The sequence below is a fragment of the Theobroma cacao genome, chromosome 7 (genome assembly GCF_053813885.1).
Source record: "Theobroma cacao isolate CCN51 chromosome 7, ASM5381388v1, whole genome shotgun sequence".
In the NCBI taxonomy this organism is placed as follows: domain Eukaryota; kingdom Viridiplantae; phylum Streptophyta; class Magnoliopsida; order Malvales; family Malvaceae; genus Theobroma; species Theobroma cacao.
In genome coordinates this window covers 10,020,680-10,088,288 of record NC_142645.1, presented here as the reverse complement: position 1 = coordinate 10,088,288, position 67,609 = coordinate 10,020,680, and the positions used below count along the sequence as shown (strand labels likewise).

Genomic DNA, 67,609 nt, shown 5'->3' with positions numbered 1-67,609 from the left:
CTCTGATGCTGATGCCCTTGAACCAAATCATTTTACACCTTACCTTGCCATTGCGACTCCTGCAACTATGAGATAAGACCATAACATGACAATTTTGCTTGTTTTATTGTAGTTATGCTACGTTGATCTGGGTTGTGGAATGTCTTTTGTATATGTTGACAGCCATTTTTCTAACGTCTTCATGTGCATAGATCTATTTTCTGGTGCTAGGGGGAATGCTTGAGTGGTCGTTGTTTTGTCTTTGTTTTTTGTATAAGGCCTCTTATCCTGTTGCTATGTGATGATACTTGTTATTTTTTGTGGTATGATCCCATTGGCAACCTTGCTGTCTGGCTTTGTGAATGCTACAGCCGCACTGGAAGTTTTTTTTGTAACTAGTGAGGTGCTGTGACACTACCTTATTCGTAGACTTTTGTACTTCTTCAATGAAATTTATCTTCACTTGCCTTTCAAAAAAAAAAAAAAAACAAATATAGGCATACATCAAACCATGATGGGAAGGTTGAAATCCTTAACAATAAACTAAAACTTTCCTACATGCAAATTTAAAGTTTATTCTTATACCAAAAGACACCTTTGCCATGTTCACCCTCATTTGGTTCAACATAAATACACTCCTTGGCCTCTTTTCTGTAATGCCTTGTACACCATAATACCATCAAACAAGTAATATTCTCCCAAATACAGGCTTTATTACCTTTGTAGCCTTTATTGTGCGATAATGAGGCATAGTCGAAAACAAATGATGAGCCACATAAGTATATGTTAAATTATGGAAAGCCTTATTCAAAATTCCATAATCTATATCAATGCTTGTTAAAAGCTCCCCTAAACCAATCCCACTTTGAGGAATCATAATGTGGCAACGATGGGTGAGTGTGCTGCAAGTATGTGATCATGATAAGGAACACGTTAACCACCAACAATGGTACTTCTAAACACAAACAACCTAAGTCAACTCTTTTACTAATGCTAAACGGTAGAGCCCATAAGTGATCGCAAAAACACCAGCATCAAATATGTATCTTTGCGATCATTCATGATCATTTTAAATGGGGCCATAAGGATCATAGTGACAAGTAAATCATTCATAAGGCCTGTCTGACACGTTGAATGCTAGGTAAAGTGGCGAACCAATAGTAAACTAAATTTTAAGTGTGAGGAATCGACCTGGTGGATTGTTAAGGCATTTGGCCAGCTATCTCATAACTATTTTTTGCTTGGGACAAACACCTCATCTCTATCAAGGGAACAAGTGTTAGAATGATGACTGCGATGGCTATATTTTCGAGAAAAGTAAGGGACAAGAAAAGAAGAGTGAAGGACAAAGCCAATAGTGTCATCAAGCCATTAATAATCACTAAAGGGATGATGGCCACACTTACGTGCTATAACCCAAGCACTAGTTAAAACGCTATCTTGGACTGCCTAATAAATTGGCCTAGCCACATAAAAGAGAAGGTGAGGAAGCTAAAGACGTAATTGGTAGCCACATAATAAAAAAGAAAGACCAGGATAAAATCATAAATAAGATAAGAGAACGAGCACAAAATAAAGCATTGGAAACAGCGAGGTGGGATGGCTTTCTTGACTTGATTGAGAGTGAGTAGTAGTTTTGAGCAAGGAACTCTATTTAGGGATTGATATTATAACTTCTTTAGACTTGGGGGGACGGACATTCTACCACTTGCACCCATTGTTCTGCACCTCCAAAATGTAGATAGAAAATCTTTGTTTCTTTTCTTAACCTCTCTGTTTTTTTTAAAAGAAAAGCTTTCTCGACCTTTTCCCTTTTCTAACTGTTTAAATAAATGGTCCTTTTTTAGTTATAATATTTATGTTAAAATATTAAAATAATTAATTTTTTAAAAAAAAATTAATATTAAAAGGAATAATACCTAGAAAAACTCTTCAACTATTCAAAAAAATTCAAACAAACTCTTTATTCTTTTTATTGAGTTCAATCAAACTTTTATACTTTTATTTTTAACAAAATATGTCTTTATAACTAATAGTTAAGTAACTGTTGTTAATCAAAACATTCACTTGTCATTCTATACTATGTAGCACTAATGTGGTATTCTGACATGTCATAATGGATGATGACATGACATGATATGACATGATGAAGTGGCATGAAAATATGATCATGTGACATTTTTTACCTTCCATGTCAATGTTATGTGGATATAAAATAACTAGTGACATTATAAGATTAAATTACCTAGGAAATCTATGAACTATAACGTTTTCTTTAATTTAGTCCTTCTACCCAAAAACTAGTTAAGTTAGTCCATGTACTTTGACATTATGTGAAAATGAGTTCTTATGAATAACTCTGTCCAAATTGGCCATTAACCAAGTTGATGTGGCATTGACGTGTCAAATGATGCTAACATCTCAAATAAAAAAAATCAAGAAAAAAAATTACGCCACTTCAATTTTTCTATATCACATTAGAACAACTAAATTACACCAAATAACACAATACAGAGATTGAATTGAGCAATACCCCGTAGTACAAGGATTGAGTTGAACAAAACTTTATAATATAGGGACTTCTTAGGTACGTTTATAATTTTTTGTTTCACATTACACTTAGGAAGTTAAAACAATGATTTCATTTCATGATATAATTTTTCTTGGATTGCATAAATAGATCAACAAATCAAAATATAACAAGGTTTCATATTACAAGCAGGAATTGCATTCAACTACAATGTTTCATATTATAAACAAAAACTGCATTCAACTATAGTGTTTCAAGATATTCATACACTTTATTATACCATTTCCTCTTATAGGGAATGCCAACAATCCCATAGGTAATGTGAAATAAAAAATGGTAAGAGTATCAAAGAATTAGTCCTTATATTATAAAGTTATGTTCAATTTATTCCTTATACTATAGAGTTTTGAAAAATTTAGTCCTTATACTCTAGTATTTTGTATAATTAGACCTTATGACATTGCATAGAAAAATTGGCGTGGCGAAATTTTTTTTTCCAAAAATATTATCTTATCTCACACGTCAGTCAATTTGGATTGAATTACTCATAAAGATCCAATTGCATACAATGTCAAAATACATAGACTAAATTAATTACTTTTGGATAAAGGGACCAAATTGAAAAAAAAGTTATAGTAAATGGACTTTTTAGGTAATTTGATCAATATTTTGACTAATGATAATTAATCAACTATTAGTTATAATAGCTTATTAGACCTAAAATGAAAATACATGAAGTTGATTGAATGTAATAGAAAAATAATAATTTATTTAAATTTTCTTTAATAGTTTAAAGCAGCCAACTAATAGTAAACTAAATTTTAAGTGTGAGGAATCGACCTGGTGGATTTTTAAGGCATTTGGTCCACTATCTTATAACTATTTTTTGCTTGGGACAACCACTTCTTCTCGATTAAAGGAACTAGTGTTAGAATGATGACTGCGATGGCTATATTTTCGAGAGAAGTAAGGGACAAGAAAAGAAGAGTGAAGGACAAAGCCAATAGTGTCATCAAGCCATTAATAATCACTAAAGGGATGATGGCCACACTCATATGCTATAACCTAAACACTAGTTAAAAACGCTATCTTAGACTGCCTAATAAATTGTTCAGGCCACATAAGAGATAAGGTGAGGAAGCTAAAGATGTAATTGGTAGCCACTTAATAAAAAAGAGAGACCAGGATAAAATCATAAACAAGATGACAGAACGAGCACAAAACAGAGCATTGGAAACGGAGAGGTGGGATGGCTTTTTTGACTTGATTGAGAGTGAGTGGTAGTTTTGAGCAAGAAACTCTCTTTAGGGATTGATATTATAACTTCTTTGGACGTGGGGGGACGAACATTCTACCACCTACACCCATTGTTCTACACCCTTAAAATGTAGATAGAAGATCTCTGTTTCTTTTCTTGACCTCTCTTTTTTTTAAAAGAAAAGCTTTCTCGACCTTTCCCCTTTTCTAGCAGTTTAAATAAATGGTCTTTTTTTAGTTATAATATCTATGTTAAAATATTAAAATAATTAAAAATTTTTTACAAAAATTAATATTAAAAAGAATACTGCCTAGAAAAACTCCTCAGCTATTCAAAAAAATTCAAATAAACTCTTTATTCTTTTATTAAGTTTAATCAAACTTTTATACTTTTATTTTTAGCAAAATATGTCTTTATAACTGATAATTGAGTAACTGTTATTAATCAAAACATTCACTTATCATTCTATAGCATGTAGCGCTAATGTGGTATTCTGACATGTCATAATGGATGATGACATGACATGACATGATGAAATCACACGAAAATATGATCATGTGACATTTTTCATTCTCCATGTCAGTGTCATGTGGACATAAAATGACTAGTAAAATTTTGAGATTAAATTACTTAGGAAATCCATGTACTATAACGTTTTCTTTAATTTAGTTCTTCTACCCAAAAACTAGTTAAGTTAGTCCATGTTTTTTGACTTTGTGTGAAAATGAGTTCTTATGAATAATTTTGTCCAAATTGGCAATTAACCATGTTGGTGTGGCGTTGACGTGTCAAACGATGCTAACATGCCAAATAAAAAAACTAGGAACAAGATTTCACCACTTTAGTTTTTCTATATCACATTAGAACAACTAAATTACGCCAAATAACATAATATATGAATTGAATTGAGTAAAACCCTTTAGTGCAAGGACCGAATTGAACAAAACTTTATAATACAGGGATTTCTTGGGTACTTTTATAATTTTATGTTTCACATCACACATGGGAAGTTAAAACAATGATGTCATTTCTTGGTATAATTTTTCTTGGATTGCATAAATAGATCAACAAATCAAAATATAACAAGGTTTCATATTAGAAGCAGGAATTGTATTCAACTACAATGTTTCATATGATAAACAAAAACTGCATTCAACTATAGTGTTTTAAGATTTTCATACACTTTATTATACCATTTTTTCTTATAGGGAAGGCGAACATTCCTATAGGTAATGTGAAATAAAAAAAGGTAAGAGTATCAAAGAATTAGTCCTTATGTTATAGAGTTATGTCCAATTTAGTCATTGTACTATAGAGTTCTGAACAATTTAGTTCCTATACTCTACAATTTTGTGTAATTTGATTTTATGACATTACATAGAAAAATTGGCATGTTGAAAATTTTTTTTCCAAAAAAATTATTTTATCTCACATGTCAGTGTTACATCAGCATCTAGTTAACAGTCAATTTGGATAGAATTACTCATAAAAATCCAATTGCAAACAATGTCAAAATACATAGACTAAATTAATTTGTTTTAGGATAAAGGGACTAAATTGAAAAAAATGTTATAGTACATGGATTTTTTGGGTAATTTGATTAATAATAATTAATCAATTATTAATTATAATAGCTTATTTGACTTAAAGTAAAAATACATAAAGTTGATTGAACGTAATAAAAAAATAATAATTTATTAAAAAATTTTTAGATAGTTTAAAAATATTTCAAACATTATTATATAATATTAAAATTAAATTTAAATATGCTAAGATTTGAATATTTAACCCAATAATATCACATTAAGCTCCTAATTTTGCGCAAGTTAATAACAGTGAATTACTTCCACTTTTATTAATGATGTTTGTTCTTATCACCTTTGAAAAATCTTCTTGCAATTGATTAACAGGCGTTCGAGACAATTGTACCATATATATTCATTAATGTGTGGGTCCTAGTACTTTATCCAAAAAGTAAAATGAACCCTTTTTATTTTATTTTTATTGAAAAGTGTTTCTTTCATTTTGTGTCCTTTTCGATTCAACTTGTTGGGGCTGTTTTCTTTGTTTGTTGCTACGTAAGCCAATTCATGCAGACATGGTTTTCACCAATGGAGTAGATGGATAGAGAAAAACTAATGACAAGGAACAATGTCACTATCTAACAATATATGTGGCGTCGGCAAACAGGGTTATAATCTTATCCGGTAAGCAACGCTCTCATTTTTCCTCTTTTCTTTTTTTTTTTTTATAAAAAAATTATCCATTAGTTAAGTAATATGAGCGTAATTGTACAAAGAGTGGTTGAAGTATAATTTAATTAGTAAGTAGATATTGTTTGTGTCCAATGCAAGGTTTTAAATTCAAATTAACATAATATCTAAAATAGTTTTTGAATTAGTTAGTAAATTTAAAATAAATTATTATTTTTTATTATATTTAATTAAATTTTTATATTTTTATTTTAAATAAAATAAATTTTTGTTCATCAATATGTTATTTTTTATTTTATGTCAATCAATGTTGATGTGATATTATGATATATGTAGTAAATGATAATGTAACATGATGATATAAGTAATGGTAATTAATTAACTGTTAATTATGATAATGTATTTGATTTAAAATATAAATATAAAGCTTTGATTAGAAATAATAAAAAAAAATTATAAATAATTTACAATTTTTTAAAAATATTAAAGACGATTCACTAAGTTTAATTAAAAAATTAAAATTGAACATGAAAGAAATGAATTGCATGTTCACGCCACATGGTCTCTTATTGAACAGCGAGATACAACAACAGGAAACAAGAGTGTCAACCACCAAAACATTATCCCATGTGCCAAATGGATGAAGGAATGATTCTAGTTTGTCCTATTAATTATACTTTATTGCAGTCTTACTTCTATTCAAAACTAGATCAAGTAACAAAGAATCAATCTCCAACCAAATTTAATCGTACGATACAACCTTAGCCGACAACCGGTTCCATAATGTATACCATGATCCTTCACGCATTAAATAAAAAAAAAAAAAAAAACCGTCGTGTCGTTTTTCTGACTTTTTGTTCCCCAGAGCCGGGATCATCTGCGACTGATTCTATTACATCACGAATCCTTGACGTAACATATCGTTTGTGATCCGCTGAAAACAATCAGATTGGTTATGTATTAAAGCTTCCCAAAACTTATCCAAAGTACTCGTGTTCCCACGCGTTGCTCACACGTGATGGACACGTGGCACAGAAGAAAGCAGCCAGTCAAATGACGCTAAAAAAAAAGCTGAAAAGGACGTTACCAAATAGCAAGGCACCCACCTGGAAGAAAACTCATTGTCTGAATCAAATTGAAACCTGTTACCTGTACTAAATTGATCGGCTTCCAACATCTTGTCTCGAATCTCTTTGTATCTTGTGACTGCTTCGCACAGATACCTCCCCCAATCCATACTTTCACCGTGTAAATTGTGGTTCATCCTAGGTGGCTTAAGAGTTAAGGAGCCATCAAATTACTATTTATGTAAAATATCAATATTTCCTTGTCTTTATAATATATACATAAAATCCATTAAAATTTTTCTCAAAAAAAATTAAAAGATTAAGGCATAATTCTTGAAGAAGTATATGAACTATTCTATAAAATTTAAATAAATTTTTATAATTAATTATTATTAATTAAAATATCTTTTATTATTTTATATTTATATAATTTATATAAAAAATTTTAAATAATATAAAAATATTTTTATGTTTGTATTTTATTATTAGAAGATGAGTTTTTTTAATCCTTTCCACCAATTCAGGTGTCATTTGACTGGAATATGGAACTCAATAATTGGTTTAAATAATAATATGAATATAAAATAAGGTATTACCTGGAAGACATTTTTTCCAAGAAAACTAAAATTGGAAAAAGGAAAAAGGAAAAAACATTCCCCACCAAGGGAACACAATCCAAAAAGGACATCTCCCCTCCTTTCCTTCCTCTCTTCTCCAGTTACTTTGCTTCAGTTATACGATAGCGTTTGCCAATGAGAAAGCCAGTCAAACTGCACACCTAACTGAGAACTAGTAATTTTTTAATTAAAATAATTACTACCCAGATCAAAGTATAAAATGGAAATTTCTACTGTAAATAACTGTCATTCCGTTTATATTATACGTTAGATTCACACCCCTTGAATTCAAGTCATTTGATTCAGATTCCTCCTTTCTTATTTCTTGTCCCAACAAAAGCTCCATAAGAGTTCTTTTTTCTTTCCTTAATGATAGTGATTTGGGTTATCGAAATTAAGTGAAAAGTTGTGATCATTCTTGAAGTGGGTTTTTTTATTCTTTGATGTTTATAGAAATGGGTTTGATGGAGATATCAATGCTGCATCATGTGGGAATAGTTTTGATGTTCCTTTGGATGCTTTCTCACTTCGATCTCTGCCATCCAGTTACTTATTTTGTATCTCTCATTTATCTCTACTTGGTAATTCTTTCCTTTCCTTTTTTTTTTCATTGACTTCTTTTCTTTTGGTTTTGAATTGGCATTTTTTGGGTGGAAATTCCTTTTTTTCTATAAATTTTTTGTCTGATGGGTTCATTTCTTTGTTAATTAAAGGTTCATGAAAGGTATGTTATGAGATTGAGGAGGAAATTGCAGTTTGAGGAAAAAAGGCAATCTTCTAGGAGAAGGGTATTACTCAATTTCTCTTTTTATTTTTGTTTTAAAAGTATTGTTATATTTTGATCGTGATTGTTTGAATTATCAGTCATTTTATATAACTTTTTATCTGGGTTATTCTGATTCTTAACAGTTTTTCATGTTCAAATATCTAAAAGTAACATTCAACTTTATCAAATCTTTTTCTTTTCTTTTTTAAAGGAGGTTTTGCTTTCTTTTTTTTTTGGCTCAAATGGCTGCTTTTGTTTTATCAATATTGGTCTTTCGGATATAGAGAAAAGGTTTGGAATTTAGTCTTTATGAAAAAATGGATAAGCATCTTCCTTGCAACTTTATCAGGGTCAAGTTTTGGATTCTTGATTTTGATATCGTAAAGTCTGTTCCTTTAATGCTCTGTTGGTCTTTTATCTCCAGGTACTTTCTGATTCTGAATCAGTTCGGTGGTTAAACCATGCTGTTGAAAAGATATGGCCTATTTGTATGGAACAGATTGCATCACAGAAGATTCTGCTTCCTATCATACCTTGGTTCTTGGAGAAGTACAAACCGTGGACTGCTGTATGAATTTTGCTTTCTTAGTACTTTTGTTTCATCTTCTTTGCTTTCATTTTTCTTTATCTCTTGAAAATCATTGCATAAAGATTCTGTTTTAGTGAATATTCCAATTTTTGTTAAAGTGGAGGCAACATCAGTTGCTCCCTGCTCGTTTCATACCATTCTAGCTTATAATACCTTTTGTTTTATTTTCAATTTTATATCCAAGTCTGAACACAGTATAAATTATGAGCGTGAATAAATGTGGAGAGGGGGGGGGGGGGGGGGGGGTTCATGAACAAAGTATAAAGTATGAGCATCTGAATTTATGTACTTCTTAATTTCTGAATTCTGTGATACCTATGGCATGAATAGAACTCTATAGCACTAATTGAGGCCTAACAGCCTCAACATTTGCATTTATGCCTGTGAAATTACTTTCAATGACCAGCAGATGATTATTTTCAGATCCACTTTTTGAGTTTTTGATGTTAATGCTGCTATGAATGCAGAAGAAAGCCATGGTTCAACACTTATATTTGGGAAGAAATCCACCTTTGTTCACAGAGATGAGGGTTCTTCGCGAATGCTCCAATGATGACCACTTGGTATATGTTCTCCCCAATCCCTGTCTGTGTAATCATTCTAGCTATGCGTTGTCGTTTCAAATTTGCCCATAATAGAAATTACAATGTAATGCATGCAGGTACTGGAGTTGGGAATGAATTTTCTTACAGCAGATGACATGAGTGCAATACTTGCTGTGAAACTAAGGAAAAGAGTAGGATTTGGAATGTGGGCAAAGTTGCATATAACAGGCATGCATGTTGAAGGAAAGGTACTGATTAATATGGAATAGTTAATTTTACCAATTATTCACCATTCAAGTTGCACATGGAAAGAGGATGGATGTGAAATTTTATGGATGCATCACAGAAAAGGGGGATGCATCTGTACCTCTGTTGGAAGAGGTATGGAAGGGCTAGTAGGACTTGAAAGAAATGAGAATATACCTGTATAAAATAGGAGTTGAAATTGATTATATCTATGATCTATCAATGAATTCAAATAATCAAAAGTCAAACTATAAGCCTACCAGAAGTAAGGTTTCAATTTATTGTGGAAGATCTAGTAAGAAAAACGAACAGGCTTGCGGACTGCTATTCATATGATTGTGCTGATTATTAGTTTCTACCAGAGGAGTTTTGGGTCAACATAACACCTTTCATGTAGAGTATGAGACATGGATAGTCATGTCAAGTCCTTTTTGTGCACAAGGAGGAATGTAAACTAATTGGCTTTAAGGATGGTAGATTATGTCTGGATTTTGAAACTTTTAGACACTGTTGGATTTCTTAAGATTCAAGACATGGCATCACTTAGTTCTTGTCCCATCCCACCCCCTGTGAACTCTCATTTCCGTGGTAATTAACATTATTACTCTTTTGCGCTGTCTTGCAGGTTTTGATTGGGGTGAAGTTTCTCCGGCAGTGGCCTTTCCTTGGCCGTCTACGAGTATGCTTTGCCGAGCCTCCATATTTCCAGATGACTGTGAAACCCATCTTTACACATGGACTTGATGTTACTGAACTTCCAGGGATTGCTGGATGGCTTGTAATAACTCTTTTTTTTTTTCCTGAATAAATCTTCAAGATCTATTTCCTCATCTATCGCGTTCTCCCAATCTTACTGTGTATCATCTTTTGCTTGGCTAGGATAAGCTCCTCTCAATTGCATTTGAGCAGACCCTTGTTGAGGTTAGGTTTAAACCCTGGTGCTGTACAAAAGTGATTTTTTTTATCTCCATTGTTTTCTAAGTTTCCTAGTCATGTTCCCTAAGTTCCCCATGTCATAAATTCCATCTTATATGCTGCAAATGAATAATGCCAATTCAGGATGCACTTACAGGTTTAAGTTATAAGCAGTACTTCTCTGTGGATTGAACTTTAGCTCTAAGTTTTTCTCATTTTGCAGCCCAATATGCTGGTTGTTGATGTTGAGAAGTTTGCTGCACCCCAGCCAGGTAATTTAGTCATTATCGTCCCCATTTTTCGTGCACTCTTATATATTAAGTTTTGGTTTCATTTCTGATTTTATAACCAGTTAACTATTCTCATGAGTTAGTACATGTTTTGGCATAATATATTGAAGCTATGAGACTTATCGGTTCACCATGTTGCTTACTGTTGAGAGTGATTGTAGGACATGGTTTGAGTCTGACATGGGTATATTTAGCTTTTCGAAGTTTTTCCTTATATTTGGAGGGTCATTCCCCTTGCCCACTTTGAGGTGTTGGATATGTGTATGATTTGGGTACTTAAGGAAAAATGAAGAGTTGGAATGATATAGTTTATGCTTGCTTAATGTTGTTTTTTTATTTTTAATGGAAAGGAATGATCATCAAGGCTAGAGATGCATTGATTAATTAAGACTAGTTTTCTTTTGTTTACTTTTCGTTTTCTTTTGTTTTTTACCCTTTCCTGTGGGCAAAAATTGTACAAGGTCAACTTACTGTTTGGTCATGTTATTTGGGAAGAGAAAACTTAGCATATTTCATTCATAATACATCATCTTTATATACAGCCTAAACATCTCTAAAATAGGAAAAGAATAAAGAAAATAAGATCCCTAGAATAAAGAAAATAAAATCCCTATGATTATGATGATTCCCAATCCCTATAATTATGGTGATTTTTAATTCTTATAATCACGTTTTTTAATAAAAGAATATTTACACATATCCTATTCTATAACACTCCCCCTCAAGCTGAAGCATAGATGTTAATCATGCCTAGCTTGCTCCGAATATAATCAACTCGAGGTCCATTTAACGCTTTTGTGAAGATATCTCCTAGTTGGTCTTCAGTTTTAACATATCCTATAGAGATGAATTTCTGCTAAATTTTTTCACGAACAAAATGATAATCAATTTCAATATGCTTAGTTCGTTCATGAAACACGGGATTGGAGGCAATATGGAGAGCAGTTTGATTATCACACCACAGCTTTGCCGGCAAAGAAGACTTAAGACCAACTTCACTTAATAGCTGATACATCCATACTACCTCACACACAGTTTGTGCCATAGCTCTGTATTCTGATTCTGCACTAGACCAAGATACTATATTTTGCTTCTTACTTTTCCATGAGACTAGATTTCCTCCAATAAAAACACAATATCCCATAGTCGATCTCTTATCACTTTTGGAACTTGCCCAATCTGCATCTAAAAAACATTCAATATTAGTGTGTCATGATTTCCATAAAATAGATCACATCTTGGAGCCCCGTTCAAATAACATAGGATTTGTTCGAAAGCTGCCCAATGGTTAATTGTTGGAGCAAACATAAACTGACTGACAACGTTAACAGAGTATGCAATATCAGGACGAGTCACCGTAAGATAATTCAAATTTCCAACTAGCATTCTATACTTTTCAGGATCTTCGAACAATTCACCATCTTCTTTTGTAAGTTGCAAATTAGGAGTCATTGGTGCATTACACGGCTTAGCACCCAATTTTCCTATTTCAGTCAATAAGTCAAGAACATATTTTCTTTGAGACAAGAATATACCTTTCTTACTCCTTGTCACCTCAACACCCAAAAAATACTTCAAGAACCCTAAATCTTTTGTCTGAAACTGGGTATGAAGAAAGGATTTGAGAGATGAAATACCTGCAGTGTCACTCCCAATAATGACAATATCATCAATATACACTACTAGTAAGATTATGCCTGTATCGGACTGTCTATAAAACACTGAGTGATCACACTTACTCTTTTTCATCCCAAACTCTTGAACTGCCTCACTGAATTTGCCAAAAAAAGCACGAGAGCTTTGTTTTAGGCCATACAAAGATTTTCGAAGATGACAGACTTTTCCATACTCCCCCTGAGCAACAAACCAAGGTGGTTGCTTCATATACACTTCCTCCTAGAGGTCACCATGTAAAAAAGCATTCTTGATATCTAATTGATGTAAAGGCCAATCATAGGTAGCCGCCATAGAGATGAATAAACGAACAGAGGTAAGTTTAGCTACCGGAGAGAAAGTATCAGAATAATCAATACCATAAGTCTGGGCATACCCTTTAGCAACAAGACGGGCTTTAAGGCGAGCCACTGATCCATTAGGATTTACCTTTACAGCAAACACCCATTCGCACCCAATAGCTTTTTCCCCAGCAGGCAAATTTACCAAATCCCGAGTACCATTACCATCTAAAGCCACCATCTCCTTTACCATAGCAGCATGTCAGCCAGGATGGGACAAGGCTTCATGAACAGTTTTAGGAATTGAAACAGAATCCAAGGATGCAACAAACGAACTAGAAGAAGAAGACAAGTGATCATAAGAAACAAAGGATGAAATAGGATAAGTACATTGACGTTTACCTTTACGAAGAGCAATAGGGAGATGAAGACTAGGATCATGATCACTGGAGACTGGATTTGACGGCAAAGGGACTGGTCAAGGGCATGTGGTTTGAGCCTTTGGTCGTTTGGAATAGACTTGGACAATAGGTAGTCGAGCAGGTGTAGGATCAGGTGCAAGAATATCCGTGGTACTGACAGAATAGTTTACAGTATAAACTAGTAGATCATCTTCCTCCCCCTGACTATTATAACTAGAAGATGAGGAAAAGAAAGGAGTATTTTCAAGGAAAGTGACATCTGCAGAGACAAGATATCGGTTAAGAGTAGGAGAATAACATCTGTAACCTTTTTGAAGACGAGCATACCCAAGGAACACACACTTGAGAGATTTTGGATCTAATTTGGTGACTTGGGGACGAACATCACAAACAAAACATGTACTACCATATATCCTAGGTTCAATAGGAAACAAAGACTTGAAAGGAAAGAGGACAGTATAGGGAATATCACCATGAAGGACAGAGGAAGGCATCCGATTAATCAGAAAACAAGTTGACAGCATCAGCCCAAAACTGTTTAGGAACTTTCATCTGAAAAAGAAGTGCTCGGACTACCTCAAGGAGATGTCTATTTTTTCTCTCGGCAACTTCATTTTGAGAGGGCGTATCAATACAAGAAGATTGATGGAGAATGCCATTCTGAATCATACAGGACTGAAATTTATTAGAAAAATATTCTTCGACATTATCACTTCGCAATGTGCGCACAGAAACATTAAATTGTGTTTTTATTGCAGCACAAAAGGCACAAAAAATAGAGAATAATTCAAAACGATTTTTCATTAAGTATAGCCAAGTGATACAAGAATAGTCATCAACAACAAAAGTAACAAAATATTTAAAATCAGATTTAGACACAATAGGACAAGGACCCCAAACATCAGAATGGACTAACTCAAAAGTGGATATAGCCCTGTTTATTGACTCTAGACATTGAAGGGAGACGATGATGTTTGGCAAACTGATATGACTCACAATCCAACGAAGATACATTTTGAAATTGAGGACATAATGTTTTTAAGGAAGATAGAGAAAGATGTCCCAACGGACAATGCACCTCAAAGGGGGTCAATACACTTGAACAAGCAATGGATGTCGGCACCTGTGTGTCAAGGTAGTACAGACCTCCAGACTCACGACCTTTACCAATAATCTGCTTCGTCGTAAGATCTTGAAATAGACAAAAATCGAGAAAGAATGAGATACAACAATTCAAGGCACGAGTGAGTTTACTAACAGAGATTACATTAAAAGAAAACTTAGGTAGATTTAAGACATTGGACAATGAAATTGATGGAGTTGGATTAATAGTTCCAGAACCAATAACACAAGAGGTTGATCCATCTGCTAAAGTAACATCACAGGAGGTTGTATGTGGTTGGAAAGTGGAAAATAGATTCGAATTACCTGTCATATGATTTGAGGCACTAGAATCAATGACCCATTTGGATGATGAGGAAATAAGACATGCAGTGGAGTTACTTGACTTGGCGATAGCTGTGATAGGAGAAGTAGTGGATTTTAATGATTCCTGGTATTGAGAGAATTGAGCAAATTCATTTGCAGAAACTAGAATAGTCTTATTAGAAGATGAAGTATTAGAAGCTGCAACATTTGCTGATTGACCTCGCTGAGACTTATTTTGGAGTTTCCTACAAAAACGCTTTGTATGGCTCGACTCATGACAATAATAGCACACAATTGCTCCTGACTCTTGACTACGACTATCAACATCTCGGTTACGATTGCTTATTCCTCCTCTTTTGTTAGCATTTCTATTATTCTGACAACTTACAAGAGCACTATTATAAGTCTGAGCCAATGTGAAGCTAGAGCTTTCTGTACGAAGTACTCTTGTAAAGGTGTCATGCAGAGAGGAGATCTTGGAACCAGAAAGAATCTGAGATTTGACAGACTCAAGCTCTGGAAGGAGACCCACAAGAAACTCATAACCGCCATTTGCTCCCGTTGAGCCTGCTAAACCTTCACATCAGGATTAAAAGGCAACAAAACATTAAGCTCCTCATAAATTCTTTTAAAATCTATAAATAGGCTGTGAGAGACCTATCTTGTTTCTCTGCACGATAAAAAGCTTTACATTCCTCATAAATACGAGAGATATTCCCTTTACCAGAATATAAAAAATTTAAATAATCCATCAACTCTTTAACAAACTCACAATGATTAATCAGGCTAGTAGTCTTACTATCAATGGAATTTCAAACCTGCAGGAACAGCCGTGCGTCTTTCCTCATCCAGGTTTGCCTTGTATTATCAGTAGGAGGATCATTAGTAATATGATCATCCTTATCAATGCTTTTTAAATAGACCTGAACTATCTTGCTCAAATCCAAATAATTAGAACCATTAAGTTTATGCTCTGTGATCTTTGTCATCACAGGAATCACATCAGCCACTACCATTGATTTTTTCTCTGGCACAAACTCTGCCATCTTGAAAACCCAGTAACGAAACCCAACAATAATACAAAATCATCTTGTTGAAACCTTCCGGCGTGAAGACCAGAAGAGAAGACCGGAGTGAATCTCCGACAGATGGCTGGCGTGTGGAACAGAACCAGAAATTAAGAAGTCTGTTTCAAAGGAAACAAATCTGCCAAAACAGCTCTGATACCATGTTATTTAGGAAGAGAAAACTCAGCATATCTCATTCATAATACATCATTTATATATACAGCGTAAACATCTCTAAAATAGAAAAAGAATAAAGAAAATAAAATCCCTAGAATAAAAAAAATAAAATCCCTATAATTATGATGATTCCTAATCCTTATAATTATGGTGATTTCTAATTTCTATAATCACGTTTATTAATAAAAGAATATTTACACATTTCCTATTCTATAATAGCTCAAAATTTCAATATTTGGACATGATAGTATTTGACTTTGGTAGACCTTAAATTTTACGTCCCTTTTCAAATGTTTAAGTCAGGTTTTGAATTCAGGGTTACCATTGCATTATTAGTGATTTTTGGATTTCCGTTTTTCTTGGTCGGTTGTGAATTGTGCTAAACTCTGTTTTTTACTATTTCTTTTTATAACATAGTTATTCTTTGCATTTGAAATGTCTAGTGTCTATTTCCGATTGCTTTGATTGATTAGGTAGCTAATTAGCTGGCTGTTGAGTACACATAATTTTCTTCTATGTTTCCTTGCTTATATGTTAAAAGTTTGCCTTGTCATTGATTATATACTGCAGAAAACTGGTTTTCTGTTGATGAGAAGCAGCCTCTTGCTTATGCCAAAGTTGAAGTTATTGAAGCATCTGATATGAAACCTTCAGATTTAAATGGTTAGTTTTAAATCTAGTTCTTATCTTTCACTCAGGCAGTATCTGGATTATGCTCAATGGTTGGATATAAATTTTCAGGGTTGGCTGATCCATATGTGAAGGGGCAACTTGGCCCTTATAGATTCAGGACAAAGACACACAAGAAAACTTTGTCTCCAAAATGGTATGAGGAATTTAAGATCCCTGTCTGCACGTGGGAGACACCAAATGTACTAATGATTGAAGTTCGTGACAAAGACCACTTTGTTGATGATACCCTTGGGTTTGTCTCTGAACCTTATAAATAACCATTTTGTGTAGTTATTATTTTATTATGGGTACTTCTTGAGGCTCATGTCTTTGCAGTATGCTATGTGGATTGCTTTTTTGTTAGCTACTACTGCATTCTATATAGCATCCTTTGCGAAGAATATTGTTTCTATGAAATTGAAGTAAGTGTATTTAGGCATTTCATAGATATTAGTTTCCTGACCTTGGCCTATTGAGTTATAAACTTGTCATTGCTTTTGTTGTTGCTGGATAAAACAATGATGATCCTAGAAAAGTAGTCTTGTTTTTATTTTTTGTCTAGTTTGACTAAATGATTATACTATATGTTGTTGTTGTCTTCTTAATAGTATTGTATATTTTGTGTCCTTGTAGTCTCTCTCTCTGTCTCTCTTTCTTTACGTTTGAGTAGTCTGATGTTTTTCCAGCAATAATCCATGAGATTTGATATCCTCTATTGTTGCTTTTGTGGTCTTAATCTTAATTTCTTTTGGCTTTTGCCATTGTCACTTCAGTTACCAGTTGTTGGAAATAGCCATCTTATGTTTCTTAGTATATTTTCTGCGTACTCTGTTTTCCCAATTCGTTACAACTTGTTTGCAAGTTCTTCTGATGATGTACTGTTTTGTTACAATTTGCAGTAAATGCACAGTAGACATTAGTGATTATAGGGGTGGCCAGAGACATGACATGTGGTTGCCTCTTCAAAATATTAAAATGGGAAGACTGCATCTTGCAATAACAGTGCTTGAAGATAATAGTAAGGTAATTTATTTTTAGTGCTATTACTCAGCTACTGAAAGTTTGAAGGTTTTTACATACAATCTTAAATATGCAAAATGCTTTTATGAGTTAAAGAGATGTGCAGAGAAACTTAATAATGAACAATTACACAGGGGAGAGACGATGCAGTTGATGGTGAATCGTTAAACAAGGAGGATATACAGAACTCCTTTGCAACTAACACTGCTGATAAAGGTCCATTCTCGCCTGCATCTTCAAAGAAATCTCCAAACCTGTCAGATCATTTTGAACCTATAAACATTGAAGGACAAGAAGAAACTGGCATATGGGTGCATCATCCAGGAAGTGAAGTGTCACAGACTTGGGAACCGAGAAAAGGGAAGGCTCGAAGCCTTGAGACACGGATTCATAGAGTGCCCAATGATTCTTTTGGAAGCACCCTTTCAGCAGCATCTGGATCCCCTAAAAGTGACAGTAGTAGTGCTGATGAAAATCCAGATGCAAAGGATCAAGTGAACAGAGTTAAGTGGGGTTTTCGAAAGATCAGTTCTGTATTTCAGAGGAGTCCCAAAAATGAGGGTCACTCAGGCAGCCTTGGAGAGGTGGTTCCATCTCCCCATGTGAACCTCAGTGCAGTTAATGACCAGGAGGTTTTGGTGAAGTTGGTAGTAGATGACAATCTTTCAGTGCCTTCTTCTGATAAGGTCTCAAATGAGGGAAGCTTGAGTCCTGTGGGAAGTGGTCCAGAAAGCCCAAGCAGAATGAAGGGTATGGCAAAGAGTTTTTTAAAACATGCTGGGAAATCTGCTCGTAGCATAAAACATGTTCTTTCCCGTAAAGGGTCAAGAAAGTCTCGTGATCTATCAGCTGTCAAAGAGCAAGAGATTTCAATAGAATCTGACTCCTCCGATGATGAATCATCGTCATCCCCTGGAGTCAAGAGGATATCAGGTGTTTCCAATCCCATGTCCAGTTCCAGTGGTATTGATGATACTCATGATACTCAGGAACATGCCATTTTAACAGATTCAAACAACCAAGTAGACCCTGCAATAAATGTTGAGGATCAAGGAGAAAAAATGAGTGTCAAAGGCCCTAATGAAATAGATGATGATGAGGTGAGCAGTCTCATTAAGATCAGAGATGGACTAGCTGAGTCCCCAAAATGTGAGAAAAAGGTAGAAAACTCTTCTAAGAATGAGGAAGATTAGGTTTGCTGAGGCCTATGCATTTATTGAATTTTTGGTTTTTTTTTTTTTTTACATCCATGGATAAATAAATATAGACACAAGTTTTGAAAACAGTGATACAGCAATAGGAGTTAGATGAATAGCATACCTATAGATGGATCCCCCTTGTAAATCTTCCTGTTTTTCTCCCCTTTGTTATACAATCTATAATTTATGTACAATTTGAAAATGAAATAGTTTGAACATGTTAATAAACTACTCGAGTGGAAAATATAATGCCCCTATTCCATTTTTGCTGGGTTTTTGATGAGGAAGTTCTAGAGCAATATGGCTGTAAGGCTCCTGATGATTGATAGTCGGGGCCATTTGCCTTGGTTCAAACCTTTCAACACTTGTTTGTCTAAGCTGCATAGATTGGCATTCTAAAAGCTTATCAAGTTTCTCTTGGCTCAAACTTAAGGGGTCAGATTCATGGATCCTAATAGGCTAATATGCAATGACAAAACACAAAGGTGACCATTTATACTTGGTCCAAGAATTAATTGTGTTGTGCAAAGATATTGGCATTACAAAAAAAAAAAAAAATGGTAACAAATGATAATATCAAGAAATTCTAGCACTATTTATGACCTGTTTATTAAATAGATTAAACTGCATAGTACCCAAAACTCTTTAATTAGACTTAGTCTTACTTATATTTTGACATTACATGATCCTGTTAACTGAATAAACACGAATTAATCACTTACTTTTTTATGTTTTTCTTTTGTATTTCTATTATTTTAAAGATAAATTAAATAAATTAGATATATTAAATTATAAAAACTATAATTATGTAAACATGTCAATACAAACCTATTTACAAATTACAAAAGTTAATCTTCATTAATCCGATCGATATTATGTTGATACAAAGACAACAATACAAAATTAAAAAACTTATCTACATACTTATTCATCTTTTCTCCTTACTTCTTTTCACTCATAAAAGAAAAAGATTTATTTTGATTTAAGTTTGTCTCGATCTTAATATCTTTCATCTCGTGAGAATCTCACAATAGTGAAGAGTTCGATGCCGTTCTTTTAATTTAAAAAATATATTTATTAACTGAAAATAAATTTTTGTTTATAAATATAAAATTTTACTGGTGTAAAATCTATTATTTATAACAGAAACTGACAATTTCTAAGTAATATTGCAAGGCGGTAATTGTTCTTTTTTATTTTTTTTCATTAATGGAAAGCCCATCAGATCAGTCCACCGTTTGTTTAACAAACCGCGAAAGAGCAGACAGCGAAAGTGATGTACAAGCAACGGCCAACGAGAATTCCAAAACCAAAACATCGTGGTTCCCTATACAATACCAAATCAAGGATAATATTTTAAATGAAAATACCTACATAGCAATAAAATATGCTTTGAATTCAAGCATACGGCTTTGATCTGATCGTTTTCATTTTCTTCAAAAAAAAAAAAAAAAAAAACCAAACCACCGCTTTAAGCGGAATTGACAATGCTGACATTGAGATTCATAAGACCTTGTCTAGTTTCTCCTCCTCTTTATCACTCTTCCTTCAGTTTCTCTCCAAAGCAACCCATCGGTTTTGCTCTGCGATCACGAATGGGGTCATACACGACATCGTCGCAGTCATCTCCGGTTCTCTTGTTTCGTCAGCTGTTTGAGAAAGAATCCTCTACCTACACTTACCTTCTTGCTGATTTCTCTCACCCTGATAAACCAGCCCTTGTAAGTATTTTCTTTGTTTATGTTTATGTTTTTCTCATGAATATAAATTCTGGGTTTTGTTTGTTTTTGGGTTTTTAATACTATGTTGTACGATAAAATGATTTGTGCAGTTGATAGACCCTGTAGACAAGACGGTTGATAGAGATTTAAGTTTGGTTAGAGAATTGGGACTGAAGCTTATATATGCTATGAACACTCATGTACATGCTGATCATGTCACTGGAACTGGTCTCATCAAGGTTTTCTTATCTTTGATGTCTCAATTTTACTCTACACTGTTATTTCTTATTTTAGCTTATTGGAGGAAGAAATTCTATTGCATCAAACTTAGATTATTTTTACCCTAGTACGTGTTAAAGGCCATCATGTTTGAGTCACGTAAGAGGTAGTTTTCTCCTATCATATAAGTCTCAATCTCCCTTCCTAAACTTCAAACCTGCTATTGTCAATTTATGTATGTAAATGTGATTGTTTCTTGTAGGGCAAGGTACCTGGTGTTAAATCTGTTATTTCAAAAGCGAGTGGTTCCAAGGCTGATGTTTTTGTTGAACCTGGCGATAAAATCTGTTTTGGGAATCTCTTTCTTGAGGTAAGCATGCATATGCCCAACTGCTTGTCTGGTCAGTTTCATTGTATGCATGCATCTTTTGAATAATGCTAGAGAAAATAGCTATGATCTTTATGCGGTTTACATTTTCCTGGTATTCTGTAAGCACAATGGAGTCAGAGATGTGACAGAGTGAGGTGTGTCCTTGTAGATACCATTATCGGCATTCTAACGGCATTTTTCTTTAATCAATATTTTTATTTTGTTGTTTGGTTGGACCCTAAAACTGCAGTATGGTGTAATGAGCAGTAACAAAATAGTGGCAATTACATCTACTGCGGTAAAAATCAATTCCTTAGCTTAGGGATGGAGAATGCAGTTTACCATATTCTGTTTGAGTTCTTGGTCATTGCATATGCAGCTGTTAGAATATTTCTTAGCCCAGAGGAGCAGAACACAATCGCATTATTTCATTCCATTCTAGTCCTTACTCCATTCCATCAGATTGCAGTTCCCAAGATGCTTTATCCAGTTCCTCCTAGTTTAGTTTGAGAATCAGAATTTTGATGCGACTAGCATATAAATTTGTTCTTGTTACCTTTACCAATTAAATGCTGGAAAAATTGTTTCTTTGTTTTTTCCTGAGATAAGTAGCCCTGACTTCATAGGGTAGCTTTTGCTGTTAGAAATATAATTGATGTTAATTGTGATACTTATTGAATTGATAAAAAATTTAGGATCCAACTAAATCACAATCTGAATAGCATGAGAATCATGATTCTTTACGAACTTTAGTACATTGTAGTAAGCATAACTGGTATAAATGACTCGAGATGCCTATTCTTGACAGTCTCACATGTAACTTTAATTTTTCCTCTTGACTACTGAGCCATTAGCAAATTGCCAGTTTGCCATTGGCCTTTAATGGGTAACCAATTTCCGAGCTGATGCTTAATACAACAGAATATTTTCCTCAGTTACCTTTTTTTGAAAGATTAGAGAAAGTACCTACTTGTGATGAAATTTGATTTATGGAAGGTCCATCATTAATATTGATCTGCAAGTTGGTGTAGATTTCTGGTTCATATACTTGGTAAAGATTCTGCAGAATTTTGAAACAAGAACTTGCATTTCTGGAGTTTCTAAATGCAGAGTGTTTTGAAAACTTGTTTTAAGAAATATGGCTACATGTATGATATGATTGGAATTGCATTGATCTATGAAGAACAACGAATGGTCAATGTGGATAATATTTAATGTCACTATGAAGTTGTGCCAGACTGATCTAGACTTCTATATCATAAACTATATTCTAATTGAAATGCATCAGTGCAGGTTCGTGCTACTCCTGGCCATACAATGGGCTGTGTTACCTATGTCACAGGAGATGGACCTGATCAGCCTCAGCCAAGGATGGCTTTCACAGGGGATGCTCTGTTGATAAGGGGATGTGGGAGGACAGATTTTCAGGTATAATGTTTTGGAATATGGTCTTGCATCTTGATCCAAAAAACAAAATGAAGTAATAATAACTTTGTTAACATCAAACCATCAGAATCATTAAAGATGCTCGAAGCAATCTAACATATTAAGCATGTCAACCATCATCGGCTTCCTTATGCATATGAAGATTTTTGTGTGTTCCTATGTGATACTACTACTAGATACTCAACCACGGATGTTTGTTCCATGCAGAGATTTTGGAATGAATAATTGAATGTTTTGCAATTAAATTTGCATGCTCTGTTTGTGTTTCAGAACAATAAGACCGGATTGTTTTGATATTCATGGGAAGCATGCACCCAGTTGCACATTTTTCTACTCTTCTACATATCAACATTTGCCTTGCTATTTGGCTGCACATAGTTGGTAATACTGTTTGTCATTCACGAGTCTGATGGTAAATTAATCAGTAATTGAATTGTTAATAATTTGACATTCTGTCTGATCAGTGAGGTGACTGAAACTATAGAGCTATGGCGTTTATTCTTTTTGCTGGGTATCACCATGTGCTGGTTGCATATGCAACAGAAATATGCCAACTTCTTTTCATAAGGATGTTGCCATCCATATTTGGGTTGTCTTCTGGGATATCTGTTCTGCTTTATACATGAAGATAATGTTCTTTAGTGCTCCAAGGTTCAGTACCGATTAATTCCTTTTGCAGGGTGGAAGTTCGCAGCAACTCTACAAGTCAGTGCATTCACAGGCAAGTATAGGAGATATAGTCATTTACATTATAATGTCAAGCAAAAGTTTCTTCATATATTTTGTTTTTATTTTCCTGTTTGGGGGGGGGGGGGGGGGGGGTGGCGGGTAGGGAAGGAGGGGGTTTTCTTTGAGATTGCTCAATTCATTTTTGTAATTATTGGAATTTAAATGAAAAAAAGGTTCATTTTTGTTTCATGGGTCCAGATTTTCACATTGCCCAAGGAAACATTGCTCTATCCAGCTCATGATTACAAAGGATTCACAGTAAGATATGACTTCGTTCCACTTGTTTCATACATATATTAATGGTTGTTTCTTATATGAAACTCATTGATTATAGGTAACCACAGTGGGAGAGGAAATGCTATACAATCCTCGCCTAACAAAGGATGAGGTATTCTTTTCTGGAACAATCCATCTTTGTTTTTCTGTGGGAAACAAATGATCATGTCTGTATTATCAAATGGAAATAGAACCCTTTTTTTCCTGGCTTTTTCTATCTTGTAAAATTATGTGTAGGAACATTTCTGGAACACCCACTAGTACTGTCAGTGACATAATTAAATAAGTAGCATGTTGCTCAAAGTTTAGGCATCCTCTGGAATCATAACAGGGAAAAGAGAGAGATGGCTTTGTTACTTTTGGAATATAGAAATATTAAATGATTGACTGCTTTCTTTTGTATAAAAGTTATCTTTAGTTTTTTTTTTTTTGGTCACAAGAAAGGATTTCCTTTTGTCTAAGAAGCCTTGGTTCTGATCTTTAACTCCATTAATTCACTGCCCTATAGTTCACCTAATTAAAATTTCAAAAAATCTGCAAAATGTATTTCTCGATGAGGCCAATTCCCTTGGATGGGACTAGTCCAGTAACTGTGGCCAGGGTAAAAATGGGGAAAGACATTATCCGCTTTAAAACATGTAGATGTTATTGTACATGAAAAAGCATGACATTCTTGCACTTGATGGATGATTAATCTTCATCGTGTCCACAGAATACTTATGTCAATTATTTATCCTATCAGCATATTGATATTTTTGAAATACCCTCTTGCAGGAGACATTCAAAGGCATCATGCAGAGTAAGTTGATGCTCAATACATCCAGTTTATGGATAACGAATATTTTGCATCCGTGACTAGTTTGCGATGACAACGTCTAATTTATCCTCTCTTTGTGTTCGTTTCTTTTATTGGTGCAACAGATCTTAACTTGCCATATCCTAAGATGATCGACGTAGCAGTGCCAGCAAATATGGTTTGTGGATTGCAAGATTTGGGTTCCAAAGCCAGCTGAGGCTTTACTGGACTACCACGTGCACTTATTTTATTCATATTATAAGCCGGGTCTGTACATGATTTGGATATGCTACATAAATGCCTATTGATGCTACTTGATTGTAAAAAATCAAAAAATAAACAATCAAATAAATGAATAAGGAACAAAAAAATGTATTATGTTGTAACTTGTAAGCCTGTAAAACTATCATCTCTCACTCATACCATCTAAAGTTGCTGGATTTCTCACCTTACTTCGTATCCAGTCTTGAGTGAAGCTGTGTTAAAGAGACAGTTGCAGACTGAAACTGAGTTCCTGAATGTTTTTTTATCCCTTCTGAACTGTACAATAGAGTTTGATGTCTAGAGTACTAACAATCTTATTTGTCCCTACCTTTGATGCGAATAATATGCTACCTTGTCCTAAGATATGATATCTTGTTATCTTCTCTATACTTGGCTCATGTAATTGTCCTTGCAGATTCCCCAGTTTTTAGGTTAAAAACTAGAAGTAAGAATGGTAAGATTACACCAAAACTCTGTTTTTCCATGGACCCTCCAACATACGGTATCGAGGAAAACGCCACTCAAATTCTTCCATGTGAGGCTTAAAGATGGCTTAATCATAGCTAGGCCACAACCTGATGGGGACGTTCATCCATATCCTCTATCATGGACCCACCTAGTTTTAATATTATTAGATAGTTACCAATATAGACCAATTACACAAAATAATTGTATTTTCTTTTCCTTTATCCCAAGGCCTCTTAAGGTGTGACTATTCTTGGTTTATGCTCCAAAGAAGCACTGAAAAATTGAATTTAAAAGCCAGAATGCAATATATAGTATTGTGAAGCAAAAAGTCCTTCAACTTTAAGAAACAGTGTCTTTTGGTTTCACCTTTTACTCTAATTTATAAAGGACAAACATATCCAAAGACCAAGAAAGAGAACTAAAATCCCACAGTTCTGTGTGGAACAAAGGCATGATTCTATTACTAAAAGATGGAAGAATGGCTACAAACACAAATCTTAGAAAAAGTTTACTTCCTACTTTTTGCTGTATACGTGTATTTGTCCAAATTTAATCCACTTTCACACGTAAAAATAAAATAATAAAAAACAATCCATTGTATAAGTGGGTGGTCAAATTCAGAAGACAAAACTGGTAGCCAGGCAACTTCCCAAATATGATGCCACCACTCAGTAACAAAAAACCTTAATATCAAAGTAACCATTTTTTGTTTTTCATATTTATTTTTTCTCCTTTCTAGCTGTTCCATCACCATAAGCAGATCCGAATTCACAACCAAGAACTTCCCAAACCCCAAAGACAAAGGAGAAAATGAGTGGTGAAGAGAAAAACAGAGCTGTAGTTGTAGATCACCAGCACCATCAGTACGGAACTTTCCAAGGAGTAGCCAACTACCCTCCTCCTCCTCCTGCTCCACAGCACCAGCACCAGCACCATCACCATCAGCCAGCTATTGGGTTTCCTCAGCCTGTTCCACCACCTGGCCTTCATGAACCCTCTGCTCCTCCTCCTCAATATTACCCCCAACCCCAAGGTTACCAAACTGTTCCAGGTACTCTACCCTACAATATAAGCTTTGCTCTGTTGTGATTCGTCAATCAAAAGGAAAACTTTTGGGATTTGGGTTTATGTTGGATGGAAGAAAAAGGTTGTTTTTTAAGAGTAAAGATCCATGTTTCTGATGTTTTTGAAGAAAGGGTGTTTACATATTAGGAGTTTTATGGCAGAGAAATTATAGAGAACAGGCATAGATATATAAGCAGCTTTGATCTTTTTTTTTTTTTTATGTAATAGGAAGAACTTTTGATTCTTGGGGATGATTGAAGTTTGTAAAAGCAAGAATTCTGGGATTTGGGTTTTTGATAGATGGAAGAAAAAAAGGGTTTTTTTTGGGGTTGTGACCTGAATAGGGGTGGGAAAGAACTTTTTTTGCTATTATAGCAGAGATGTTTTGCTATAAATTTCACGATAGTTTAAGAGAAATGGAAGTCAATTTCAGGCAAAATGAGAGATAAATGCATAGATATGGTATACAAGTCATTAATTCATAAACCAAATCCTTCCACAATATGTAAAATATCACAGTGTAATCAGGGTATTTTGACTATCAAGTAGAAAATTACCTATAATGATCAACAAACAACCTTAAACTTGAAGGAAACATCCATTAAACCGTTTAGGAAGTGGTGAAAATCTCTATGTTTGACAAGCTGATCTTAGATGTAAAAACAAAAGTTCATTTATAATAATGTAAAACGTGCTTCTATCAAATGTCAGAGGATGTTCTATGTGATTAAAAATTTAGGTTGCTAAAACTCATATGAAGAGTGAAAGTTTTGTGCTTCGTGGAAATGTATGGCTAGATGAGTGTAAGGTTGGTATGTTTTGTAATTCAACTTGGCATGATCCAGTTTCTTTTCTTGTATATAATTGTGTCGATAAGAGTTTTGCATGAACTGAAATGGTTGTTCTTAATCAGCCAAGCATGCATTATGTTGGCCTACTAAATGAAAAATTTTTATTCTAAATGTGCTTTCTCCCTTATATCTTTTATGTCCTAGGATATGCTGTCGCTGAAGGAAGACCAGTAAGAGAGCGTCGCCTACCTTGCTGTGGCATTGGTATTGGATGGTTCTTGTAAGTCATAATTTTAGTTTTCCTTGTTTTAAAAGTTTTTTAAAATATAAAGTCAAACAAATAACAACTCAATGAATATGTCATTTGGTTGTAAATCAACAAATTATTTTCCTTTATCTCCAATTGTCGTGGGCTAAAAAATCCTCAAGACCGCAAAAAAGAGAGAAATTACATGTTGGAAAAATGGGAAATTGATACATCTGTACTATTTTATTGGTCTCCTATTATTGGAAGGTAACACTATTAGAAAGCTGACAGGATAGCTATGCTTTATAGCGTTGAGTTTTGGGGGGCTATGAAGAGACCTGTTAATGGGACAAGTATGATCATGATGAGAATGTTTTGGAGGTGGATGTATGTGGATACAAGAAAATACAGGATAAGAAATGCAAGACAGAGCTAGCATCAATTGAGGCTTACTTGAATATGACGTCTTAAATAGGTTTTTCCTTTGCAACTGCAAATGATTTGGCAATCAGTTAATTACATTATGTTCACATTTATGCTTGATGCAATAAACATAGGTGAAATGTATAACTCTTTATGTCACCTTAAAGTTCCCATGTCCATGAAACAGTGTTCTTAAGGAAAAGGCTGTGAGACACCCCAAAATAATGGAAATCTTCTAAAATGGATTCAATTGACACTTGGATGTGTACCCAAAACCCCATTTTGTTACCCAATCCACATTACATAATAGTTTTATACAAGTCCGTGTAATATATATTGTTATCTTGATTATTTTCTGCATTTGTAGTTATAGTTAAATATTTTATGAATATTATTTTTTTCTTGATTTAAAGGTTTATCATTGGTTTCTTCCTTGGGGCCATCCCCTGGTACATTGGATTGTTTATTCTAGTTTGTGCAAGAATAGACTACCGGGAGAAACCAGGATATATTGCTTGCACAATTGCTGTGAGTATCTTTTCTATCAGTTTTTTTTTTTTTTCAATTTTATGAAAGCCATGCTGCATAGAACTGATTGTCAACTTTCTCATTTTGTATGTTAATGCTTTACCTTTTATGTAAATATATTATCTGGTATGAACAGTTGTATCTTTGGGCTATTGTCAATTGCCCAAAGTTCAAATTTGCCTTTTCTCTTTTTGTTAGGTTCATTTAAGTTTTGCTTGACCATCTAAGGAATTTGAGAAATGAAAGTGATAGACCAGAAAATTTAGTTTTTAAGTCAGAAATAGTGAACAGATGAAAAAGAAATCTATATAGTTAGAATTGGTAATGAGGTTGCTCAAAGGTCATTAAATTCATAATTTTGATTATGTGAAAATGATAGAAGGCTATGTGAAGTGCTTGCATAGGTTATTTATTCTTTGCAGGCTCCTGGTATTCATATCAATGTGCACAACTGGGATTCTAAATTGGGGCAGGGTAGTGATTATGAATCTAGAAACCTTATGCTGGTATGTAACTTTTGCAACATATATTTGAGTGTGTGACCTGAAGGGAAATTTTGGGAAGGGAAGTAGGTGGAAGACCACTTGTGTCATAAAGGGCTTTTCCTAGTGAGGAATCTCAAAAATTGCATGGACAAAGTTTCTTCCAGTATTAATGTCTCTGTCTACAGATTGCATTGGGTTCTACATCTCTGTCTACAGATTGCATTGGGTTCTGCATATGTTGCTTAACCGGTTTAATAATCTCTAAATGGGTTAACCATTTTATTATCCTGCATTTGGAAGTCTTGGAGACAGATTTGAGATTTCACATGATACAAGTGGCTAAACTTACTATCATTGAATTCTGTGCTAATGTGCTGTCTGTTAATCAATTTGGTGCCAAAATTTACATGTTCTTAGTTTGATCTGTGGAATTAATTCTCACTATGTGAATGGGTTACTGCTCAAGAATAATAAATAGAGAGATGTAAGCTATACTTGGCTCACTCTCACTAAAGTCTAGTTGGAAAGTCCCTTGTATTCTTTCTTTTTCCTTGCTGAGAGCTTTTCCTTCTGTTCGTCTTTTTTTTTTTTTCCCAGTCATTATCTGATTTACGGAGATGATCTTCCATACAGCCTTGCTGCATATGTTGTAATAATATTTATTCCAAGTAGACTGGTTCTGCTTCTTGTTTAGCTCATGTTTTCAAGCCATTTTTTAAGTTGTCTATTAAATACCAATAGAGAAAAGAAATTGTCTGCCGCCTCTCTTCCTCTAGTGAGGTTCTTAACAACCATTTTAACGAGACTGCTGCTTGTGCAGGCCATTCTTGCTACAATTGCAATTGTTCTTGGTGTTACAAAGGGGGCTCATGATTGGTAAGCTCTTCCGAGAGTGTAAAGGATGGAAAATAATGTATATGCCTTTTCCTGAAAGCTATCTTTATGACAATTTGCTAGAAGATTTGTGTGAACTATAGTGGAAATCATGAATGATGGAACATTAGTAATATCTGTTTATTATCAGTGCTTGATAGCAATGCAGATTGTTACTCTATAAAGTTTTACTAAGACTTATTAAGCAAATATGAAGCATATAGGTGCTAATTGTATCATGTATGCATGGTATCTATCTATACCTAAAAAGGAAAACTTAGTTCAGTTGGATTCTGTTGACAGAAGTGGGTTATATTTTTGAATGTGAATTGCCACTGAATTTTGGAGCAGCTGGTTGGTTAAGTGGTTGAGGCTTTTGGCAAAGCAACAACAACACGCACTTTCCAATTACATATGATGTTCATGAAGAGCTTATTTGCAAGATCATATGTTTCATTAGGAATGCCTGCCTTTTGCACTGTATAACACAGAATTCGAGCATCATTATTCATTGGTCATTGATATGGATGGAACCTGAAGTGAAACCAAATTCACTTTGGAGCTTTTAATCATCTTCTTGGGAGGTGGATGAAGGTCATGATTGTGGTGTGTTATTGTTGCAAAGCTTTTTGACAATGGGAAATCACATGGTTTTAGCTTCGTGTGAGCCATTTTCAAGCTTTTCGATATGGTTAACGATTTCAGATGTCAAGCATTGAAATCGACATTGAAGGGTGTTGTTAGAAAATCTATATATTTCCATTATCGAATTATGCAGATGTGGTTAGTGCATTAGTTATTATTGAGATAGGCAGATTTTAAACGTAAGATGGTATTGGGTTTATAGTAATTTTCCTGTTAGAAGTTGGTTTGGGATGGGACTGTACCCCTGTATGAATAGAAAGCACTCCAAGTCTTTGGCATCTCTAGCAGCCGTTAATTTTGTAAATTATCGATAAGTATATTCTATTTATCCATTAATTCACCCTAAACCCAAAATCAATTTTAAGCTTACCGGCTAACCCTCCCAAAATTTCACAAGTCCGACTGCCTTTTTTCCGTGAGCCGCCTTTGCCAGTCTCTTCTCTTTGCCGTGAGATTTCGGCCTCTTTGCCTTGCCGTGCCTACTATAGTGCCGTGAGCGGTGAGCCCACCCTTTGGCCTCTTTGCCGCTTCCCATCTCCTGTGGTTTGTTTGAATTTTTTTTGTTAATTAGATTATTAGCATTGGATTGGTGCATCTAGAATGCAATTTCTTTGCTTAAATGTCAATTTGCATGGTCTTATTATTATTATTATTATTTGTTAATCCGAAGCTGCCGTTGATTTGTGAAGAAAAGGTTCATGTCAAGGGCGGCAACTTGAATTGCCAAGTTGATTTTCTTCCTATCAAAGTGATCATTTGGCATGATTCTTGCGACATTGCATTTCTGGAAAAATGTATGATTGAGTTGATTCTGGAATAATTGTAAAGTTCGGAATAAGATACTTCAAAATTAACATATACTAATTAAATAATTAGACTAAGTCACATATAACTTTATGTGCGAGGGAGAGAGAAAGGACTAAACTGAAAAAAATGGGATTTTTTAAGATTTTCAAGATTTTTTTTTTGAGAAGAGGGAAGTTATGTAGTTGTCTTTTTTAAGTGTTGGTGTGTCATCTGGGCTCGCTAACATCGTAAGATGCTTTGCCAGATGCAGATTTCTTGCATCTGGTAAGGTGTTGGTACTGGCAAGGGTGCAAGACGCACCAGCTGGCCTTCTCTTTTTATTTTTATTTATTTATTTATTTATTTTTTCTATTTTTAGAACATTCTGGAGTTCAATTGATTTTAATCTTGGATTATCAAATTTAATTATGTTGCTTAGTTTGATCTGTTTCACTTTAACTTTAGCTGTTTGGATTTGTTTGTTAACAAGCTCATACAAAACTTGGGCCAGTCAATGCCCATTGGACATCTAATACGATTTAACTAAAAGTAAAATAAAATAAAATAATAATGCAAAACAAAGTAAAGCAAGATACGATGAAAACAAAAGCACACATACCAATATTAATTATCCATACATATACATATATATTTATCTATATAAAGTTATTGTCTACATAAGCAAAATTAATCAAAATCTGTGCAAAAGCAAAATAAAATATTATAGAAAACCAATCCATTTAGGTATAAGAATTATAATAGAAATAATGGATACATTTCTAGATTTTAATTCAAGAATAATGACTATAAAATTTAAAAAATTAAACAATTAGGCTAAGTCACATATAGGCTTTTAACAATTGCATAACAAAAACTTGTCTTTTGCTTGTAAAAGTTCTTAATTTTGAAACTAAGCAAAATCTCTAGGTAACAAAAACTTGTCTTGTATAAAGACAAAATCTCTAGGGACAGGTTAATTAATTAGCATTTAAAGGTAGGTGCTTCTTCGCCTTTTACACTTTTTCTTTCATGTCCTTCGTTGTAAATGACAAGAGATATCTTTTCCATATCGAAACTTTTCTTCGTGATTTCTTCTCCCCACCAAATAATATATATATAAAGACATGCCTTGTCACGTCTTGTTATATATTACATGCGCTAGCTTGTCTAATTACTTGTCTTATCTTATAAAATTGATTAATATTAAGCAAAATCAAGAAAAATTTGTGCAAAACCTATGCATTAATTAGTCAAATAAAATATTATACGAAACCAATCCATTTAGGTATAAGAATTATGATAGAAATCATAGATATGTTTCTAGATTTTAATTCATGAATAATGATTAAAATTTAAACCCTAAACAATTGCATGAAAGGAAACAAAGTCTCAAGGTAATAAAAACTTGTCTTTTACTTTTACTAGTCCTTAATATTAGTATCAATTTTATTTAAAAGCCTTTTTTATGTTTATTTTCGTTAAAATTCATTTTGTGGTTTTTTTAAAGAATTAAAGGTAGTTGTTGACTTACTACAAATTAAAAAGAAGATGAAGTTTACACATAAGCAAGAGATTCACGATTTGCAGGATTCATGTATATATTCTCTTCCCAAAAGGAAAAACGAAAATAGAAAACAACTAGGCTAGCTAGTTATATTTATTGATTATTTTATTTATAACTTTACTTTTTCTCTTCCAATTTTTCCAAAATAAAAAATTCTATATTTTGGTTCATTTTGCTGTAACATGCTATAAATAGGTAGAGAGAATAAATGCACTTCCATAGGTGTAACGTAAGAGATAGGTCCATTAGCATTCAAAGCTAGGTGCTTCTTCACCCTTGACACGTTTTCTTTACATGTCCTTAGTTATAATTGACGAGGATATTCCTTCCATATCAAAACTTTTTGCTATGATTTCTTCTCCTCACCAAACCTGCTACACTTATATATATATCTATCATTTTCCTTTCATATCCCATCTTTTCAAAGAAAGCAAAAGAGAGGAAAAAAATGACATCAAATTTCGTTAAGGAAGAGCCTTATGGCCCTGATTTGATCAGTAGGCTTCCTGACACACTTTTGTCTGAGATTGTATCACAACTACCTGTTGATGAAGCTGTAAGAACAAGTATCTTATCAAGGCGATGGAAAAGCTTATGGAGGTATGTTTCTCGTCTAGATTTTGATCCAAACCGAATGATGAAACCAAGCAAACGTATTCTTTATCAGGAGAAAAAGAACCTGCATAGGCATGGAATCGATAATTGTTTGAACCATGATGTAGAGAAAGAGCTTTTCCATGCTGTTATGATGATTGACAAGGTATTGTTTTCTCATAGATGTAACTTGACTAGTTGCAAGATCATTCATTTTCCTGATAGCTGCAAATATGGTCAGCTTAAAAAATGGATTGAATTTCTTGTATCAGAGAAAGGGATACAAGAGCTAGCTTTCACTTGTGAGGAATCCCCTTTTCAGCAAAACGTTATGGGCAGATTTACTGATTTAAAATTGAGTTTGCCATCAGGGATTTTCTCTGGTACAAGTTTGCATGCACTTGAGTTGACACATTACACACTTGAAACCGACTCCCCATTTGATCATTGCCATAATCTTCGAACCTTGAAACTTAAATGGTTGTTTCTTTCAACTGAAACCCTTGATGGAATCATATCTAATTGTGCTTTTTTGGAGCATTTGAGCCTTTCCTTTTGTACCGGGTTTGATCGAGTTTGGATTGTTAGTGATCACGTTAAAACTGTGGAGCTAGAGTACTTGGACGTGCATGAAATATACTTATCAACAATGTCCCTTGGTGTTTTGGTGCTTGATACTTTAAAATGTCCACCCAAAAATTTGGTTATCAATGCCCCAAAGCTTAAGGTGTTTTGTGCATATTGCAATGGCGAAGAGGAAGGTCCACACCATTTTCTCAAAGATCATGAACTTGTGAAGGTTGCAAAAATTCTAGAGCATTGCTGTGGTCTCTTAGTAAGCATTTTCACTAGCTGTTTTGTTTTTACTGAATTACACTATATTTCATATAATATCATATATGATCATATGAATGAATTGTTTTTGTTGGCCTTAGAGACCTGGAAATGATCAAAGTTATAACTTAAAGGATGACTCAAGCTTGTTTGAAAATTTATGGACGCTATCAATTGACTTGGATTTGAACAATATGAGAGAAGTGTTGATTCTTGCTGTCGTTTTACGAGTATGCCCCCATCTGAAGCAACTTGAAATCAATATACCGGTATGCCATTGCCAATTATATTTATCTTAATCTTGAGAAGTTAATTTATACAAAAATTTTCTATTGAAATATATATATTATCTTCTAGATTAAAGCTTAATTGAATGAAATGCATTTTGGTTTGTGTATTTTTAGGACATAGATTTCGAATGGAAGGGAGCAACCTCAAATCATGGTACTCAAAGTTGCTCGCTGCCATACCCGGAGTCCATGTTTTGGGATAAAAGGGAGCTATGTGATTGTATCACGCATAACCTAAATGTAGTATGCATAAATGGATTTAATGGAAAGGAGAGACAATTGGAATTTGTTAGGCATCTTATAACAAAAGCTACTGTGATGAAGAGAATGAATATCTGCTTTGATGATAGTTGCTCAAGAGAAGGAGTTGAGGCAACACTTGAGTTATTATTATTGCCAAGGTCCTCCATCGATGTTTCTATAGTCTTGAAACCAAGCCCTGAATTTGTATCAACCGGAAACGGTGCAAATTTTGAAACATGGATCTCAACCCTTAAATAGTTTTATATATGTTTGAAATATTGATTCTCACTGAGACTACCAATTTATATTTGTAGTTACAACTTCTGAACTCTTATGTGTAATGTTAGAAATAGTATCAGATTGTGCCATCATGATCTATTTAGACACATGAGAACATGATTGGTATTGATTTCATTGCTATATATGTCTCATTACATCGAATATGTTACTATGAAAACTTTTATATAGACGATGTATGCTCTCAAACAATACTTATATTTGCTTTAAAATAATTATAGTTTTGATTATGACAAAATGATCAAATTTGCTTGAACTTAAGTGATCCTTCACTACAAGGAAACTGATTTTTTTCGATGAAAAAAATTTTGTTGACATCATTCCGTTGGAAATTTCTAATGGAATTTTGACGAAAATTTCCTTTGACTTTTTAATTTATTTTTTAAAACGTTTAAATGTATTTCATAATGGCATGGTTTTGTTAAAATTTTTAATGGTAAACATGAATGGGAATTACTCTTGATTGTCATATTCTATGAAACTTAAGATTACAAAATGGCGTGAGATCGATCTTTGATGTACCGTCAACTAACTTCTAATGAATTCATTAGAGATGAATTTATAAATGGAGTTAAAGAATTCATTGATTTTGCATTTGCTAACCCTACATTTATGTGGGAGAATAAGATGAGATGCTCTTACTCTCGGTGTAGCAACAATAAGTTTCTAAATTCCAATAAAATGGCAGAGCATATCTTAAAAAAGGGTTTTACTGGTGCTTACACAATATGATGTTTGCATGGGGAACATTATCTTGGACAATCATCAAGAAGTGGAGATAGAGGTGAGCCATATGTTGGTCATGAGGAACATGGGGAATATAAGGACCCTAAAAATGAAGAGAAAATAAAAAATCCATATGCTAAAATGGTTAAGGATGCAATGGTCTGGAAGTTGCTTTCAATTCTAGTCATGATAATGAATCAAGGTTAGTGGAGGAAGATCTAAATCCAAATGCACGTAGCTTTTACTCCTCATTGAGTTATGCGGATGAACCTTTGTGGTTAGGTTACACAAAGTACACAACGCTTTTAGTTATGTCACAACTTATAAATGTTAAATCAAAGTTTAATTTGAGTGAATCATGTTTGGATTGTCTGTTGGAGATAATAAAGAATATGTTGACATTGGATGAAACTTTACCTAGTGACTTTTATAGAATGAAAAAGAAGGTGGCAAGACTTGGACTTGAATATATCCAAATTCATGCTTGTAAAAACAATTGCATCTTATTTTATAAGGAAATTGCTGATTTAGAGCATTGTTTGATATGCGGTCATCTTTAGTATAAACTGATGAAATCAAGTGTCAAAAGGCAGAAGAAAATTCCTTACAAGATTTTGCGTTACTTGCCACTTATACCAAGGCTTTAAAGGCTTTATAAGTTAGGAAAAGCTACCAAAAATATGATGTGGCATACGCAAAACCAAAGTGATGATGGAGTGCTTAGACAACCTGTTGATGGTGAGGCTTGGAAACACTTCAACTGAACACATGAGTTACTTGTAATGGAACCCCAAAATGCCATACTAGAGTTATGTACTAACGGTTTCAATCCTTTTGGACTAACTGTGAAACCTTATTTAGTTTGGCCAGAAATGCTCACTGTGTACAATTTACCTTTATTGATGTGTATGAAACAACCGTACATATTTCTTAATATGGTTATTCTGGGGAAGAAAAGTCCAAGCCAAAACATAGATGTTTTTTTACCGCCTTTGATATATAAGTTGAAAGTATTGTGGATTGAGAGTGTTGTGACATATGATGTCTATTGGAAATAAAATTTTCAAATGAGGGCTGCATTATTATCGACAATTAATGATTTTCCTACTTATGGTATGTTGTTAGCATAGAGCACTCATGGACGATTATCATGTCCTTATTGCATGAAACATTCTAAGCCTTTCATATTGGATCATGGTAAGTAACCTTTTTTTTTTAATTGTCATCGACAATTCTTGCCACCTAATTATTCTTTTAGGAGGCAGAAAGATAAATTTCTTAAGAAAAGAGTTGAGCGAGACTTCTCAATTCCTTAATTATCAGGTGAAGAAATATTGTCACGGTTAAATGCGCTTCCTGATATCCCATTTGGAACAAAATGTGGTGAACAGAAGATTCTGAGTTGCGGTGTAAGTCATAATTGGGTGAAAAAAAGTATATTTTGAGATTTACCTTATTGGCATACATTTCTTATTTGTCACAATTTAGATGTGATGCGTATTTAACATAACGTATTTGAGTATATATTCAACACAATAATGGATGTTAAGGGGAAGACGAAAGACAACTTAAAGACACATTAAGGTTTGAAGGTGTATTGCAAGCATCTAGAATTTGAATTGGTGGAAAATAATGAAAAAATTTTCAAGCCTAAGGTTTCGTACACTTTTAGTAAGAAGGAAAGAAAACTTGTTTGTGCTTGGGTGAAACAATTGAGATTACCTGATAGTTTTGTGTCGAACATATCTCAATGTGTTAACAAGATCGATTGCAAATTTTATGGGGTGAAAAGTCATGATTGTTATTTTTTTTTGCAACGATTGCTCCTAATTGTCGTTCATGATATGGTGCCTCAATTTATTTGGGATGTGATAACTGAGATATCTCTTTTTTCTAGAGATTTATGCTCAATTGAAATACCTGTAGATCACATGGAAGCTTTGGAAGGAGGAATATGTGAAACTATATGGAACTAGAAAAGATCTTTCCTCTCGATTTCTTTGACTCTATGGAGCATTTGCTGATTCATTTACCTTACGAGGCAAAGGTTGGTAGACTTATCCAACATTGATGGATGTATCCATTTGAGAGGTACTATATGTGTTATTTGTTTTCAAATAGATTATTAAAAGAATTTAAGGTACTTATTAAGTTTTATGAATATTATGATGTTTTGGTTTTTGCATGATTTGAAGAAAAAAGTGAAAAATCAAGCCTTTGTTGAAGGATCTATATGCGAGGCTTATATGATTAAGGAAATCTCTTCGTTTTGCTCATTATATTTTGAACCCGCTATGTGAACAAGGCTAAATTGAGTGACACGTAATGATGATGGGGGAGACGTGGACTCTCTTGGTCGTCTTTCGATTTTCACTCATCTTAGACGAGCTTTTGGTCCACTAGATAAATCTTGATTTTTAGATAAGGATGAGTTTTATGCAGTTGAGCTATATGTTTTAATGAATTACGAAGAGATCCTCCCATATATTGAGTAAGTACCATTCTACCATAAACCCAAATGACTGATCATAAGAATGAACTTAATTTATAAATTGTGGATATGATGATAGGATATTTGACGAAATAGGGAAAAAAGATGTTGTGCATATATCGAAAGATGAATTGGAGAAAGTATGTGATACAAGATTCGTGAAATGGTTTAAAGAATATGTAAGTTTATGTAAATTAAAAGTGAACTTTTAATAACAATTATGCATTACTTATGTAAATTAACCATTCTTGGTCTTGTATTACATCTTGGTAGGTTACAAAATGTAGGGATGAAATTGATCCATGTACACTTGAAATCTCTCTTGGTCCAAGATATATGATAAGATGTTACCAAGGATACTTTGTAAATGGTTTCAAGTTTCACACCCTAGATTATGGGCACAATCATAAGACAATGAATAGTGAGGTATGAATAAAATGGAGTTTTTACAATGATTATGAGCGTAACTTTTATGGTATCTTGGTGGATATAATCGACTTGGAGTATTTTGGTATAAAAAACAGAGTTATGCTATTTAAGTGTCATTGGTTTGACATTGAAAAAGGTATTAAGGTAGACCCTTTTCATGATCTTGTTGAAATTAAATACAACTTGATTCTTGCTACTAATGAACCATTTGTTTTAGTTGGACAAGCTCACCAAGTTTAGTATGGTAGTTATCTATCAACCAAAAGAGATTGACATGATTAGTGGGTAATATTTAAAACAAAAGCTAAGAATATATTTCACCTTCCTAGGAGTGGAGATAGAGAAAATGATATTGATTTGAATGAAGAAGTATTCCAAGAAGATGATATATCTATTCCAATTAATGTTACTCCCTCAAAAAAACTTGATAACACTACAGTTTTAGCAAGTGGTGATTATGAAGAGGTTAATCTCTTGATTGAGGATGAAGAAGATGTCATGCAAGGAGATGAAGATGGAAAAGATGACATGGAAGGAGATGAAGGAGAAGTTGAAGGTGAAGATGATGAAACTTTTAGTGGCGATAATGATAATAATGAAAAGCATGAGTTTGCTTATTCTGAAAGTAATTGATAATGGTAAACATATATGTTATTGGTTTTGTATCTTTTGTTACATAGTTGTTTAACTTAGTTATTAATATTGAAATATCTTGACATGTTATAAAATTATTATAGTTTATATTTTCAATTGTTGAAATGAATACTTAGTAATGACATCTTGTATTGAACACATGATTAGGAATTACTCTTGATTGTTGTAATTTAATGATTTTTATAGTTTGTTTCAATTTGTTAACATTTGCATATGAATTTTTTATAAATAATATTATAGGAACGATGGTTAAAGGGAAGCATTCAAAATCAAAACCTAGAGCAACAAATGCCTTTGGAATTATGTCGTTGCATGCAAATACTAGTGTATTTACTGATCCATTCACTGAACCATAGATGTAGTAAGTTAATGATGTGCCCTTGGAGTCACCCTATTCGTTGTGCATCTGCTCACGATTCTCAAGGATCCACATCCATTGATTTAGGTGCAAGTGGAGATGGTACATCCTTAAGGTCAAGGGTAAAGGCCTGGTGTAGGATTACAGACTCTTATAGATCCATCCAAAAGATTGCATGTAACTCCTATTGGAGAGAGGTATGTTATGTTGTATTACAATGATATAGTTATATTCATGATATCTTTTACTATGTAATAATTTTCTTTTATCTTGTACAAGTACTTTTTCAAGTGAGGGGTCATGGCTATAATAACAAAGATTATAAAAAATCACTTCCATAGTCTATGGCCGACATGGAAGAAAGTCCTTAATGACGTAAAGGAGTTAATGTTTAAAATATTTCAAGTACTATGTTTGTTATTCAATTAAATTAGAACTTTTTGTTTTCAATTAATTTGTATCAATTTTTTATTTACTTTATTATTTTAATGTAGGAAAATGTGTATGGCCTACAAATCAAGATGTTTTGGTTCGACGGATATGGGATAAAATTTGTTCTGATGGGTTAAGAGACATGCTTTCAGAAGAGAGGAATAAAGCAACGACAGAAGCTAATATAAACAACATTAGGGATTGCAAAGGCATATCAAGGGAATGGATTACAAATGAAATCTGGGATGTTCTTATCAATACGGTATGGGTTACATAAGAATGGAAAAACAAATCGAGCAAAGCAAGGCAAATCGTTGAATGCCAAAAGAATGAAGCATTTTGAAGCACACTAGCAGTTCAGTTTCATTCATTGTTCATTCAAAAAGGATGGTTTGAATTAATCTTGGCATTTATATGTATGGTTTTCTTTCAAATTAAGTTTAATTTGTGTGTTTAGTAGTTTGACTTTGGTTTTTCCTGACATGTTATTTATATATACGGATTATGATTGAGTATATATAATTATAAATAAATGCAGGCAATTGAGATGGAACGAGATGTTAGCCTTTTGGAAGTGTTCAAGCTCAAATCTTGATAAGTAAGAACACAATATTTCACAATATGATGTCTCTTTTTCGTTGTTGGACTTGGGTACCTTTTTAGTATAGGTATATAATAGCACGTTTAGCTTTATGTTTATATTTGTTTAACATTTTTAGATATTGTGTGTTTATGATGATTTTTAATTGTATGAACTTGACTTTTGAATTTTGTTTTTTAATGCGTGTTTCTCTTATAAATTTTAAATGTGAATTATGGATGTCAATTGATAATTTATTATCGAAATTTTAGTTGGTTGAAAAGGCTTTATGGACAGAACATTATGTTAGAAATTACTAAAGGAATTTCTGTTAGAAATGCATCATTGACGAAAAATTCTTTCAAAAATTTCCAACAGAATTTTTCGTTGGAAATGCATTTTCAATGGAAATTTCATGAGAAATTTCCAACATAATTGTTACGATCCAAATTTTGGGCTGTGATTGGTGCATGGACCCAATGAGCATAGCCACTAAATCCAAGTAAGCCTATTTATATAACCTGCTCATCAATCTATTGAGTATTCCTAAAGTCACATTTCATGATCTCAACTGTAAGTACTTGAATGATGTTCTACCATGATCAAATATTCGCATGTATATATATATATTACCCCAAAATGGTGCTAACCATCGCCAACTCATAATGGCGTTACCATTCAAAGTATATATATACATATATATTGTCTAAGACAAGTATCTTAAAATTTTACATTTCGTTTATCTATACATATAGCATAAAGACACTCGACTTTCAGCGGAGCGACCTTGGCGAAGGTACAACTATTGAATGCCGAGATACCTACCAAAGAGACGAGTCCACGTGGACACCTTGACCTAGGTTCCAACTACCTCTTGATCTGAAAACATGAAGTTGAAAACTATGAGTACGAACTCAGTGAGTAAACATAGGAAGGGAATAAGCAATTGATAAGGAAAATTTAAAAATCATGAGGCATTTGTTTTGAAAACAATGCAGTTTAGTTTAATTTCTTCCCTAAACCCCGTGTTTCGAACATTGGTAAATAAACTCTTCGTGTTGCAAATACCCATGCTCAATCATGAAGATAAAAGAGTGAAGAAAAATTATATTTAAAATTGAGCAAGGTAGCAACATGACAACATGTTTCTTGTTACAGCAAAAGGCATTCTCGGTTTGTATATATTTTTATTTTTCAAGAATATCTCCCATTACAGAAGTCCAATTGACATGCTTGTTAGGTCATTAGAAAGCTAAGAGGTAGGGCTACGACTTTAATGTTTACCACTTTGCCTAGTTCTGTCAAATCCTGCTTTGTAAAATAATTATAATGTCATTCACATGCTCGATAAAATGTTTGTATATTTAGAAAGTTCGAAAAATCGTTAAAAGACGATATTGCCCCTAATGGTACCATTGAGTCGATTAAACCTCGAACTAGTTCAATTAGGAATTTTAAGGTGAAATTAAGAGTTTCACAGTTCAGGGATGACTCAAAATTGTAATTCGGAGTTCGAGGATCAATTCGGAGTCAAACCAAAATTTTCACTATTTAGGGGTAAAATCGTAATTTTTCCACCCACGGATAAAATTTGAGATTTTGAGAGAATTTAGATCACATTTGACAAATTGGAGAATGGTATGAGTATAAGGGATGAAAAATATATCTATGGGCAATTTTTCATTTTTTGGGGCAAAAATGTAATTTTTCACTTTACGGGGGCAAAAGTGTAATTTTTAAAAATTTACTCCACCAAAACTTTGAAAGAATCTAGAAATTTCATGGAAGACATTGATAAGTGAAGAGGATTGAGTGGTAGAAAAAGATATTCAAAAAGATGGCTTGAAAAAATAAAATAATAAAATATTCAAAAGGTAAATAAAATAATAATATTTTATTAAGCCTATTAAAAGGCTTGAAAATTCCAGAATTCTTCATTGGAAGGGTCAGCCAAAACCAGCAGGAGAGAGAGAGAAATAAGAACAAACCCTAGAGTGAGAAAATTCAAAGAAAAAGTGTGATTTTTCAAGGAATCAAGTGTTTAAAGGTATGATTTTCAAGCTAGGCTTAAGATTTGTCATTTCCATGCATTTCTCCTTATTTTCCATGGTTAAATTATGTGTTTTGATGATGGATTCAAATCTGATCATATGGGTTTAGAGAGAGAAAGTTGTTAGATTAATTTGATTTTGAACTATATTAGTGTTTAGTGTTAGTTTAGCATATTTATGAGTAAACAACAAGAAAAATATTCATTTTCTTCATGAATTTCTCTAGGCCGAATCTAGCCAATGGTGTGTGAGGATGAAGTTGACTTTATTTTAAGAGAATTAGATGGAAAAATGATGAATTATGAGGTTGGATATTAAATGAGAATTTTTGGTGCAAAAAATTGAAATTTTTACCCACTAGGGGTAAAAGCATAATTTGTGGTCCGAACTGATAAATTGAACCACATTCACAGTCATTGAGGTATTGTGGATATAATTGGATAATTGAAATTGGAATGGATGGAATTGGAGTTGAATTGAAGATTTTAGAAATTTACATCGTGTATAGGCGAGTTAGGTCGGACATTGTGATTAAGCAATTGTCCAAACATTTCACACCCTATCTAGTGCATACTCATGGATAAGAACCTGAAATAATATATATTGATTTGATACAAATTATTGAATTTTTTGTGTCATGTATTGTGGATAGGTGGTGAGCTATCTGATACGGGTAAAAGACTATACCCGAGGATCGAGAATAGGAGTATATCTACTCCTAGTACAGTGAGTAAACTTACTATCATCTTAATTATCTAGACTAGATTTATTTAATTGTGTGATTTTATGAAAAAATGGTTTAATTGAAAAATTATTGTGTTTTATGGGAAAATGGGATTTTATAAAATAACTTTATAAAATTTTTGAAAATTTAATAATGATTTCAAAAATAGAGTAATTGGAGACCTATACTATGATTGTGTTGTTTATCCATGATTCTACATTAAATGGCTTATGATAAATATGGGTATGATTGGTTATTTTTATGATTTAAAGAATATGTGAACTGCTTTGATTTGCCTTGAATGTGTTAAGTGAGCCATATCATACTATTGTGATTTTATTGATTGGTGGATTATAAAGTGGGCACTGCAGTGACGGAGGTTCTGTGGGCCAGCCTAATTATAGGGGCACGGTTCCCAATTATTGAGCTTAACTCAATTGGAGAAGCGCGTAGGATAACTCTCGAGGTAGGATTTGAGTACACTTCACGTTGCTCACCACGTGAAACTGAGACTCAGCCAACGCTGAGGAACGGCTGTGTTGTCATAGGTGAAATGTGTTTATGTGTGTGACAATAAACAGCCTTGGCGGTCTCGGTAAGATGCCTTCGTGGGGTATCCCCGAGAATGGATTTTTGGCAAGGGCCAAGTTTTTGAAAAGTACATAAGCCATGTTGAGTAATTGGATGAAATCCAATTATTTATATGGATTGGGATGAATTATTTTAATTGTCTCATATTACTTGGCTTTAGATTATTTTGATAATGTCTGTCTACTCACTGGGATTTTATAACCTCACCCCTTCTTTCTATACATTTTTCAAGCTCAGAATAGGCAGTAGACTGTCAATTGCATCGAGAAGTAAATTTCGGAGTTGCATCCTATAAAGCAAGGTTATAGACTTAAACCTTCTCAATTATTTGGGGGCCCACGTGTCATTGTAATTTAAATTGCATACTCCAGTTTTCTATATTACAGTATGTATAAATTTATTTTGTTTTTATGTGCAGAAAATTAATTTTTGATGTTTCAAAAATATATATATATATATATATATATATATTGTTTTACATTAAAATAGATTATTTTAATTAATATTTTAATTTTATTTTATTATAAAAAAAAGAGAGAGGAATGGAAAAACTGGTACAAAAGCCTTGCGAGGTCTCGAAAGGCATTCGGGGGAAGAATGTCTGTCGAGACTTCGTGACGGTTGTCACGGGCTCGATGGGAGTTTCGGGCCCTGACAATTTGTGTGGTATCAGAGCATGGTTTAAAGATCAAAGATTTTGGTTTTAAAGTTTTGGATTTTAAAGTTGTTTTAAGAAATCCACACTGACACTGCGTGGCCCCGAGTTAAGTTAAGTCGAATAGAATGCATGAGTCTGCATATAGAGACCTGCTTATTTTCAAGGTGTATAAGAGATTAAGTGATTGTCGTTAGGCATTCTCCCCCAGGCTGTGGGAGCGATGTAAGTAAATGGCAAGAGAAAAAAAAGGGAAAACTTAAAACAGACTCGAAAAAGGATCAAGATCATAATGATCCTAAAGATGTTTAGTGCCTTGTTGAAGCTTGTGATACTGTAATCCTAGACAGAGGTAGTATAAGAAGGATAATAACCCTCTGTATAAAAGGCTTAAGAGTTGACTTTTGTCTTGTATAATATAAACGGATGATGGAGTAGTTGTTTAAATGACAAAAGGAGTATAAAAATCTTTTAGTATGACAAAGGTAGATTAGTAATATAAGTATTGAGGATGAATAATTATCTTAGTGGCAAGATCGATTATTTTAAATAAGTATTGAAGGTTGAAATAGGAAGCCATTAATGGTTCCAGCAATTATGAGATTTAATAACGATTAAACCTTGCAGTACTATGAATTGATCACCAGTTAACGGGGTTAAGTCAAGGATTATAAATTTGAGTATGGTGGGAATTAGAAGATGATACCGTAAAATTTTAAGATGAGGAATATAATCGGTTACGACTATGAGAATAGTGGGATACTATCAATAATGAATCATTAAGCGTGTGATGAAGTTGTGATCTATTGAACCATATGGGAAGACTGTCCTAAGGTGGGACATAGGACATGAGGATTTTTGGAGATGCTTATAGAGGGAGATATAAATTGTAAAGTATGTTTTCCCCCACAAGTTTTAATTTATTTGAGAAATTATCATGGTAAAGATATGTGAATATTGATAATGAAATATGCCCTAAGGGATGACGGTGGCATATCATATAGATAATATAGATATGTTGGGGTCAGTATCCCGATCATGCATCTGTGATAGAAAATTTACTTTGCTAATTATGGTATAGACTCAAAAAGGAGCCAAGCCGTTGAGAATGACTAAGGTAGTAACTCCAAAAGTAAAAGATTTGTTTTAATTAAGTAGATTCCAACGGCTACATTGAAATAAATTACCTTGTGGAGCATTAAGATCAATAATGTATTGATCAAAGTCAAATCTTAAGAAATAAAGAGGATGAGAGATTAATGAGAAGGGACATCAATGCTAAGTAATGAATTTGTGAATAAAGGATTACGACGGTGGCATAGAAAATGAGTATTATAAAGGATTACTATAAGGATTTATAATTCTTGTATTAACTCAGTTGAATGAAAAGTGATTAAATGAAGCAACTCTTGTGGTAAACAGCGAAATAGTGGAATTGACGTAGAGTCTTGTTTATAGTCATTGACTGCAGCACCGATTATAGACAAGAGGCTGCGTAGACTCTTTATCTTGAGAAACCACTTAGTATAATCCTAAATGACATAAAGACTCATGATCGAGAGGATTATTGCTGATCAAATTCTAAAGGGTAATAATAGATATAAGTGAAGTATTCAAGTTGAGTTGGAAATAAATACGAGGAGAAACTCAAGATTCCCTATAAAGGAGATAACATGAGAAGTTGAGTATCGAATAAAAGATTATACCCCGCCTTTTCTTTGAGTTGATAAGTGAAATTTTGAGGACAAAATTTTATTTTAAAGGGGGTAGTGTTGTCAAACCCTGCTTTGTAAAATAATTATAATGTCATTCACATGCTCGATAGAATGTTTGTATATTTAGGAAGTTCGAGAAATCGTTAAAAGACGATATTGCCCCTAATGGTAACATTGAGTCGATTAAGCCCCGAACTAGTTCAAATAGGAATTTTAAGATGAAATTAAGAGTTTCACAGTTCAGAGATGACTCAAAATGGTAATTCGGAGTCAAACCGAAATTTTTACTATCTAGGGGCAAAATCATAATTTTTCCACCCGCAGACAAAATTTGAGATTTTGAGAGAATTTAGATCACATTTGACAAATTGGAGAATGGTATGAGTATAAGGGATGAAAAATATGTCTATGAGCAATTTTTCAGTTTTTGGGGCAAAAATGTAATTTTTCACTTTACGAGGGCAAAAGTGTAATTTTTAAAAATTTACTCCACCAAAACTTTGAAAAAGTCTAAAAATTTCATGGACGACATGGATAAGTGAAGAGGATTGAGTGGTAGAAAAAATAAAATAATAAAATATTCAAAAGGTAAATAAAATAATAATATTTTATTAAGCCTATTAAAAGGCTTGAAAATTCCAGAATTCTTCATTGGGAGGGTCAGCCAAAACCAGCAGGAGAGAGAGAGAAATAAGAACAAACCCTAGAGTGAGAAAATTCAAAGAAAAAGTGTGATTTTTCAAGGAATCAAGTGTTTAAAGGTATGATTTTTCAAGCTTAGCTTAAGATTTATCATTTCCATGCATTTCTCCTTATTTTCCATGGTTTAATTATGTTTTTTGGTGATGGATTCAAATCTGATCATATGGGTTTAGAGAGAGAAAGTTGTTAGATTAATTTGATTTTGAACTATGTTAGTGTTTAGTGTTAGTTTAGCATGTTTATGAGTAAAACAATAAGAAAAATATTTATTTTCTCCATGAATTTCTCTAGGCCGAATCTAGCCAATGGTGTGTGAGGATGAGATTGACTTTATTTTAAGAGAATTAGATGGAAAAATGATGAATTATGAGGTTGGATATTAAATGAGAATTTTTGGTGCAAAAAATTGAAAATTTTACCCACTAGGGGTAAAAGTGTAATTTATGGTCCGAACTGATAAATTGAACCACATTCATAGTCATTGAGGTATTGTGGATATAATTGGATAATTGAAATTGAAATGGATGGAATTGGAGTTGAATTGGAGATTTTAGAAATTTACACTGTGTATAGGCGAGTTAGGTCAGCCACTGTAATTAAGCGATTGTCCAAACATTTCACACCCTATCTAGTGCATACGCATGGATAAGAGCCTGAAATAATATATATTGATTTGACAAAAATTATTGAATTTTTTGTGTGTGACAATAAACAACCTTGGCGGTCTCGGTAAGATGCCTTCGCGGGGTATCCCCGAGAATGGATTTTTGGCAAGGGCCAAGTTTTTGAAAAGTACATAAGCCATGTTGAGTAATTGGATGAAATCCAATTATTTATATGGGTTGGGATGAATTATTTTAATTGTCTCCTATTACTCGGCTTTAGATTATTTTGATGATGTCTGTCTACTCCCTGGGATTTTATAATCTCACCCCTTCTTCCTATACATTTTTCAGGCTCAGAATAGGCAGTAGACTGTCAATTGCATCGAGAAGTAAATTTCGGAGTTGCATCCTAGAAAGTAAGGTTATAGACTTAAACCTTCTCAGTTATTTGGGGGCCCAAATGTCATTGTAATTTAAATTGCATACTCTAGTTTTCCATATTATAGTATGTATAAATTTATTTTGTTTTGATGTGCAAAAAATTAATTTTTGATGTTTCAAAAAAAAAAAATATATATATTGTTTTTACATTAAAATAGATTATTTTAATTAATATTTTTATTTTATTTTATTATAAAAAAAAGGAGAGGAATGGAAAAATTGGTACAAAAGCCTTGCGAGGTCTGGAAAGGCATTCGAGGGAAGAATGTCTGTCGAGGCTTCGTGACGATTGTCACGGGCTCGATGGGAGTTTCGGGTCGTGATAAGTTCTGACCGGAAGATGGTCAAAATCATTGTCAAAGTGATAGCACTACACCACCACCCGAGAGTTTTTGGCTGTAACGAGAATCCATTTTCGCTATAGCCAAATTCCTTGCTGCAATAAACATCAATTTGAAAATACTTAACAACTTTCACTGTTCAACATGCAAGATTCCACATACATTACAATCACGTACTATATTCATAAACTTTCTACTACGCATGTATATACATATATATATATAAACACGAATACCACCACCTCCCTCAGCCAACATGCACTCCCCACACGCACATCATTACCGGCATGTGCACTGCCACTCCGCACATGCACAGTTGTAAGTGTCACAACATCGTCATTCGACCGGCATATGCACTGCCCACTCTACATATGCACGGTTGTAGCTGTCACAACATCATCATTCAACCGGCATATGCACTGCCCACTCCGCACATGCACAGTTACATCAATTACACAAAATTACTTAGCAATACATATCATATATTTTGTTATACACATCAGCATCATATAAAGGTACAGAGATTCATCACAATCATGTTCCACATCACCAAAAACATTTCACTAAAGGCTTGTTCCCATGCATTTTATAGAAAAACAATTAGAATGTCTCAATCAACCACATGTGCCTTAATCCCAAAACATTTTATGCAAGTTCACTCACCGGTATTTGTTGAATCTTTACTTGACTCCAACCTCCACTAATGGTCCAAATGGAACTATGGGGCCTTGTTGGGACCTATCATCACAACAACATCACAACCAACCTGATTTGCATAATTATATTTCTAAAAGCTATCCACTAAATCATGTTCTGCTAGTTGTTTTTAACTAGCTTCCATCTACTATCAAGTGACTATATATTTTCACTATTCTAGTCACACTACAATGAATAACCCACCTCAACTACAAAACACTCACCGATCTAGCCGCTAGCCATTCTTAACAACTTAAAAAAAATCAACTCAATTTCACTACTCACCTTAGTAGCTTTGTAATTGAATTTCTTTCCCAAAAGCTTTCAAACTATCATGAAAATCTCACTTTCTCTCTCTAAAACGTCCAACTAGTGAGAGAGTGTAATAAGGAAAGGTTTTTGAGGGTTTTTATGGTGAGAAAGTAGAAGAGCACAAAGAACTTTGGGAAAGGGTACATAAAAACATGAAAAATCGAGGTTAACTCAAGGAAATATATGGAAATTCAAGGCAAGCTTCCATTGGGGGGTGAAAGAACGTGGGAGAGGAAGTGCTGAAAATTTGAAGAACATCCTAGAAACTTAGATTTTTATGGCTTAAGTTTATCCATTTCTAGCAAAATTACCAAAATGCCCTTAACTATGTCATTTTGTTTTTTCCATTGCTTTTATGCAATCCTTTTACTTCTTTAACACTAAGACAAGGTCCATAAGGGTTTAGAAATACTCAGGTTCATGAAACTTAAAAATTTCAACCCGAGATGTAAAATGACCGTTTTACCCCTACCGTAAAAATTATCGGTATTTCTATCTTCTTCATTATCTTATCCTCATTCATTCATTCCTTAGGCCTACTTGGACCTTAATAACATTAGAAAACTAAATTTTAGGGGCTGACCAGGAGAAATGACGAAATTACCCCTAGTTCGTATTATCGCGTCTACTGCTAGTTACGAGTCAATAGGGGTTAAGGTCTCACAAGAATTCTATGGGAAATGCTTTTTAACGAAAAATTTTGTTAGCATTTTCTTACAAAATTTATGGAATTATGTCAGAAATGCATTTCCAATGAAAATTTTGTCAAAAATATTCGACAAAAGTTTCAATTTCATTGGAAATTTTCAATAGAATTCCGTGAGAAATGCTTTTCCAACGAAAAATTTTGTTGGAAATTTCTGTCAGAATTCCATGGGAAATGGTTTTCCAACGGAATTGATGGATTATGCACTTTTTTTGATGTAATTTTCTGACGGAATTGTCTGTTGGAAATTTTCGACGGAAAGTTCCGATAATGCTTTTACTGATGGAATTTTCAACTAATTTTTCTGTTGAAAATCAGTCAAAAAAATGAATTTCCAATGGAATTTTAACTTTTTTCAATGAAAAATTCCATCAGAAAAAGCTTGATTTTTGGTAGTGCTTGATACATTCTTGAAAATTTTAACTCTCATACATTTGCACTTATATAATTACAAGCATGATTATCTTGGTTGTGTGATTTCTTGAAGTTATTAAACTCCCTCACACACACACACTTCATAAATGTCTACAATCTTGAATGACTTAATTGTATAAGTATTAAACTTTCTTGAACAAGGTTTCATAATCTCCCTAACATTCACTCTTGAGATGTTAAAGTTGAAAAATAAGTTCACAAGTGGTGGAGTTTTTCAATATAATTGATCTTCACAACAACAAGGTTATCTCAAGACAAGAAATTCATTCTCAACGCAATATTTGATTGCAAGGAAAATATGGTCAAAATTACGAATTAAAATGACAAAGAATTTTGAGTAGACAAAGTTCCAACTGATATTAAAGTAAGGCAAATCGATCTAGAGGCCGAATGGGTGAGAAAATATGAAAATACACAGCCATATTCGATCCCATAAGAGAGGTAGTCGATCTTATGGCGGCTTGGACATGAAATCTGACTTTTGAGAAGCCTTAGTCAATCCTCAGAGAAAGATAGTCGACTATCCATGTCCAGAAATCAAAAGTGCATGCTCTCGGGAAGAGAATAGAGTAAAGGATGATCATACTCAACTATAGAAGCCTAATTTAAAAATTTAAAGAACTGTAGTTGATCCTAGGAGCATTATAGTCGATCCTAAGGCATCAGTAATGACTAGATTTATTGCAAACTTGTGTCTAACTCCAAGATTCTTGTCTAATTCATCTCCAACGGCTCTACAACTTCCTCAACTATAAAAAAGACCATTTGGAAGCATTTCAAAGTGAGGAAGAAGAAAGAAAAATACCAAACTAGATTGTATTCCTCTCCAGAAAAATACCAAACTTGATTGTATTCCTCTCCCCATGTTTTAGAAGCGGAAGCTTTTGAATTCTGATGAAGATGATAATTTCCTAAGGAAACAAGGGAAGAACCTTGATGATTATTGGCCTGATATTGTTTTAGAGGTCCGTTGGTTGATCATCAATTTTTCAGTCTTATCATGTTGTCATCTTGCTTTGCTTAACGGGTTTTTATCCCTTTTTTACATGGTTTTTATCCCTTTTTACATGCTTTGCTATCTATGAGAAAACTGACGACGGACTTCTCTTTCAAGTCGAACCACACTTTCGTATTCCTAGAACACACGAACGCTTTTATGGCATCATGCTGGAGCTGTTGGAAAGAAAACGTGTACGAGTCCCAGAGACAAATGAAGTGATTATTCAACAACTTGACGGGCCTTTGACACAGTATTTACCTTCCAACTCTCGTATAGTTGGTGAGTTTCATGCCTTTGTTTTTTCCTTTTGAGTTGAATGTTTGGGATAACTAATTAGAGAATAGCATTGCGGGAATTAAAGCAGGACTCTCTTACAATGCAGAAAAAGTGATGGATATAAATGATTATCTTTCGACTATGGCTGATGATGTAACCCCTATTTTCGTGGTATGTTTGTTGTTTTTTAGCTTTTCAGCCTAGGTTTTATACCTCCCAGCTTTATGTTATAATTATTGAAGATGGAAAACGTCATGCTTGTTTCTGCTTAAATGTTTGTGCAGATGGGTGCAATGGTTCGTGGGAAAGTTAACAAGGCTGGCACAGATAATTATATTTCAAGTAAGTTTTCATGCAAATGGATTGTTTGACTAGTTTTTCATGTGTAAAGACAGAAGGATTGATGGAACACAGAAGAATTTTCTTGTAATGATATCAAATGAGCTGGAAATTATTCTTTTCCTTTTCCTGATTATATAGTAGATTGTTGAATGAAGAGAGGCTTTATATTTTCGTGCTATTATCTGTTTTTGCAAATTGTTAAAGACCAAGTGTTGTGGTCTTTTGTGATTGATTTAATCAAGTAATTATCATACATATATGGTGCTTAATAAGATGGGATGTTTCTAATTTTCATGTTGTTTCTGCTGATTGAGGATCATATACTTGCTATAGCTCTGAAATGTATAATGTTTTTGCTGCTGATCAAGGCAAGCCGTGGTTTCTTGTTGCAGTTTCTAATTATCCATTGAGTGCGGCATACAGTACAGCATTGGTCTTCATAGCACTGGCAAACAAGTGGGAGCTCCACTAGTAAGTAGTAATGGTGGATGATTACGTTTTTCTTTCCATTTTGATCAATACTCATCATGTGTTTAACTTAAAGTGGTGATAGATCTTTATCACACTTTATGGCAATCTAGACTCTGGTAATGCCTTCTCTCTATCTTAAAGTGGCGATAGAGAGAAAATTAAATAAAAAAAAAACCACACTTCATGTATATATATTTTTAAGAATTTTTAAAATGACAATTTAAAATTCACTACAATATATCCAATCTGAACTTTAAATAAATTTGTAAGCTTTTCTTTTTGGGCCATTGCAACTTGTAGGCCTTAGCAATGGTAATAAAAATACTATAATAATAAGGCATCCCAATTTTTATGTGGTACCCTTTATTGTCTAATGTATTACATAAGAAATCATGACACTCAATTTTCACGTATCAGATAAATTTTATTATTATTAATTTATAATTGTTATTGAAAATATAATTAATAATATTTATTTAAAATAATAATTTAAAAATAAAATGAACAATAGTATTTTATTTTTGGTAATGATTTTTTTACATATAAATAGATAGATACATTAAATAGTTATCAGCTTCCAAGTTGGATCCTGTTATTATAAAATTCAATATTAGCAAGTTCACTTAAATTTTGTTCAATTTATTCTTTTTAATGCTGAATTTTGTTCAATTTAATTCCTTTGGTGGCACAAAAATTTTTTGGGAAACATTTTTTTTAAGTCTGTTACGTCATCACTGCTATGTCAACATGTCGATGCCATGTCAGCAAATTTTAACACATTAGCATAACGTTAGCAACAGTAACGATAAGATTAGACAATGTTAGGGAGAGGGACTCAATCGCACAAAATTTTAAAGTCGAGATTAAATAAACCAGTTTTGGCTAGATGTGCTAAATTGACAAAAACACCATAATAAAGGGACGTATTGGATACTTTGACCATACAATAATCAATGAAATATAATAAACTATAGTTATATCAAAAGTTAATACTTTTTGTTTATTTATATAATTTAATTCAACTAACTAATATTATGCATAAGCCAAAAAGAGATTTTAATCAATTTTGATAATACAAGCAATTACACAAAAATCAAATTCAATGTTAAGCAAAGTTGAGGAAAACTCGTGCAAAACTATGCAAAACCCGTGCATTAATTAGCTAATAAAATATTATAGGAAATCTATCCATTTAGGTATAAGAATTATGACAAAATTCATGGATATGTTTTTAGATTTTAATTAATGAATGATGGTCATTCAATTTAAAGAACTGAATAATTAGACTAAGGCTTATATAAGTATTTAACAATTACATGTTAATAAAAACTTGTCTTTTGTCCTAAAACAATTCTTTTCGACTTTTCAACTTTTTGGCTAGTAACAATTAAAGATATCAATAATAAAGGAGATAAAAAAGTAACAATTATCAAGTAAATTATATTAATAAATCATAAGATTTATATTTAGTAGATGGTATGTGTCTAATAACACCATTATTTTTTTACGATTAATGCAGAATTTTAATTTTTGATACAATAACAACAATAATTATTTAATATAAAAGCTAAAGATCTACCACAAGAAAATTATAGATTAAGATACACATACCTCAAAAATGATTCAAGTACCTCATTTCCAAAAAGAATTAAATTATAAATAAAGATACAAGTATCTCAAAAAGCGATTCAAATGTCTCACTTCCGAATGGATACACACTTATTCTTTTTCTAGGTTTTTTGTTTTTTTTTATAATAATTGCTAATTAATTCTTATGACCAACTAAATAGCAACCCTTTCCCACATGGACATACTAATTCGGTTTTTCTTTTTGAGCCACTGCCACTTATAGGACTTAGCAATGAGCTACTTTCAATGCATGTTATGAGCAATACATAATGAAAAAGTATAAGAAACCCCTTTTATTTTGCTTAATTACAATAAACCCTTTACTTAAATAAAGGTAGTAAAAATACTATGATAATAAGAAATCTTGGAGCTCAATTTTCATGTGTCACCTTTTGGCAGATCGTTAATGTATCAGATAGGAAATTTTGACACTCATTTTTCATGCTTATATATGTATTCGATACATTTTTTAACTAATAATTTATAATTGTTACACTTAATGCTTCATTTGAGTCTAAATTTTGATTTGACAAACAAATAATCAAAATTATTTTTCAGATATTCAAACAAGTCCAAACGGTTTTTGAAAAGGTTTAATGAAAGAACTAAGCACTTTAAATAGAAAACAAGAAAAAGACTTTTTGAATTTAAAAATTGCTGTCAGTCTATCGATAGATAAGCTTATCTATTGATAGATGAAGAAAATTTATCGATAGTTGACGTTTTAGCACCTGGACATTAGAAACTATGAATATTTATTCATAGGTGCTTTGCATCTATCGATAGATAGTCATCCAATAACAAAATAAATGGATCTTGACTTGAATCTACTGATAAATACATGGTATCTATTGATAGATAGGCACCCAAGAATACTTCAAAAGGACCCTGACTTGCATCTATCGATAGATGTGTGACATCTATCGATAGATAGCCACCCAAGGATACTTCAAAATGATCTTGAGTTGAATCTATCGATAGATACTTACATCTATCGATAGATGGGTGCGAATTTCAAAATTATTAAAGGCAACCTATCGATAGGTCAAGAAATTTATAAATAGATGATGATCGTTGGACCCTAGAATAGTATGTTGGATGGCTATTTTCACAATTAATGCAACCTTAACTACCTTTGAAGCTTCAACAACTATAAAGTCAAGCTCCCACAACATTTATGAAAGTTGGAAGACTTTGAAACACAACTCCAAAAAGAAGAATTCAGCCAAAATCATTCAATACACCTTATACTTTTTTTCTAGCATTCAAGTCTTCTATTGTATTATTTATTGAGCCATCATTGCTTGTTTTTTTTCTCACCAAACATTGTACTTAACTTGTTTCTCAGCCTTTAAGAGGCATTCTAGCTACACTCACATTTCTCTTATTGTATTCATTTGAGTGGTTATACCTTAACCAATATAAAAGATACAATGGTTGTGTTTTAAATATAAAAAGGCATTGTATTGAAAGGTTGCACTTGATCCATGAAAGGAAGTGTATTGAATTTCATTTCAATAATGGATTTTAAGCTTCTTAATGAATCTAAGGCAGAGGACATAGGCAAGGAGGCCGAATCTCTACAAAAATTATTGTGTTGATTTTTCTTCCTTTCTTACTCCTTTAATTTCATTTGTGCTTTCAACTTCTCTCATTGTATAAGAAATCAATTGTCTTGCTTATTTTCAAATTGGTGATTTGGCTTAAGAGATTTTTTTTTTCAAAATTGAAAATGAATCTTAAAAAATTAAAAATACTCCAATTCACCCTCTTTAGGAATTATCCACATTAAGCTTATTGCACTAACAATAATTATAATTGAAAATATAATTAATAATATTTATTTAAAATGATAATTTAAAAATAAAATAAACAAAAGTATTTTATTTTTATTAATAATTTTTTTGCATATAAATAGATAGATAAATTGAATAGTTATCAACAATAACTTCCAAGTTGGACCAATTATTATAAAATTAAGTATTATCATGTACTCTTCAATTTTATTCAATTTAATTTCTGTAGTACTAAATTTTGTTTAATTTAGTATCTTTATATATGATGTGACATAAAAAATATTTTTGGAAAATATTTCTTTTGGAGTCTGTCACTTTATTGTTACCACGCCAGCATTTTAGACCCACGCCATTGCCACGTCACTAAATTTTGCAATGTTAGCATTACGTTCGCAACAATAATGGCAAAATTGGACGGTGCTATGAGGAGGGGCTCAATTGCACAAAATTTTAAAATCAATGGACTAAATTAACTAGTTTTGGGTAGATAGACTAAATTGACGAAAACACTATAATAAAAAACATATTAGGTAATTTGACCATATAATAATCAATGAAATATATAAAAATTATAGTTATATCAAAAGCTAATGCCTATTGATATAATTTCATTAAGCTAACTAACATTATATGTAAGCCAACAAGAGATTTTAATCAATTTTAACCATTCAAACAAGTGCACAAAAGTTCAATTCAATGTTAAGCAAAGTTAAGCAAAACCTGCGCAAAATTCGTGTAAAACCCAAGCATTAATTAGCCAATTAAATATTATAGGAAACCAATCTATATAGGTATAAGAATTATGACATATTCATGGATATATTTTTAAATTTTAATTAATGAATAATAATCATTCATTTTAAATAATTAAACAATTAGACTAAGTCACATATAACCTTACGTGCGAGGGAGAGAAAAAGGACTAAACTGGAAAAAATGGGATTTTTTTAGGTTTCCAAGATTTCCTCTTTTTTTATTTTTTGAGTAGAGGGCAATTTTATAGTTGCCTTTTTTAGGTGTTGGGTGTGCCATCTGGGCTCCCAATGATGCCTTGCTAGACACGGATTTCTCGCATCTAGCAAGGTGTTGGTACTAGCAAGGGTGCTAGATGCACCCTTGTTGTGCCCAGCTGGCCTTCCTTTATTTATTTTTTGTATTCAGAATATTCTTGAGTTCAATTGGTTTTAACCTTGGATTATTAAGTTTAATTATGTTGCTTAGTTTGATTTGTTTCACTTCAACTTTAGCTGTTTGGATCTGTTTGTTAACAAACTCAGACGAAACTTGGGCCACTCAATGCCCACTGGACATCTAATAAGATTTAACTAAAAGCATAATAAAACAAAATAATAATGCAAAACAAAGTAAAGCAAGATAAGATGAAAACAAAAGCACAAATACCAATATTAATTATCCGTACATACATATATATATATATATACATACATATATACATATATATATACATACATACATATATATATATATATATATACATACATATATATATATATACATATATATAAAGTTAGTGTCTACATAAGCAAAATTGATCAAAATCTATGCAAAAGCCAAATAAAATATTATAGAAAACTAATCCATTTAGGTATAAGAATGATAATAGAAATAATGGATAGGTTTCTAGATTTTAATTCAAGAATAATGACTATAAAATTTAAAAAATTAAAAAATTAGGCTAAGTCACATATAGGCTTTTAACAATTGCATGAAAATAGGCAAAATCTCTAGGTAACAAAAACTTGTCTTTTGCTTGTAGAAGTCCTTAATGTTGGTATCAATTTTATTACAAGATTTTTTTTTATTTTTGCTAAAATTCATTTTGTGTTTTTTTCATAGAATGAAAGGTACTTGTTAACTTTTACAAATTAAAATGAATATAAAATTTACACATAAGCATTAGATTCACAATTTGTTAGATTCATGTATATATTCTATTTCTAAAACAAAAAAATGAAAACAAAAAACAATCAGGCTAGCTAACTATATATATATATATATATATTGATTATTTTATTTGTAGCTTTACTTTTTCTCTTCCAATTTTTTGAAAATAAAAAATTATATATTTTGGTTCATTTTGCCATAACATGCAATAAATAGAGAGAATAAATGTACTTCTTTAGATGTAATGTAAGAAACAGATCAATTAGCATTTAAAGGCAAGTGCTTCTTCACCCTTGACACTTTTTCTTTTCATGTCCTTCGTTGTAAATGACAAGAGATATCCTTTTCCATATCAAAACTTTTCTCTGTGATTTCTTCTCCCCACCAAATAATATATATATATATATATATATATATATATATATATATTACATGAAAGACATGTCTTGTCACGTCTTGTTATATATTACGTGCACTAGCATGTCCAGTTACTTGTCTTGTCTTATAAAATTGATTAATGTTAAGCAAAGTTGAGAAAAATCTATGCAAAACGTATGCATTAATTAGCCAAATAAAATATTATACGAAACCAATCCATTTAGGTATAAGAATTATGATAGAAATCATAGATATGTTTCTAGATTTTAATTCATGAATAATGACTAAAATTTAAAGAACTAAACAATTCAACTAAGTCACATATAAGCCTTTAAGAATTGCATGGAAGGAAACAAAGTTTCTAGGTAACAAAAACTTGTCTTTTGCTTTTACAAGTCCTTAATATTAGTTTCCATTTTATTTAAAAGCTTTTTTTTTGTTTATTTTTTCTAAAATTTATTTCTTTTTTCTATAGAATTGAAGGTATTTGTTGACTTATTACAAATTAAAATGAAAATAAAGTTTACACATAAGCATGAGATTCACAATTTGCTGGATTCATGTATATATTCTCTTCCAAAAAGGAAAAACGAAAACATAGAACAATCAGGCTAGCTAGCTATATATATTGATTATTTTATTTGCAACTTTACTTTTTCTCTTCTAAGTTTTCCAAAATAAAAAATTACATATTTTGGTTCATTTTGCTGTAACATGCTATAAATAGATAAAGAGAATAAATGCACGGCCATAAGTGTAACGTAAGAGATAGGTCCATTAGCATTCAAAGCTAGGTGCTTCTTCACCCTTGACACGTTTTCTTTTCATGTCCATTGTTATAATTGACAAGGATTTTCCTTCCATATCGAAACTTTTCACTGTGATTTCTTTTCCTCACCAGACCTACTACACCTATATACATCTATCATTTTCCTTTCATATCCCATCTTTTTCAAAGAAAGCAAAAGAGAGGAAAAAAATGACATCAAATTTCGTTAAGGAAAAGCCTTATGGCCTTGATTTGATTAGTAGGCTTCCTGACACACTCTTGTCTGAGATTGTGTCATAGCTACCCGTTGATGAAGTTGTAAGAACAAGTATCTTATCAAGGGGGTGGAAAAGCTTATGGAGGTATGTTTCTCGTCTCGATTTTGATCCAAAACGAATGATGAAACCAAGCAAACGTATTCTTTATCAAGAGAAAAAGAACTCGCATAGACATGGAATCGATAATTGTTTGAACCATGATGTAGAGAAAGAGCTTTTCCATGCTATTTTGATGATTGACAAGATATTGTTTTCTCATAGATGTAACTTGACTAGTTGCAAGATCATTCATTTTCCTGATAGTTGCAAATATGGTCATCTTAAAAACTGGATTGAATTTCTTGTATCAGAGAAAGGGATACAAGAGATAGCTTTCACTTGTGAGGAATTCCCTTTTCAGCAAAACTTTATGGGCAGATTTACTGATTTAAAATTGAGTTTGCCATCAGGGATTTTCTCTTGTACAACTTTGCATGCACTTGAGTTGACACATTACAAACTTGAAACCGACTCCTCTTTTGATCATTGCCATTATCTTCGAACCTTGAAACTTAAATTGTTGTTTCTTAAAACTGAAACCCTTGATGGAATCATATCTAGTTGTGCTTCTTTGGAGCATTTGAGCCTTTCCTTTTGTATCGGGTTCGATCGAGTTTGGATTGTTAGTGAGAATGTTAAAACTGTGGAGTTAGAGTAGTTGGACGTGGACGAAATATGCTTATCAACAATGTCCCTTGGTGTTTTGGTGCTTGATACTTTAAAATGTCCACCCAAAAATTTAATTATCAATGCCCCAAAGCTTACGGTGTTTTGTGCATATTGCAATGGCAAAGAAGAAGGTCCATCCCATTTTCACAAAGATCATGAACCAGTGAAGGTTGCAGAAATTCTAGAGCATTGCAGTGGTCTCTTAGTAAGCATTTTCACTAGCTGTTTTGTTTTTATTGAATTACACTATATTTCATATAATATCATATTTGATCATATGAATGAATTGTTTTTGTTGGCCTTAGAGACTTGGAAATGATCGAAGTTATCACTTAAAGGATGACTCAAGCTTGTTTGAAAATTTATGGACGCTATCAATTGACTTGGATTTGAACAATATAAGAGAAGTGTTGATACTTGCTATAGTTTTACGAGTTTGCCCCCAACTGAAGCAACTTGAAATCAATATACCGGTATGTCATTGCCAATTATATTTATCTTAATCTTGAGAAGCTGATTTATATAAAAATTTTTCGATTGAAGTATATATATATTATCTTCTAGATTAAAGCTTAATTGAATGAAATGCATTCTGGTTTGTGTACTTTTAGGAAATAGATTCCGAATGGAAAGTAGCAACCTCAGATCATGGTACTCAAAATTTGTCGCTGCCATATCCGGAGTCCATGTTATGGGATAAAAGGGAGCTATGTGATTGTATCACTCATAGCCTAAACGTAGTATCCATAAATGGATTCAATGGAAAGGAGAGACAATTGGAATTTGTTAGACATCTTATAACAAAAGCTACTGTGATGAAGAGAATGACTATCTGCTTCGATGATAGCTGTTCAAGAGAAGGAGCTGAGGCAACACTTAAGTTATTATTATTGCCAAGGTCCTCTATCGATGTTTCTATAGTCTTGAAACCAGGCCCTGAATTTGAATCGACCAGGAATGGTGCAAATTTTGAAACATGGATCTCAACCCTCAAATAGTTTTATAAATGTGTAGAATATTAATTATCACTAAGACTACCAATTTATATTTGTAGTTACAACTTCTGAACTTTTATGTGTAATGTTAGAAATAGTATCGGATTGTGCCATCATGATCTATTTAGACACATCAGAACATGATTGGTATTGATTTCATTGCTATATAGGTCTCATTACATCGAATATGTTGCTATGAAAACTTTTACATAGACAATGTATGCTCTCAACAAATGCTTATGTTTGCTTTAAAATAATTATAGTTTTGATTATGACAAAATGATCAAATTTGCTTGAACTTAAGTGATCTTTCACTACAAGAAAACTGATTTTTTTTGACAAAAAAATTTTTTTGACATCATTCCGTTGGAAGTTTCCAATGGAATTTTGATGAAAATTTCTTTGGACTTTTTAATTTATATTTTAAAATGTTTAAATGTATTTCATAATGGCATATTTTTGTTAAAATTTTTAATGGTAAACATGGATGCGAATGACTCTTGATTGTCATATTCTGAAAACTTAGGATTACAAAATGATAGGAGATCGACTTTGGATGTATCGTCAACTAACTTCTAATGGATTCATTATAGATGAATTTATAAATGGAGTTAAAGAATTCATTGATTTTGCATTTTCTAACCGTACATATATATGGAAGAATAAGATGAGATGCTCTTGCTCTTGGTGTAGGAACAACAAGTTTCTACATTCCGATAAGGTGGTGGAATGTATCCTAAAAAAGGGTTTTACTGGTGCTTACACAATATGAAGTTTACATGGGGAAAATGATGTTGACCAATCATCAAGAAGTAAAGATAGAGGTGAACCATATGCTAGTCATGGGGAACATTGGGAATATGAGGACCCTACATATGAAGAGAAAATAAAAAAAATCCATATGCTAGAATGGTTAAGGATGCAATGGGTCCAGAAGTTGCTTTCAATTCTAGTCATGATAATGAATCAAGGTTTGTGGAGGAAGATCCAAACCCAAATGCAAGTAGCTTTTACTCCTCGTTGAGTAATGCAGATGAACCTTTGTGGTTAGGTTACACAAAGTACACAACGCTTTCAGGTATGTCACAACTTCTAAATGTTAAATCAAAGTTTAATTTGAGTGAATCATGTTTTGATCGTTTGTTGGAGATACTAAAGAGTATGTTGCCATTAGATGAAACTTTACCTAGTGACTTTTATAGAATGAAAAAGATAGTGGCAAAACTTGGACTTGAATATATCAAAATTCATGCTCGTAAAAACAATTGCATCTTATTTTACAAGGAAACTAATGATTTGGAGCATTGTATGATATGTGGTCATCTTTAGTATAAACTGAAGAAATCAAGTGTCAAAAGGCAAAAGAAAATTCCTTACAAGATTTTGCATTACTTGCCACTTATACCAAGGTTTTAAAGGCTTTATATGTCAGGAAAAACTACTAAAACTATGACATGGCATACGCAAAACCAAAGTGATGATGGAGTACTTAGACACTCTGTTAATGGTAAGGCTTGGAAACACTTTAACTGCACACATGAGTTATTTGAAATGGAACCCCGAAATGTCAAAATAGGGTTATGTACTGATGGTTTTAATCCTTTTGGACTAACTGCGAAACCCTATTCCGCTTGGCTAGTAATGCTCACTGTATACAATTTACCCCCATTCATGTGTATGAAACAACCATATATATTTCTTAATATGGTTATTCCAGGGAAGAAAAGTCCAAACCAAAACATAGATTTTTTTTGCGGCCTTTGATAGATGAGTTGAAAGTATTGTGGATTGAGAGTGTTGTCACGTATGATGTTTATTGGAAACAAAATTTTCGAATGAGGGCAGCATTATTATGAACAATTAATGATTTTCCTGCTTATGGGATGTTGTCAGGATGGAGCACTCATGGAATATTATCATGTCCTTATTGCATGCAATGTTCTAAGCCTTTCATATTGTATCATGGTAGGTAACCTTGGTTTTTTTATTGTCATCGGCAATTCTTGCCACCTAATCATCCTTTTAGGAGGCAGAGAGATAAATTTCATAGGAAAAGAGTTGAGCAAGACTTCTCAATTCCTCGATTATCAGGTGAAGAAATATGGTCACGGTTGAATTAGTTTCCTGATATCCCATTTAGAATAAAATGTGGTGAACAAAAGATTTCGAGTTACGATGTACGTCAAAATTGGGTGAAAAAGAGTATATTTTGGGATTTACCTTATTGGCATACATTTCTTATTTGTCACAATCTAGATGTAATGCATATTGAACATAATGTATTTGAGAATATATTCAACACAATGATGGATGTTAAGGGGAAGATGAAAGACAACTTACAGGCACGCTAAGATTTGAAGGTGTATTGCAAGTGTCTAGAATTGGAATTTGTGAAAAATAATCGAAAAATTTTCAAGCCTAAGTCTTCGTACTCTTTAAGTAAGGAGGAAAGAAAAATTGTTTGTGCTTGGGTGAAACAATTGAGGTTACCGGATAGTTTTGTGTCGAACATATCTCGGTGTATTAACAAGATCGATTGCAAATTTTATGGGATGAAAAGTCATGATTGTCATTTTTTTTTGTAGTATTGCTCCTAATTGTCTTTCATGATATGGTGCCTCACTCTATTTGGGATGCGATTACTAAGATATCTCATTTTTGTAGAGATTTATACTCAATTGAAATACCTGTAAATCACATGGAAGCTTTGGAAGGAAAAATATGTGAAACTATATGCAAACTAGAAAAGATCTTTCCTCCAAGTTTCTTTGACTCTATGGAGCATTTGCTGATTCATTTACCTTACGAGGCAAAGGTTGGTGGACCCGTCCAACATTGATGGATGTATACATTTGAGAGGTACTATATCTGTTATTTGTTTTCGAATAGTTTAGTAGAAGAATTTAGGTATTTATTAAGTTTTATGAATATTATGATGTTTTGGTTTTTGCATGATTTGAAGAAAAAAGTGAAAAATCAAGCCTTTGTTGAAGGATCTATATGCGAGGCTTATATGATCAAGGAAATCTCTTTGTTTTGCTCATTGTATTTTGAACCTGCTGTGTGAACAAGGCTAAATTGAGTGACACATAATGATGATGGGGGAGACGTGGACTCTCTTGATCGTCTTTCGATTTTCACTCATCCTAGATGAGCTTTTGGTCCACTAGATAAATCTCGATTTTTAGATAAGGTTCAATTTTATGCAGTTAAGCTATATATTTTAATGAATTGCAAAGAAATCTTTCCATATATTGAGTAAGTACCATTCTACCATAAACCTAAATGATTGATCATAAGAATGAACTTAATTTATAAATTGTGGATATGATGATAGGATATTTGATGAAATGGTGAAAAGAGATGTTGTGCATATATCGAAAGAAGAATTGGAGAAAGTACGTGATACAAGATTCATGAAATGGTTTAAAGAATATGTAAGTTTATGTAAATTAGAAGTGAACTTTTAATAACAAATATGCATTACTTATGTAAATTAACCATTCTTGGTCTTGTATTACATGTTGGTAGGTTACAGAATGTAGGGATGAAATTGATCTGTGTATACTTAAAATCTCTCATGGTCCAAGACATATGATAAGATGTTACAAAGGATACTTTGTAAATAGTTTCAAGTTTCACACACTAGATTATGGGTAAAATTGTAAAATAATGAATAGTGGGGTATGCATAAAAGGGAGTTTTTACAATGGTTATAAATGTGACTTTTATAGTATCCTGGTGGATATAATCGAGTTGAAGTATTTTGGTATCGAAGACAAAGTTGTGCTGTCGTAACGTGCGGGTCAGGGAACCCGACCGCTAGAGATGAATATGAAAACTCACTAAAAAAAAATTAAACTAGGAGTCGCCACTAATCTTTTTTTTTACTAGGTGCGATTGGCCACCTATTGACTCGATTCTAATCGATGCAAACTTAAATTAATTTTAAACCCACCGAAAAGAACCTTAAACCGATCTACAATTTTCTGGATCTAGGTTCGGGAGTACGGTTACGCCCGGGGAAGGATTAGCACCCCTCGGACGCCCGTTCCATGAACGGTACCATTTTTAGATTATCCTATTGGGTTTTAATTTTTAATTTCACTAGATTTCCTTAATTATTATTTTTATTTTATCTCCTATTTAACCTAAAGTGGAATGCAAATGAGTGGCGAGATGAAATGCATGGCGTGAGATAAAAATGCTGGACAAATAACCTTTTATCGAGGATACTTTCCGAATCCGCCCATCATACTGGTGGGACTCGGGATATTCTCTCACCTAGGGAATTATCCGAGAAACTCGCCTTCGCAAATTCGACGAATAATTCCCGTCTTCGGGGTCATCGTACGTTTTCTTTTTAAAATAATATTTTGTGCCTAATGAACCTAATTCGGGCAAAAACCTTTTATTAAAGATGGTTCTCGAGCCCTCCCATCATACTGGTGGGACCCGAGGACATCTTTTCACCTAAGGAACTTTTCGAGAAATACCTGCCTTCGCAGGATCCCCGAAAGATCCCATCATCGAGGCTTAAACTCGAAAACCAAAAATATTGATATGCAATGATATGTATGATGCAATATGTATATGCTATGCTAATGCAATTATTTATTTTTTATTATCATTAATTATTTTTATTTTATTATATATTTTATTATCCTATTTCCTATTCTTATTTATTATTATTATTATTATTATTATTTTTATACTTTACATTTTTTGTTCTAAGTTCTTTGTTTTTCATTTATAGTTAGACAAATTATTTATAATTCTATGTTATTTTAATGAGTAAAAATTATATATTTTTTTTATCGTACTATTTTATATATATTTTTATATTTTTATTATTATTATATTTTTCATAAGCGATTTTTATTCAAACCTAATGCCTAAGATCTTTATTTATTATTTTTTTTATCTTTATCTTCACATTTCTTTATGCCACTTAATATTCGATGCTTACTTTTAAATTAGTTATTTTTTATTATTATTAATTTATTTATTTACTTATTTAATGTCATATATATTGTATTTTCACGAATTAATTATTATATATATATTTGAATTGTTATCACTTTATCATTATTTTATTACTTATTATTTATTTTTTATCAAGTAATTTCATCAAGTAATAATTTTTGTTGTATAATCAAGCTCTTTATTTATTAAGGATTTCGGAATCTTAAAAACGAGACCCTCCCATCATACTGGTGGGGCCTTGATTCGGATTCCGAGCCTAGGGAACATAAGCTCGGGATTGCGACTTCTCGCATCCCGATCGATTATTCCATCATCGGCATTGTTTGCTTGTCCTTTATGCCATGATATTTTTCTTGGGAGTTAATTCTCTAAGGTTGGTTCTCTTACCTACCATATTATAATTATTTTCATACTTGATATAATATTATTTTTATTCACTACATATTTATGTATATATATATATATATGTATGTATATATATATATTTTAGCATACATAAATATTTCTCATGCCTCTATTTATATTCTTATTTATACATATTTATAATCCTCTAACTAGATTATCTCTTTAAACCGGCACATCATATCTAAAATTTTTAGAGCATTGTGATAAAGTAATTTAATCTTAATCTTAAAGACATTTTCTAGAAAATTTTCTTTTGGTTCTTTGTAAAAAAAAATATTTCCGAATCAACCTTTTAGCATCAAGTATGAAGCTTAGATTAAATGCTGCGAGTTGAACTCAAACGAATCAAACCATGATACCCAAACAATTAAATAATCACAAATCCATTATGCAAAGAAATTAAATTTTCCTTACCTGATTAAGTCGAATGAGCCTCAACACAACTAAACTGACCACGGCTGTTGCTAGACACACTGTTCAGCTTTGCACAACCTTCCATGGGATACCAAACGGCGTCGTTCGGCCCTGAGGAGACAAGCTCTCTCTCTTTTTTTACTTAGTTTTCTTTCTTCTCGTCAAATACCCAAACCTGGCTTTCTTCCTTTCCGTCGGTCGGTATTGCAGCTCCGCATCGCTCAGCTTTTCTTCCGCTTGTGCCGGCAGATCGCGGCTCCGCCTCTCCCTCCTTCTCTATTTTTCTGCTCAGCTCTCCTTCCTCTTGCGCCAGCAGCAGGTCGCGGCTCCGCCTCTCCCTCCTTTCTCTATTTTTCTGCTCAGCTCTCCTTCCTCTTGCGCCGGCAGCAGATCGCGGCTCCGCCTCTCCCTCCTTCTCTATTCCTCTGCTCAGCTCTCCTTCCTCTTGCCGGCAGCAGATTGCGGCTCCGCCTCTCCCTCCTTCTCTATTCCTCTGCTCAGCTCTCCTTCCTCTTGCCGGCAGCAGATTGCGGCTCCGCCTCTCCCTCATTCTCTATTCCTCTGCTCAAAATCCCAAAAACCCCCACTCTCAATAATCAATTCCTATTTCTCCTTTTTTTTTTTGATTTTTCAGTGCTCATTGTGGATTTTTGGTGTGGTTGCTGGGGTTTTTCTTGTTACAGGTTTTCTATTTTTTTTGTTCT

General features: G+C 33.0%; 5 protein-coding genes and 2 pseudogenes across 7 annotated transcripts; 6 read left to right on the top strand and 1 right to left on the bottom strand.

Annotated features, from left to right (window-relative positions):
- Nucleotides 1-545: 545 nt before the first annotated feature.
- LOC148761652 (delta(12)-fatty-acid desaturase FAD2 pseudogene) lies at nucleotides 546-1,697 on the bottom strand (annotated as a pseudogene).
- A 6,062-nt stretch (nucleotides 1,698-7,759) lies between these two features.
- Nucleotides 7,760-19,183, top strand: NTMC2T6.2 (Calcium-dependent lipid-binding (CaLB domain) family protein). Of its 2 annotated transcripts, XM_018124847.2 has the most exons (12): nucleotides 7,760-8,245; nucleotides 8,378-8,452; nucleotides 8,855-8,998; nucleotides 9,487-9,582; nucleotides 9,681-9,812; nucleotides 10,436-10,588; nucleotides 10,690-10,731; nucleotides 10,949-10,997; nucleotides 16,635-16,727; nucleotides 16,806-16,989; nucleotides 17,636-17,759; nucleotides 17,891-19,183. In XM_018124847.2, exons 1-12 carry the CDS (start codon nucleotides 8,108-8,110, stop codon nucleotides 18,947-18,949), a joined length of 2,289 nt encoding a protein of 762 aa, XP_017980336.2. In that variant the 5' UTR covers nucleotides 7,760-8,107; the 3' UTR covers nucleotides 18,950-19,183. The 2 variants fall into 2 exon arrangements, with proteins under 2 accessions (XP_017980336.2, XP_088664396.1); XM_088808270.1 differs by lacking the exons at nucleotides 7,760-8,245; nucleotides 8,378-8,452 and adding an exon at nucleotides 8,631-8,721.
- A 1,036-nt stretch (nucleotides 19,184-20,219) lies between these two features.
- On the top strand, nucleotides 20,220-24,964 carry LOC18594477 (persulfide dioxygenase ETHE1 homolog, mitochondrial). Of its 2 annotated transcripts, XM_007022046.3 has the most exons (9): nucleotides 20,223-20,676; nucleotides 20,787-20,915; nucleotides 21,158-21,265; nucleotides 22,559-22,693; nucleotides 23,391-23,432; nucleotides 23,639-23,698; nucleotides 23,775-23,828; nucleotides 24,491-24,515; nucleotides 24,638-24,964. In XM_007022046.3, the coding sequence occupies exons 1-9, from the start codon at nucleotides 20,443-20,445 to the stop codon at nucleotides 24,727-24,729; spliced, it is 879 nt and encodes a 292-aa protein (XP_007022108.3). In that variant the 5' UTR covers nucleotides 20,223-20,442; the 3' UTR covers nucleotides 24,730-24,964. The 2 variants fall into 2 exon arrangements, with proteins under 2 accessions (XP_088663976.1, XP_007022108.3); XM_088807850.1 differs by lacking the exon at nucleotides 20,787-20,915 and having other exon boundaries at nucleotides 20,220-20,676.
- A 912-nt stretch (nucleotides 24,965-25,876) lies between these two features.
- LOC18594476 (large ribosomal subunit protein eL20z) lies at nucleotides 25,877-29,941 on the top strand. The gene is made up of 4 exons (XM_007022045.3): nucleotides 25,877-26,295; nucleotides 27,305-27,380; nucleotides 28,184-28,298; nucleotides 29,604-29,941. The coding sequence occupies exons 1-4, from the start codon at nucleotides 26,055-26,057 to the stop codon at nucleotides 29,661-29,663; spliced, it is 492 nt and encodes a 163-aa protein (XP_007022107.3). The 5' UTR covers nucleotides 25,877-26,054; the 3' UTR covers nucleotides 29,664-29,941.
- A 3,085-nt stretch (nucleotides 29,942-33,026) lies between these two features.
- LOC18594474 (putative F-box protein At1g67390) lies at nucleotides 33,027-34,870 on the top strand. Its single transcript, XM_088808504.1, has 3 exons — nucleotides 33,027-34,080; nucleotides 34,181-34,348; nucleotides 34,484-34,870. Exons 1-3 carry the CDS (start codon nucleotides 33,100-33,102, stop codon nucleotides 34,868-34,870), a joined length of 1,536 nt encoding a protein of 511 aa, XP_088664630.1. The 5' UTR covers nucleotides 33,027-33,099.
- Nucleotides 34,871-51,717: 16,847 nt separating this feature from the next.
- On the top strand, nucleotides 51,718-52,643 carry LOC148761651 (ribosomal RNA small subunit methyltransferase NEP1-like). The gene is made up of 4 exons (XM_088808680.1): nucleotides 51,718-51,832; nucleotides 51,936-52,000; nucleotides 52,114-52,171; nucleotides 52,486-52,643. The coding sequence occupies exons 1-4, from the start codon at nucleotides 51,718-51,720 to the stop codon at nucleotides 52,641-52,643; spliced, it is 396 nt and encodes a 131-aa protein (XP_088664806.1).
- Nucleotides 52,644-59,305: 6,662 nt separating this feature from the next.
- LOC18594472 (putative F-box protein At1g67390) lies at nucleotides 59,306-61,103 on the top strand (annotated as a pseudogene).
- Nucleotides 61,104-67,609: the final 6,506 nt, after the last annotated feature.

Bases quoted from the DNA above. Each gene is read 5' to 3' on its own strand.
- LOC148761651 (XM_088808680.1), top strand. From the start codon at position 51,718: ATGCTGGAGCTGTTGGAAAGAAAACGTGTACGAGTCCCAGAGACAAAT. The intron at 51,833-51,935 runs GTGAGTTTCATG...CTTACAATGCAG, and splicing joins TTCCAACTCTCGTATAGTTG to AAAAAGTGATGGATATAAAT. The intron at 52,172-52,485 runs GTAAGTTTTCAT...CTGCTGATTGAG, and splicing joins CACAGATAATTATATTTCAA to GATCATATACTTGCTATAGC.
- LOC18594477 (XM_007022046.3), top strand. From the start codon at position 20,443: ATGCTGACATTGAGATTCATAAGACCTTGTCTAGTTTCTCCTCCTCTT. The intron at 20,677-20,786 runs GTAAGTATTTTC...TGATTTGTGCAG, and splicing joins ACCCTGATAAACCAGCCCTT to TTGATAGACCCTGTAGACAA. The intron at 24,516-24,637 runs GTAAGTTGATGC...TTGGTGCAACAG, and splicing joins ATTCAAAGGCATCATGCAGA to ATCTTAACTTGCCATATCCT.
- LOC18594474 (XM_088808504.1), top strand. From the start codon at position 33,100: ATGACATCAAATTTCGTTAAGGAAGAGCCTTATGGCCCTGATTTGATC. The intron at 34,081-34,180 runs GTAAGCATTTTC...TGTTGGCCTTAG, and splicing joins AGCATTGCTGTGGTCTCTTA to AGACCTGGAAATGATCAAAG. The intron at 34,349-34,483 runs GTATGCCATTGC...GTGTATTTTTAG, and splicing joins AACTTGAAATCAATATACCG to GACATAGATTTCGAATGGAA.
- LOC18594476 (XM_007022045.3), top strand. From the start codon at position 26,055: ATGAGTGGTGAAGAGAAAAACAGAGCTGTAGTTGTAGATCACCAGCAC. The intron at 26,296-27,304 runs GTACTCTACCCT...TTTATGTCCTAG, and splicing joins AGGTTACCAAACTGTTCCAG to GATATGCTGTCGCTGAAGGA. The intron at 27,381-28,183 runs GTAAGTCATAAT...CTTGATTTAAAG, and splicing joins ATTGGTATTGGATGGTTCTT to GTTTATCATTGGTTTCTTCC.
- NTMC2T6.2 (XM_018124847.2), top strand. From the start codon at position 8,108: ATGTTTATAGAAATGGGTTTGATGGAGATATCAATGCTGCATCATGTG. The intron at 8,999-9,486 runs GTATGAATTTTG...CTATGAATGCAG, and splicing joins AGTACAAACCGTGGACTGCT to AAGAAAGCCATGGTTCAACA. The intron at 17,760-17,890 runs GTAATTTATTTT...ACAATTACACAG, and splicing joins TGCTTGAAGATAATAGTAAG to GGGAGAGACGATGCAGTTGA.